The sequence below is a fragment of the Aotus nancymaae genome, unplaced genomic scaffold, assembly GCF_030222135.1.
Source record: "Aotus nancymaae isolate 86718 unplaced genomic scaffold, 86718_ANA_hifiasm-v0.15.2.pri h1tg000012l, whole genome shotgun sequence".
Lineage (NCBI taxonomy): Eukaryota > Metazoa > Chordata > Mammalia > Primates > Aotidae > Aotus > Aotus nancymaae.
In genome coordinates, this window is record NW_026988423.1 from 18,927,078 (window position 1) to 18,999,166 (window position 72,089).

At 42.5% G+C, this 72,089-nt stretch overlaps 1 protein-coding gene across 1 annotated transcript; it reads left to right on the forward strand.

The window, feature by feature from the left end:
* The first annotated feature begins 39,169 nt into the window (after nt 1-39,169).
* On the forward strand, nt 39,170-59,055 carry NNMT (nicotinamide N-methyltransferase). Its single transcript, XM_021671152.2, has 3 exons — nt 39,170-39,483; nt 40,723-40,930; nt 55,697-59,055. The coding sequence occupies exons 1-3, from the start codon at nt 39,330-39,332 to the stop codon at nt 56,127-56,129; spliced, it is 795 nt and encodes a 264-aa protein (XP_021526827.2). The 5' UTR covers nt 39,170-39,329; the 3' UTR covers nt 56,130-59,055.
* Nucleotides 59,056-72,089: the final 13,034 nt, after the last annotated feature.

A 72,089-nucleotide genomic window follows, 5' to 3' on the forward strand; every position in this document is an offset into this window, starting at 1 on the left:
AAACACCATGGTGCTATAAACATGTGAGTTATAAATGCGGACAGGCTCTGGCTGGTCTGGATGGGGAGCTGGGGTCCTGGACATTCATTTGCAGGACAGGAGCCCACGGAGCCGGGACCCAGGAGCCTGGGGTTCTGGAATGACTGCGGCTGCTGCCGGCATCTCTGGAACTCTGTCCCCACCTAGTGGGCACGGCTGCAGGTGCTTCTGCTGCTCAGGCCGCCTGGAAAGAACTGGGGTTGCGCATCCCATTAAAAGCTGGCCAGATGCGATGGCTTACACCGGTAGTACCAGCACTTTGGGAAGCCGAGGCAGGTGGGTCACCTGAGGTCAGGAGTTCAACACCAGCCTGGTCAACATGGTGAAACCCTATCTCTACTAAATATATAAAAATTAGCTGGGTGTGGTGGTGGGTACCTGTAATCTCAGCTACTCAGAGTAGGAGGCTGAGGCAGGAGAATTGCTTGAACCCAGGAGCGGGAGGTTGCAGTGAGCTGAGATCATGCCATTGCGCTCCAGTCTGGGCAACAAAAGTAAAACTTCGTCTCAAAAAAAACCAAAAAACTACAACAACAACAAAACCTGCCTTGGTTCCTTTGGGTCCCCTGCTATCCCAGGTCAGGGTAGGGCTGAGTAAGGAGGGAATGTGGTCCAAATTTGTGCCAGAGAAAGAACGCTTTAACTACTCGAGGCTGGGGTGCGGTGTTCAGCTGGGCTTTCCAGGAGTTTTCCTGAGTCAATATTTCTATCTCATCTTTTCTTCTCCCATCCACCAACTTGCCATATCAAATCCAACTCCTCCCATCCCTAAAAACCTGAATGGGAAGCTGCTGTCAGTCAGCCCTAACCCCAGGGATGCATGAGGCCTCATCTTGAGTGAGGGAAGATCAACGTCAGATGGAATTCAGCTCCTCGAAAGCTTTGTGTCTGAGAAAGAAGCAGGCAGGCCTGGAAGGGTTTGCAGAAGGAGCCCAGAGTGCCCCTAGGGCTGATTCACTGAGACCCTGGGAAGTGACAGTAAGAGGCTGCAGGGCAATGGGACAAACTCTTACTTCCTGAGGTCCTGAATCTTCTGAGAGCCTAGAAAACCCATAATGGTGGGTTGCGGAAGTGAGCTCCTGCCCTTTTAACATTTTTTATTTTTTATATTCAGCTTTTATGTTCAGAGATACACGTGCAGGATGTCCAGGTTTGTTACACAGGTAAACGTGCATCATGGTGGTTTCCTGCACAGATCATCTCCTCACCTAGGTGGTAAGCCCAGCATGCATCAGCCATTCCTCCTGATAGTCTCCCTTCTACCCCCACCAACCCAGCACAGGCCCCAGTATGTGTTGTTCCCTGCCACGTGTCCATGTGTTCTCACTGTTCAACTCCCACTTATAAGTGAGACCACGTGGTCAGTATTTGGTTTTCTGTTGAACTGCCCTTTTAATGCAGTGAGTGAGCCTGGTGCCTGTCCCAAACCCTCCACACCCCACTTCTAGCTCTCAGAACTAGCTGACCAGCCAACCCTGGACTCTGGGTCTACGGATGATTTGATTGGAAGTGATCTGAGGACAGGCCGTCTTGTCTCTCTCCTTACCTCTGGGCACCTCCAGCCATCTCAAGTGGATGCGACTAAGTGGTTTGGAAAACCCCTCCAACAGGAAACTTCTAGGATTCTAGGACTCTAGGACTCTGGCCAACTGTGAAGATCCTTAGAGAAAAACACACCCCTGGCTCCCGATCACCTGTCAGCACTTTTTAGAACAGCAGCATTTCACTTTGCTTCCCCCTCCACGCTGACCCGTGTGGTCCTCAGCGTAGAGTGAGCTTCTAGCGACACGAGCTGGAGAGAAAGAGGAAGTGCATCCTGGCGGTTCGTCTGATGGACAAGGTTAAGGGAGAGATCTTCCCTAATAACTCCCCATCTGGGAAGGAGGGAGTCACAAATGACAGGGGAGGTGGGGACACTGGCCCTCATCAGCTCAACTTGACGGATGCTCACCTTACTCTCAGAAATCCGCCGGTTAGCTTTCCTCCTTCACCCTCTTCACAAACATGGGTACTTGCCCTTTCCCTGAATTCTCCACTGCACAGCTGAGACCAGCCCGGGACATTTAAATTACATTTCTCTGAAGTCTCAAGGACGGCAAAAGAAAACAAGCACCGATGTAACTGATTACCCCCATTTGTCTAAGAGAAAAACAAGTTAATTTTTACAATTATGATTCTTTTTTCTCTTTTCTCCTTTCCCCTTTTCCCTGCGTCCTACTCAGCTCTTTAGAACTGATTTTAACCTTTACCTTCCCTTCACCAGACACTCCCTGCAAGGTGAGCTTATCTAACTGAGTGTATACTTAGCATCTCCAGAGCGGAATTCTCTCCTACCAGGAGCTTGCCTCGAGAGACAGCAGTCAATTTACAACCTAAAGTGTGCCTGCTACAAAACGCTTTCCCACCTGAAGAGTGTCTCAAGATCACAACCACTTTATAACCACGACCACTTTATAACCCAGCTCTGCCCATGATGGCACCAGCCCAACCACCTGGTAGATAACGCACGAACCATGCGGCCCGCACACCTGCTGGCTCCCTCCCCTGCATGCCATTCATGCCAAGTCCCCATTTAAAAGCCCCAACTTTCTGCCCCAAAAGTGGAGTGCTAGCCTTAAATGCAGAAGCCCGGACTTCCTCCCCTAAGCTACACTTTGGAATAAAGTCACTTTCTTTACATCAGACCTCTTGTTAGTTGGACTGTACAAGTGGCAAGCAGCTGAACCTGCATTTTGGTTACACAAAGAACAGCATACCATTAGGTCATCCGGTTCACAGGCAGCAGCATGCGTATCCCATGTCATGCCTTCCTGCCTGGTTCTCTGCCTGCCTTCAGCAGACAGGGCCCATCTTTAATCCCTGCCGCCGACAAACCTGATAAAGTGAGACCCAGAGTAACGTGGGCTTCCTGTTTTGAATGGACCATGTGTCCGTCCTCCTATTAAAGTCGGCGCCTTCTGACCTGGGCTCTGGATCGTGTCCTCTCAGTCTTCCCAAGCTCTTTGCTCCTGCACTTGTCTTCTCTTTGCTATATCCATTTCCCCATCTCTTCCTGATTATTCACCTCAGCAGGGACCACCTCCCACTTTAGCAAGCCTTTCCTTGAGCCCACATCCCCTTTAGCTTCCACCCACATTGCTCTTTTCCTTGGGAGGGCAAAATTCTAGAGAGCTGTCTGCAAACACTGTCTTCCATCCTTTTTCTTACAAGAGTTTCCAGTTTGAGTTTTATCTCTGTTATTCCTTTAAAATAATCTTTTCAAGTTCACTAGTGGTTCCACCTTGCAATGGCTTCTTTGCTGGTCTGAAAATAGGGGATTAACAAACTCAGTTTCTTCCTGCCATCCTCTCACAAAATAGTCACACGCAGCTTCTGACACCTAATGTATAGGACTGCTCCCCACACACCAAGCAAGCAGTCCTCCAGCAGCTGACACCAGCTGGGTGCCCTCTAACTCAATTCAGTTCCAACACCACCTACCTGGAGATAGTATCAGATCCCACGTTTAAGGGTTCAGTCTCACAAGACCGCCTCCCACTTCCAGTGCCAATCTCAAGCTCCAGATTGTTTGACCTGTGCTTCTGATGACTGACGATATATATATCAGGGTTCCCACAACCTCCTCATTGGGTTTGATTAATTTGCTAGAGTGACTCACGGAACTCAGGGAAGCATCTACATTTGCCTATTTACTATAAAGGATATTAGAAAGGATACAGTTGAAGAGATGCAGAGGGCGAGGAATGGGAAGGGGCTTGGAGCTTCCACGCCCTCCCTGGGTGCGCCGCCCTCCAGGAACCTCCAAAGATTCAGCTGTCTGGAAGCTCTCTGAACCCTGTCCTTTTGGGTTTTTATAGACGCTTCATTGTGTAGGCATGATTGATTAAGTCACTGGCCACTGGAGATTAACTCATCCTTCAGCCCCTCTCCCCTCCCTGGATGTTTCTGGGTGAAGCCGAGAATCCCAACCCTCTAATCCTGCCTTGGCCTTTCCAGCACCCAGCCCCCATCCTGAAGCTGCCTATTGGCTGCCAACCCCCCATAAATTCATTCGCATATGAAGAGACTTTTTTTTTTTTTTTTTTTTTTGAGACGGAGTTTCGCTCTTGATACCCAGGCTGGAGTGCAATGGCGCGATCTCGGCTCACCGCAACCTCCGCCTCCTGGGTTCAGGCAATTCTCCTGCCTCAGCCTCCTGAGTAGCTGGGATTACAGACACGCGCCACCGTGCCCAGCTAATTTTTTGTATTAGTAGAGACGGGGTTTCACCATGTTGACCAGATGGTCTCGATCTCTTGACCTCGTGATCCACCCGCCTCGGCCTCCCGAAGTGCTGGGATTACAGGCTTGAGCCACCGCGCCCGGCAAGACTTTTTTTTAACATAAAATCGCTTTGAAGATTTCAAGGATTTTAGGAGTTGTAGGCCAAGAGACAGGGACAAAGACCAAATATATAGTTCACAATATCACAGCTGGCTTTATCGTCCTTGATCTTCTAACAGCTTTCTACAGAACTGACTTGCTCCTTTTGGAAACACTTCTGGTTTCCCCTCCCTCACTGGCTGCTGCTACTCGGTCTCATTGGCTGACCCCATCATCTTTTTCTGCTGGAGCTCTGCATGTTAGACAACCTCTGAAAGGTTCTTTGACACTCTTACTTTGTCTAGCTACATTCTCCTCCACCTGATGTCTCCTCTATTTCTGTTGCTTTTAGGGTGTGGCTCTGGGAGATTATTCCTTAACTGTTACCTGCCCTGGCCACATTTGAAGTGAGTCCTGGGATTGAGTCTGCTTTGGGACTGGATGGCTTTCAGGGCCAGCCCAATGCCTGCTTGTGCAAGTTTGGGAGACTGAGTGTGGTTTTAAGCTCCAAGAGTCAAAGACATTGTCAGGCCGGGTTCATGGACTTTTGGCCATTCCGTTATCCGAAAATAGCCTTTGGCTGTATTTGCTTCCAATCGATATCTTCCGCCTGTAACTCGTCAACCGTGACTGAAGCTCTTTCCTCATCCTAGTTGTCCTGTCTGTTATTATTATTTTCCTTCTGTACCTCCAAGTCTCCTTGTCAACTTCCTGGTGGATACCTTGAGGTCATCTGAGAGTCAGCGTCGGTGGGAAAAGCAACACCTTTAATCTGATGTTTGTCACAGTACTGAGTCTCTGTAAGATCATTTTTTTTCTTTCTTTTTTTCTTGTACTTTAGGTTCTGGGGTACATGTGCAGATAATGCAGGGTTGTTGCATAGGTATGTACATAACAATGCGGTTTGCTGCCTCCATTCCTCCTTCATCTATATCCGGCATTACTCCCCACATTATCCGTCCCCACTCTCCCCTCCACTGCTGTCCCTCCCCTAACCCCCCCAACAGACCCCAGTATGTGATGCTCCTCCCTCCGAGTCCACATGTTCTCACTGTTCAACACCCGCCTATGAGTGAGAACATGCGGTGTTTGGTTTTCTGTTCTTGTGTCAGTTTGCTCAGAATGATGGTTTCCAGATTCATCCAAGTCCCTACAAAGGACATGAACTCATCGTTTTTTATGGCTGCGTAGTAGTCCATGCTGTATATGTGCCACATTTTCCATGTCCAGTTTATCATTGATGGGCATTTGAGTTGGTTCGGGTCTTTGCTATTGTACACAGTGCCATGATGTACATACGTGTACATGTGTCTTTATAATAGAATGATTTATAATCCTTTAGATATATACCCAGTAATGGGATTGCTGGGTCAAATGGAATTTCTATTTCTAGATCCTTGAGGAATCGCCACACTGTCTTCCACAATGGCTGAACTAATTTACACTCCCACCAACGGTGTAAAAGTGTTCCTATTTCTCCACATCCTCTCCAGCATCTTTTGTCTCCAGATTTTTTAATGATTGCCATTCTAACTGGCATCAGGTGGTATCTCAGTGTGGTTTTGATTTGCATTTCTCTAATGACCAGTGATGACGAGCATTTTTTCATATGTTTGTTGGCCTCATATTTAATGCTTGAAGCCTTTTCCAGTTTTATTACTGTAATTTAGGATACAGAAGCAGTTCTCTTTCCTATCCAAGAAAACCCCAATTTTTTGATTCCTCCTAGTTACGTTTCTTTCTTCTTGGGAAATTGTCAGTTATTACCTGAACAAATTTCTTCACAGTAATATCTTGCTACAACACTGAGGAGCAATCAACACATACTGTATTGTGTCCCCCATCCCACCTCGCTGTTTCCCTTAGAGCTAGGCTTAGAATATACTTGGCTTGGTCTACCTTTTAAGTTGTTGCAGACAAGAGTTTTCCTAAATGTTTTATTCATGCCTACCACGGGGCTCTGTCTTTCTAATCAGCTATCTTGCTTTTCTTACTGCCAGCAAAGGCTCTAAATAAACTTGCCACTGTCTACCTTCCTAAGCATCTTCCAACCTCTTCCCACCTCTATACTCAGCCTCACTCTGATTCATTTGTTTCCAGAACAGGACAGACCTTTGAATGTGCTGTTCCCACTGCCAAGAGCTCTCTGCCCACCCCCACCCCCAATCCCACTCCATATCTTTGCATGGCTACCTCCTTCACACAGAATTTGGGTCTCAGCTCAAATATTGCCTCCAGTGGGGTCTTACCTGACTATCTTTTATGGTTTGAATGTGTCCCCCAGAAGTTTATGTTTTGGAAACTTAATTCTTCTGCCTTCATGAATGGATTAATACTATCATGAAAGTAGGTTTCTTACCTTGATAGTGGCTTCGTTAGAAAAACGAGCTCTCGAGGAGAGAGATCCAAGATGGCTGATGACTAGCAGCTCAGGCACATACCTCCCAGTGAAAGCGCAAAGAACGAGAGGACGCCACACTTTCAGACGAATATTTGTTGCTCACTGACCAGGAGATTCCCAGTGGAGGAGCCCCACGGGTCGCCAGGGCGACTCTTGTGGCCGGCGTGGCGGTTTTGCTGGCGCCTTAGCACGCCAGTTCTTGGTGCAGAGTCCGGAGATTCCCAGGCAGAAAAGCACCATCAATCTTAATACCGCTGTTTTGGCCGGCTCAGTGGACTGCTCAGATTTCAGCGCTGGGAATCAACAAGTTGGATGTCAGAGACCTAGTTAGAAAGTCGGTAATTACAAAGATGACAGACGGATAAATATATAATGAAGGGAAGAAACCAGCGTAAAAAGGTAGAGAATACTCAAAATCAGAATGCCTCTCCCTCTACAGGGGATTGCAATTCCTCATCAGTAACAGAACAAGGCTTAATAGATTACACGTGTGTTCCAATAACAGAAGCAGGTTTCAAAACGTGGGTGATAAGAAACTTCTGTGAATTAAAAGAACTTGTTCTAACCCAATGCAAAGAAACTAAGAACCTTGAAAAAAGGTTTGACGAAATGTTAACGAGAATGGACAAGTTAGAGAAGAATATAAGTGAATTGATGGAACTGAAAAACACAACACGAGAACTTCGCAAAGCATGCACAAGTTTAAACAGTCAAATTGATCACACAGAAGAAAGGATATCAGAAGTCGAGGACCAGCTCAGTGAAATGAAACGAGAAGACAAGAATGGAGAAAAAAGGATGAAAAGGAATGAGCAAAGTCTCCAGGAAATATGGGACTATGTGAAAAGACCTAATCTACGTTTGATAGGTGTACCTGAATGTGATGAAGAGAATGAATCCAAGTTGGAAAATACTCTTCAGGATATCATTCAGGAAAACTTTCCCAACCTGGCAAGGCAGGGTAATATTCAACTCCAGGTAATACAGAGAACACCACAAAGATATTCTTCAAGAAGACCAACCCCAAGGCACATAATCGCCAGATTTATTAGGGTTGAAATGAAGGAGAAAATACTAAGGGCAGCCAGAGAGAAAGGTCAGGTTACCCATAAAGGGAAGCCTATCAGACTTACAGCAGATCTCTCAGCAGAAACACTACAAGCCAGAAAAGAGTGGGGACCAATATTTAACATCCTTAAAGAAAACAACTTTCAACCCAGAATTTCCTATCCAGCCAAACTAAGCTTTATGAGCAAAGGAAAAATTAAATCTTTTGCGAACAAACAAGTACTTAGAGAGTTCACCACCACCAGGCCTGCTTTACAAGAGCTTCTGAAAGAAGCACTATACATATAAAGGAACAACCAATATCAGCCTTTCCAAAAATATATCAAAAAGCAAAGAACTTTAACACAATGAAAAATTTACATCAACTAATGTGCAAAACAGCCAGCTAGCATCAAACGCCGGTATTAAACTTAAATATATTTTAATTGGATAAAAAGCCAAAACCCATCGGTATGCTGCATCCAGACCCATCTTACATGCAACAATACACAAAGACTCAGAGAGAAGGAGGAAGATTTACCAACCAAACAGAGAGTAAAAATAAACTAATAAACAAAAAGCAGGAGATGCAATTCTCGCCTCTGATAAAGTAGACTTTAAAGCAACAAAGATCAAAAGAGGCAAAGAAGGATATTACATAATGGTAAAAGGATCAATGTAACAAGAAGAGCTAACGATTCTATAGATCAACGAGACAGAAAATTAACAAGGATATTCAGGACTTGAACTCAGACCCAGAACAAGTAAACTTAATAAACATTTATAGAACTCTCCACTTTAAATACACAAAACATACATTACCACCTCATACCTATTCCAAAAGTGACTATATAATTGGAAGTAAATCACTCCTCAGTAATCGCATAGCATTTCATAGGTTTAAATTAAATATTGGTTGGCTGTTTGTTTGTTATCTTCTTCCCTTATTCCTTCCTGACTACATCATTAAGTATAATTATCAATATAAAAGAGGTTTTCAATACTCACTACTAAATTGCATTCTAGCCTGGGCAAGAAAGCAATACTCCCATTCTCTCTCCCTCTTTCTTTTCCTTTTTCCTCCTCCCCATTCTCTCTCTCTCTTTCTCTTCCTTTTTCCTCCTCCCCATTCTCTCTCTCTTTCTCTTTTTTCTTCCTTCTCTTCAAAAAAAAAAAAAAAAAGAAAAAGAAAAACGAGCTCTCTCTGGCTTGCTTGCTCTGTCTTGCCATGCGATTCCTCCCACCGTGTCATGACACAGTACAAAGGCCCACACCAGATGCTGGTGCCACACCCTTGGACTTCCCAGCCTCCAGAACCATGAGCTGAATAAACTTTTATTATTTGAAAAATACCCACTCTGTGGTATTTAGTTATAGCAAGAGAAAATAGACTGAGACACCGTCCCATCTACAGTTTGTTTTCAGCTGGGTGCAGTGGCTCACACCTGTAATCCCAGCACTTTGGGAGACTAAGGTAGGCAGATCACCTGAGGTCAGGAGTTTGAGACCAGCCTGACCAACATGGTGAAACCCCATCTCTACTAAAAATACAAAAATTATCTGGGCGTCTTGGTGCACACCTGTAATTCTAGCTACTCAGGAGGCTGAAGCAGAAGAATCGCTTGAACCCAGGTGGCAGAGGTTACAGTGAGCTAAGATTATGCCACTGCACTCCAGCCTGGGTGACAGAGTGAGACTCCATCTCAAAAAAAAAATTACATAAAAATAAAGTTTGCTTTCCCTAGTGTTTACCACTGTTTGATATTATCTTCTTTATTTGTGTACTTGTCATGGTTCATGTCCTAGTCCACTGCATGTGGACCCTGTGAGAGTCAGGGCTGTATTGGCTTTGTCTGCCACCATACCCTTGGTGTTATGAAATGTGCTTGCCATACAATTGTTATGACTACAAATACCGATACCTACCTAATACTCAATGTGTATCATGCCAGACACTAGTTCTTTGTTAAAAATATTTTTTAAAATTTCAAATATACGCAAAAATAGAATAATATGATGAACTCCGCATAATACCCACCACCCAGATGCAACACTGTCAAGATTTTGCCACACTTGCTTCATCTATCCTCTTTCTATTGTTCCTTTTTTGTCTTTCATTTCTTTTTTGTCTGTTGAAATATTTTAAAGAAAATCCCAGACATCACATTGTTTCACCACTACATACTCCAATTCATGCCTTTTTTTAAAATGAATTTTTCTCATTTAACCTCAGTGCCATCCATATCTTTCCAACATTAGGAATGACTCCTCAGTATCCTCACTCAGTCTATGTTCAGATTTTCCTGATTGCTCCAAAATTAACTTTTTAAAGTTGATGTATTTGAATTAGGAGCCAAGTCAGACCCATACACTGCATCGATTTGTTATTTCTCTTAAATTTCATTTTCCCCATGCTGTTAACTTGTTGTAGGAAGGAGTGATGATGATGATGATTTTTTTTGAGATGGAGTTTCGCTCTTGTTACCCAGGCTGTAGGGCAATGGCGCGATCTCAGCTGGAAGGAGTGATGATTATTAACGATTCAGTTACGAGATGATGAGGGCCTGAAATGGGGCTGGGTCGTAGGAGTAAAAAGAGGAAATGATCTGAGGAGACCCTGTGGAGCAGAGTCACCTGCTTAACCCGGCTTTAGGCCAGTGGAGTGGTGACGTCGCTGACCTTTCCGAGACACTTGGGAGCTACCAGATCAATAGTGGCCTTGTTTCCTCTTCCAGGGTCCCTAGTGTGACAGCTGACGGGGACTCACAGATGAGTTCACTGTACCTCTGGTTTTAGTCCCTTTCCCACCCTCTACCGGTTGGGCAGAGCGTCTGTACAGTCCTCCTGGTTGTTCACAAGGTTCCTTCTTTATCTTGCATCCTCTGGAGCTTGTTAGGAGAGGGTCAGCCTCCATACACGGGACTTACTGTGGTTCCCAGACCAGCTGTGCAACCAACCTCATGACTGTTAAAAAATGTACTCAAAGCTGGTTCCCTGCCTTAGACCTCCTACATCAGAATTACGGGGATGCCACCTGGGAATCTGAAAGCAGATTCCCTTTCACAGTCAAGCTTTCGGAGGTGTTCTGTCATAGGTTTTGTCCAATTTTGTAGTTGTTTATGGTGAGAGGCAATTCTAGTAACTGTTACTCTGTCATGGCCAGAAGACAAATTTCTGTTCTGATTTTAAATTTGAATTAGTTCACTTAATCTTTTCATCAACTCTAAGAGGTAGATTATTGTCCTTGTGTTTTCACACATAAAAAAAAGGGGGGGTAAAAGAGCCTAAATAACTTGTCCACAGACACATATTTTATAAGTGCCAAAGCCAGATTTTGAATCTAGGCAGTTTAGCTCCAGACTCTGTGCTCTTATACAGCAACCCATTATCTTACGTAATAGGTGCTTGTATTTTGGATAAATGCACTGATGGCTTTCTCTTCTATCTTTCTTGCCCATTTAATCTCTGTTCTACTTGCCAGGAAAATCTCAATGTTACCTCAATCCAATGTCTTCTCTTCAGCACCAAGACATCTCAGCACACTGCAGAAAATCCAACTTCTGGGCAGACAGAGTTCCTGCCAAGTTATCTGGGCCTTCAACAATCCCTAATAATTCTGTATTTCCCTAGTTTTTGCTTTCCATTTCCATAGGGTTCTTGTCTGAATCTCAAACACCTACACCTCCCTATTCATTATTTTCAGGAAAAACAACATTTTCAGCTGAACTCTCAGTTTTCTACACATCCCTTATAAATTTGACGTTTATTGGCATCTGTCCTTGCCTTTCCTCCACTGTCAAAATATTTAGTATATTTCTATCAGAGGCTCATCCACTTTTAGCTACTGCCCTGTCTTTCTTCCCGTTCACAGCCAAGCTTTCAGAGGTGTTGTTTGCATTTTCTGTCTGCACTTCCTCACCACCCTCTCACCTCCAGCTCACTCCATCACTACAATCTGGCTTCTGTACTCATTACTTTATTTATTTACTAGTGTCAGCTTTTATGTTTATGAATTTCGTCCTTGCATGTTATTTAAATATACTTGTTATTCTTTTTTTAACTTCTTGATTTAGATGCTTAATGCATGTATCAATTTTCTTCTGTTTATTAATATAAGAAAAATAAGGCCATAGATTTTCCTCTCCCTTGTGTCCTATAGATTCTTATGTGTAGAGTTTTAAAAGTTCTAGATGGTTTTCAATTTTTTTGTTTCTTCTTTGATCCAAAAATGTTTAAGAAAAAAATTTTAAATTTCTGTGTGGTAGAGTCTTTTGTTTCTGTAATGAACATTTATTTTGTTGCAATTTGATCAGAGAGTATTTTGTATTATTTCTACTTCTTGAGAGTTTAAACTGTTTCTCTGTGGCTTTTTATATAATCAGCTTTTGTGAATATTGCACAGGTGCTTTGAAAGGAATGTGTTTATTTTCTATGTTTAGATTAGAGCATTCAATATGGAATTAACTAAATTTGAATTATTAATTACATTTTAATATCTTCTATAGTCTCATTTACTTAGGAACACAACAGAGGAAACCTGTGCCCTTTCCCTGGGTATGGTCCAGAAAGTGTCAAGACTTCAGACTCATCTCTATTCTCAACATGGTGCTGGAGCAGAAGCAGTGCTTTGATGGTTGTTTCATAGCCCAGAGCACTGTAAGCAGATGGAGAGTGACTTCCCTTACTCCCAAGTAGGTATATGAATTTGCCAGTGTTGCCATAACAAAAGATCACAGATTGGGTGGCTTCAACAGCAGAAATTTATTTTCTCACTCTTCTAAAGGCTGGAAGTCCAAGATCAAGGTGCTAGCAGGGTTAGTTTCTGGCGAGGCCTCTCGCCTTGGCTTGCAGATAGCCATCTTCTCAGCATGTCCTCCTATGACCTTTTCTCTGTGTGCGTTTCCCTCTTCTGATAAGGACGGCAGTCCTACTGGATTAAGGCCCTATTCTGTGACCTAATATAACCCTAGTTACCTTTTTGTTTAGTTCTTTTTTTTTTTTTTTTGGTCTCACTCTTGCCCAGGCTGGAGTGCAGTGGCGCAATCTTGGCTCACTGCAACCTCTGCCTCTCAGGTTCAAGTGATTCTCCTCCCTCAGCCTCCCGAGTAGCTGGGATTTTAAGTGTGCACTGCCACATCCTGCTAATTTTTATAGTTTTTTAGTAGAGACAGAGTTTTACCATGTTGGCCAGGCTGGTCTCAAACTCCTAACCTCAAGTGATCCACATGCCTTGGCCTTCCAAAGTGCTGTGATTACAGGCTTGAGCCACCATGCCTGGCCCCTAATTACCTTTGCAAAGCCTCTATCTCCAAATACAGTAGTTATATTGGGGCCAAGGGGTTCAACTTATGAATTTTGGTAGGGAGCAGGGAGGAAGGCACAATTCAGTCCATAAAAGTAGAGAATGGGAATAGAAGAGAAAGGGAAACATTTTTTTTAAAAGGCAAAAAGACATTGAGTTTGGGTAAAGAGGATGTTGCAACCTTTTAAAAACTGTGATCTCAAACCAAATTATACAATATACTTTCAGGGGGGTTGGGAGAAAAAAGAAAAAAACCCATATATATATATATATATATATATATATATATATATATATATATATATACTTTCAGTAGGTACCAGTAATAGGGACACAAGTTAGCCCTTGTGTCTGGCACCAAGTACCACCCACCCCAACCCCAGTGACGGGAGCCTCTAAATGACTGAGATTTAATGTCTTCTACCCATTTGAATGGGGACTTGAAGAAATAATTCAGTTAGAGAGCAGATGCTTCGTGCACACTTATCCCACTGCATCTGTGGCTCCAACTCTCTCCAACTGAGGAGTTTTCAACCTGCATCTGGGTTAGATTCAATTTTTCAGCCTCAAGCCAAGCATGCTCCAAATGAAACTCCTCATTTCTCATCATGTCATCCTCTTCACCCTCATCGAAACCTGTTCTTCTTTCTGTGTTCCCTAGTTTACGAATTATCAGCATCTACTCAGTGGTCTGGGACAGAAACCAGGGTGTTGTGTTCGGGAGCTGAAAACACTAAAGACTAAAACCCAATGAAGATGTCTTCATCCTAGTATCTCACACCTTGTCGGGGTTCACAGGAGATTTTGTTTAAAAATTAACTAGGTGTGCTACTTAAAAACCCACTGTAGAAGAGAGTCCAGTACAGTGGAGCAGAAGAGACTAGAAACGCTGAGCCGCTGAAAAGCCTGGGGTCTGGCTGAGGGGGGCGTTTGCGCAGAGAAGGAACTAGAAGGAGGGGGAGGTGGTGGTGACAGAGGTGAATACCTGGGAGAGGAAGGTGTAGGAAACTTCCTTCATTGGCTGTTCAGTTCTTCACCCAAATGTCTAGAGGTGGAGCTGGGGTTGTGGGATGGTTACAGAGTCTGAACTCAGTTAAGAAGGGTTCAGGGGATCAGATGATTTGCTCCTTCCTGGACAGACTCCCTGCCCTCCATGATTCTTCAGGAATCCATGGCACCTGACATCATTTGGGCAGATTGTGAGCCCACAGCCCACCTGGACTACTTCAAATCCGGCCGGATCTTTTGGGAAATGGATTCCTCCATTTCCTGCAGAAGGACTACAGTGACATGTTTAAGGCAGATGCTGCTCTCCTTCAACCTTGTGGGAGGTCTGTGGGCGGTCAGGGTAGCTGTGAAGACTTTCAATCAGGTGCTGCTCTCCTTCAACCCTGGGACAGGGTTAAGGAGGGAGGCCAGTGAGAGCCACCAGGTAACTGACAGGCACTTTGGGCCTTCAGAATGTGTGGAACTGCTGTATGGGAAAATTTTAGTTACACTTGATACATGGTCCATGATGGGAGGCCCTCAAAGTCTCTGAGGTTTCTGAGGTCGAGATTTCCCGCCCCCCATAAAACCCAAGAACTGTATCTTTGATGGTCCTGAGTGAAGCTTCGAGGGCATCAGAAAATAGGAAGCCACCCTCCGCTTGTAGGTGGCCTAGGCTGCTCTGCCCATCACCATGGTGGCTCATGAGAACATCACTGTGGGTGGCTTTCAGATTTGCTCCTGGGGAAACAATGGTATTAGCCAGGTTAGACCATTAAAATCAAATAATGGGTATGTTTTCCATAATTAACATGAGAAAAAATAACATAACCCACTAGGTAGACTTTTCCCAGGTAAAATTTTTCTGCCATAAACTTTCCTTAAGCCTCTGATGCCTGCCTCAACCTATCTGCCACTGTGCCCTATGGATAAAACAAATGAGCAGGGAGCGTAGCGGCAGAACCCAGGAGGGAAGGGGCGTGCTACGTTCAAGAGCCGGTGCTTTCCCGGATCTGCATGTATGCGCCTCTGATTTTATATCGCCTGTGGACCTGACCACTGTCATGTGGCATGTTTCCTCCTGGCAAAATTGTTCATAATTTGTGTTTTAGAATTAAAGAGATGACTATTTCCTGTTGTTCTACAAAAAGGACCAAGACTTCCAGGTGCTCTGCCATCTGAAAATGTTTGAAGACCAGTTACAGCTCAGGGATAAGAGGGTGAAAGATTCCAGCTTAGGCAGATGGTGAGAAGTGCTTCTTGCCAAATAAGAGGTTAGAGGCTGGGCCAGAGGAGGAATTATAACAGGTTAAGCTAGTTTTCTCTCTTCACTGCCTTGTTCATTTTGGGAGCCCCCCCGTCCAAATGTTACTGATATTTTGTGTCATCCCAGTCTCTCCTAGCTGGAGAGAAGGCAAGATAGGAATAAGGGACCAAAGGTTCTGTTCATAGACCCTGTATTCTCATTTGAGTCCCCATGCTGCCAAGCAAAATTCTTAAAATACAATTGGTGCTTAATAAATGTTTGAGGCCGGGTGCCGTGACTCACACCTGTAATCCCAGCACTTTGGGAGGTTGAGGTGGGCAGATCACCTGAGGTCAGGAGTTCGAGAACACCCTGACGAATATGGTGAAACCCTATCTCTACTAAAAATACAAAAATTAGCTGGTATGGTGGCATGTGCTTGTAATCCCAGCTACTTAGGGGACTGAGGCAGGAGAATCACTTGAACTCGGAGTCGGAGGTTTCGGTGAGCTGAGATTGTGCCATTGCACTCCAGCTTGGGTGACAGAGCGAGACTTTGTCTAAAAAAAAAAAGTTTGAGACCATGTTACAGATGGTTTCAGTGGGGCCATAGAGCACTTCAGTGAAGAACACTTGGAACAGGAAAGCCAATGTCCTCATGAATGTGACCAGCTATCTCTGAACAGTTTTTTACAGTGGTCGAATGGCAGTTGAGGTGGCATGGCTGGTTCTCTCCTAGTTGCCACCTCACCCCTCAGTGACTTCCTGCTCCTAACACTCCCCTCCTACCCAAATCATCCCTGCTCAGTGCTGGGAACTGTGTTCAGTGGTGCCTAAGGCTGTTAGTGCAGATAAAATTCCAGATCTTAGAGGGTGCATTCCCAAGTGGTTGACTCTCTACACCCCAAACAAACATGTCTCTCTAAGAAGTTTAAAGAAAGTAGATCCTTTTTGGAAATGCAGACTTCAGAGGCATACTTTGGTACTGACGATTTAGAAACATTCTTTTTCTAAAACAGGTGGACTAATTAGGAAAGTGACTAATTGGCATTGGCCCTGGGGCCACCACTATTAGCTCCTTCCTGCCTGTGAGTCTGTCTAGGAGACCATCGCCTCCAACGATATTGACAAGAATGGCCTGGAGCTGAAAAGGTAGCTGAGACAGAGGCTGCAGTCATTTGACTAGTCTCCAGTGGTAAAATATGTATGTGAACTCGAAGGGATTACGTACGGAGTCTGGTGTTTGCTTTCGCACTTGAGGATGCCCGAGCTTCGCTTGGCTCGCTGAACCAAGAATTTCTGTGGGGCTCATGTAGAAATGGCAAGAAAGGTGGGATGTCAGTGGAACCACAGGAAGAAGAAAGGAAGAGGGAACTGAAATAGATGGCTAGAGACAAGCCTGGAGCCAGAAAGAAACTGTCTGAAATGCCAGAGTCTAACCCAAGAGTATGTATAGTAAACAGGATGGCAGTCAGCTGGCATTTGATGGCAGGCAGCCATTCTGACTGGTCAGTGTTCCTGTTGTTCCAATTGAAACCTCCAGGCTTTTGACCCCAAACCTCTGTGGGTCTCCTGAGATGACCTTTCACTGCTGGGAAAAAGGAAACACAGAGAAGGCCATCGTTTGGGTTGGAGTTAGTAATGGAACTAAGAGCAATCTAACTTCCAGGCAGAACAGAATTTACTTACCTTGTGTAATTTCCGGGCAGCAGGGAAGTCCACCACAGCATCTTCACTTCCCAAACACCACATGCCCTAGTTAAGTAAGAAGGTTGCAGTTGTTCATTAGGGCCTTATTCCTTTTGCTTAAGACAATGACATCTATAATATACTACAGAAGAGCTGTAAAGAGTAACCTTTAAGTACTAGTCCTTATTCATATCTCAGTATGAATGAGCCTCATATCCTATAATAGGTGTGACAACTGCGTGGAGTGTGTGGCTGGGGACACTAGGAGGGAAAAGATGAGGGAGGTACTGGACGTCCTCAACAAAGTCTGCTAAGCTCGCTTTGTATTAACAGTTTTGCTTTGCTGGTTCCAGGCAGATTCTCCGTTTCCCTTTGCACTTGCCTGACTTGTTTTAAGCCATGGACCAGGCAGAGAAAGAATGGGCTGATTGTCAGGAGCACATGGCAAAGCGAGAGCCAGCAAATGGAAAGAGCACTGACTGCAGGGTCGGCGGGCCCTAGGCGTGCCCTTGCCAATAGCTGATGTCACAACTGCATCTTCAGGACTTGGTGTCTTCATCTGTAAAACGGGTGACCTGATTCTGAAATTCTGAAATTCTGTGAGTGTGTGTAAGGGTTGGGGTTAGGGTTATGGTTAGATTTAGGGTTAGAATATTCTGATATCTTGCGAGTGTGTATCGGTTAGGGTTAGAATATTCTGATATCCTGTGAGTTGTGTATAGGTTAGGGTTAGGGTTACAGTTAGGATTAGGGCTAGAATATTCTGATATCCTGCAAGTATGTGTGTAAGATGCAGAGAATGACCAGCAGTGATCTATGTGTCTCACAAGGTGAGCATGACCCAGCTGGCCACCCTTTCCCTTTCCTTCTTTCCAGAGAGAAGTGGGCTGAAAAGGAGTAGTAGTTAAGGAAACCTACTCAAATGTGCTTAAATGTGACATTTGGAAAGAATGGCTTCTGAAACCTGCAGTCCTGCCCCTGGCCGCTGTCTCATTTTCTCCCTGTGTTTTCAGGCTGCCCACTTCACCCTGGGCACCTGCCAAGATGCCTTGTGTCACCTCGGACCCTGCTTCAACTCAGGGGCTGTATGCTGCAAGCAGAGGCTTTGAGACCAGCTTCTACATGGCAGGAGACGGGAGGTTCTCCACACTGACCCTGGAGAAGAATTTCTGCATGCGGCCCTGCAGGAGACAGGCTTGGAGTTTGAGAAGTTGGAGAAGGCTCAGCAGGCAGCTGAGAGCCACTTCCACAACTGCTCAGATGACCCGGGGATGTTCTCTGTGAGCCAGCAAAGAGACTGGTGCAGCAGGCTTGGAAGGAGCTGGGGGCACACAGGGGCAGGATTTGTAGCCGCCATCCTGCTACCTCATTTGCTTTCCTCTCCATTTAGTCGGTTTTATTTAGAACCCTTATCAGCAAATGCTTTTAGAGTCTTATTATACATGATTGCCAGGTAAATAGGAATGTTGATCTCAAACAGAGGGGTTTATAATATGCTCCACTAAATGGCCCAGGGAGGAGGAGAAAGAATTGGACCAGAGAAATAAAGCTGTGCTTCTTCTCATTTCAAGGGCTCTGCAGGGTTGCATAGAGAGAAGAGTAGGGAGCACCCCCATGATCTCCTAGTTTAAGCAGTTTGTCACCACACAACTTCTGAGCCCATTCAGCACCTCCGTCTTCACCCATGAGAATTCTGCAGCCCCACCCCATGAAATGAGAAGAACACAGGTGTCCGTATCAAGAGATATGGATTTTCCTCTTTGGCTCTCTGACTTATTTGTTCTGTGACTTTTGGTGGGTTATTAACATCTCAGAGCCTCAGTTTCTCATCTCTAAAATGGAAATAATTGCTGGGCGTGGTGGCTCATGCCTGTAGTCCCAGCACTTTGAGAGGCTGATGCAGTTGGATAACCTGAGGTCAGGAGTTCGAGACCAGCCTGGCCAACATGGTGAAACCCCGTCTCTACAAAAAAAATACACAAATTAGCTGGATGCAGTGGCTCATGCCTGTAATCCCAGATACTTGGGAGGTTGAGGCAGGAGAATTGCTTGAACCCGGGAGGTGGAGGTTGCAGTGAACTGAGATTGCATCACTGCACTCCAGCCTGGGCGACAGAGCAAGACTCTGTCTCAAAAAAAAGAAAAACAAAAGAAAGAAAGAAATTGAAATAATAATACCTGTCCCCAGGGTTATTGTAAGACCCCAAAGATATAATAGGAGTGCACTTAGTAAATAATTACGTGTATGATGTGGTATGTAAGAGTTTTGGCTGACTATTTATATTCATGAAATGAGCAGTTTTAAAGAGAGCTGGAGAACCTGTCTTCTTTCTTGGTTCAGCACAAACCATCTAACCCAGTTTGAGGCAAAGAGGAGGTACTTGGGGAAAGACTTTTTGAGGGAAGTAGCAGCACATTGGTGAGATGTAAAGGATATTTAAGGGTGAGCCACATGAAGGAATGGGGTTGGGGGGTGGATTCTCATGGCAGGAATTCTTACATGCTGAGACCTGGAGAAGAAATAACATACTATGTTAGGTGAACTTCAAGAAAAGTTAAAGAACCTTAGATATAATTGTGGCACTATCCCTAGAGGGCACTACTAAGGCTGTGGTAGAACAGGCCAGTGCTCCAAGCCAACAGAGAGGACCAGAGGTGACTGTTGATAGGTGTGGGAAATGGGCAGGTAAGTGATTGATTCATTCAACAAATATTTGTGGAGTACTCTGTCAAGCTCAGTGCTGAGCTCGGTGTCAGAACCTTTGCCCAGGGCTGGTCCTCACGATAAACATAGTTGCAACACATAAGCCCTTGACCACATTCTGCCCCATGTGCCTTGTCTGCCTCTTTTCTCTCCATTAGTACTGACATCAGTGGTTTTTACCTTATCCTTTACCCATTACTAAAAGAATAAATGTATTGGCTACTGTGTTAGTCCATTTTGCAATGCTATAAAGGAATACCTGAGACTGGATAAGTCTGTAAAAAAAAAAAAGCTTTATTTAGCTCATAGTTCTGCAGGCAGTACAAGCATGGCATTAACATCTGCTCAGCTTCTGGTGAGGCCTCAGGAAGCTTACAATCATGGTGGAAGGTAAGAGAGGAACAGGCATGTCACATGGCAAGGGACGGAACAAGAGAGAGGAGGAGGTGCCAGGCTTCTTTAAACCATCTGCTCTCTTGTGAAAGAGCTCACTCGTGACTGCAGGGATGGCACTAAGCCATTCATGAGGGATTTGGCCCCATGACTCAAACACTACTACAGGTCCGAGGATTACATTTCAATATGAGATCTGGAGAGGACAATACCCAAACTATATCAGCTACATCAAGAACGCTCTCTTTGTACTTAGGTACAAAGGTTGTGGCACTGTCCCTAGAAGGCACTACTAATGTTTTGGGCACCTGGTGTGATAGAACAGGCCAGTGCTCAGAGCAGGCAGTGAGTACCAGAGGTTGGTAGGGGTGGGAGGTGGACCTGATCCTCATATGTGTGTGTATCACGTGTGTGTATCATGTGTGCATATCTCGTGTATCACATGTGCATATGTGAGTGTGTGCACATGCATGTGTGTGGTGATTCAGGTAGTGGAGGGTGGCTGAAGCTGTCAGTGGTGCCACCACATGACGGATGAGGTTGAATCCCAAGTGCTGGGGTCAGATCAGAAGTTGGATACCAGGAGAAGCTTACAGCAGATGGGACCATAGACTGAGTGTTAACTCCATCCAAGGGGAGCTCCAAGTGTACACAGGAGTGCGCAGCCAGAAAGCTGCGATGGGATGGGAAGGCATAAGGCAAAGAACAAGGCAGCCAGGCACATGTGCAGGGTTTCTGGGGCAGGTGCTCTAGGCCGGACTGGGTTGCCTGGTGCCCCAGTTGCTGCATAAAGTAGGATGGGCCAGCTTGGGCCACCCAGGATTAAGGTGTGTGTCCTGGGATAGGTTCTTCTAAGGACCTGGTGTTAGTTACATGAGCATTCACATTGGGAGACTATTGGCTCCTTTGATCCTCAAGTCCCCATATACACGTGGGCCCAGTGTGAGTAGGTATTGCTATCGGCCTCACAGGAGAAAGGGTGATATTGACATGTACAAGACATGGCTAGTGACAGTGAAGAGCTTACAATTCACTAAATTCATTAAAAAACACACAGCGTGCTTTTATGAAGTCCCCATTGAGTAGGCAGGGGACTCTACTACAAGGCAGAATTTGCTAATTCTAATACAAGGGGATGATGGGAAGCACAGAAGAGGGAGAGATTAGTTCCTGCTGGGGAACCAGGGAAGACTTCTTGGAGGAAGCTGCAGAGGAGTCTTAAAGGAGGGTGATGTTTGGAAAGGCATTCCTGCTGGAGGAAACAACGCTGCTAAAAGCGTGGCCCTGGGGTCAGATCAGGAGTTGGACATCAGGAGAAGCTTTCAGCAGATGGGACCAGAGGCTGAGTGTTAACTCCATCCGAGGGGGGCTTAGGAAGATGCTGGGTGAATGATGAGATGTTTCATTTGGATCGAGGGTGGGCTCCCTATGCCAGAGCAGAAGGAGACAGTGCTAGGAAGGTAGCTCAGGCATGGCCCTAGGAGCCCCTGTAATCCGAGTTCGCCAATAAGGATTCATATATCATCTGCCACCTGCCAGGCACTAAGAATGTGAGGATAAATACAACACAATTTTTGCCCTTGCTGGGCTTGCAGACAGTAAGAACAACAACTTTTAGGAGGTGAGAACTCACAGAAAGAAATGCCCAATTTGGGGGAGATAAGGGAGTCTTCACAAAGAGGTAATATGCCCACACTGAGTTTGAACTAACAGGAACTAGCAGGTTGCCAGGCAGGCAGTGAGATGAAGGCGGCAGTGGGCTAGGGTGTCAAAGGTGTTTCAGGTGGAAGAAGCCACGCGACAAAGGCGGGTGCCATGGAAGGATGCTGAGTGTGTTTGGGAAACCTCGATCAGGAAGCATGTACTGAGAGTCTGCTATGTGCCAGGCCCTGTTCTGCATTGTGAGGCCACAAGAATGAATCAAACAAGGCCCTGCTCCTGTTCTAGTTGGGAATGGAAGGAAAGGCAGACAATGAAAAAAATAAATAAAGATGGGGATACTTTCAGTGTGGGAGAAGCCCTAAAAAGGAAACTCACAGCGTGACACTGTGGAGAGTACCCGAGGCAGAGGGCTGGAGAGACGGCTGCGTACAAGTGCCTGGGATGGACAGACCTGGGCTGGGCTGACACAGCCAGATGGTGGTGTGAGAGCGGGGAGCCCCTGGGGCAAGGCTGCTGAGCCCAGCAGTCTCCCTTTCACTGGCCCAGAGCTCTCCAAAGGTGGAGCAGAAAAATACCTCCAAAAGCAGAATCTACAGGCAGACAGGAGCTGATCCTGCCTGTTCCACACCCTGTCTGCCTGCCCTGCCCGCTGCCCCAGAGAATCCCCTTATACATTTCCAAGCCCTTCCTTTTTCCCTTCCAGAGAAGGGTCCTAGGTACTCAGACCTCCAGGGGAAGGTACAGGCAGTGACTGGGGTGGGGGGCCCATTCTTGGGGACAAGGAAGGTCATCCTGCTGAATGTGTCTCTGGGATGTGCTCTTTGGGAAAACGAGGCACAAAGACAGCAGGATGGCTCCAGGCACCAGACCTAGACCTGTTTTTTGGGTTATTTCCTTTGTCTTTCGCTCTCTGGGCACAAGAGGGCAGCCAAGCCTTGAGCTTGGTGGGCTGCAGGGCCAGTGGGTGGGAGGGCTCTTCCCTCCTTTGCTGTTACACCGCCCGCTCGTTTGCCTGCATCCTGCTCTCCTGTTCTCCCAGATCCTGATCGCTGAATAGGGGAACCAGGAAAAGCAGGGCCGCAGCCAGCACAGAGTGCCCTGACCTCCACCCGGCCGTGTATTTTACATGTTGCCCCGCCTCGACTGCAGAAACAGAGGCCCAGGAAAGCGAACCCAGACCTGCTGGCCCAGAGTCCCACTAGGGATATAGGCTAGCCCATATGCTGCCTGGATGACAGACCAAGGGAGAGGCACACCAACTGGCCCTTGGAGGAGAATTCTTCCAGTCTCTCTGTGCTATAGTGAAAACCTCCTGAAAGCCCACAAAGCTGGGGCAGTAAGACCAATTGCAGCAGATGGGGCACAGTTAGCTCACTAGATTCATTCAATGGCTATTCAGGCCAATCCGTGTGTTAGGGCCCATGCAAGTGGGAGGAATACAAAGATGAATGGGATTTAGGCCTTTCCAAAAAGCTTACCATCTGGTGGACAAATGGCCATGGCACCATCATGTGGCAAGTTTAGTGAGAGAGAGATGTTCAGGGTACTGGGGAGTACAGAAGAGGTCCACTAACCTAGTCCTGGGGGTTGGTGGAGGGAGGTCAGTGAAGGCTTCCTGGAATTCATACCCAAGCTGGGTTTTAAAGATCAAAGAGTTTAGATGTCTGGGCGCACTGGCTCACACCTGTAATCTCAGCACTTTGGGAGGCCAAGGCGGACAGATCACGAGATCATGAGTTCGAGACTAGCCTGATCAACATGATAAAATCCTGTCTCTACTAAAAATACAAAAAAATTAGCTGTGTCTGGTGGTGCGCTCCTGTAATCCCAGCTACTTAGGAGACTGAGGCTGGAGAATCGCTTGAACCTGGGAGGTGAATTGATCGCGACACTGCACTCCAGCCTGGGCAACAGAGTGAGACTCCGTCTCAGAAAAAAAAAAAAAAGATAAAAGAATTTAGACAAGCAAAGGGAGGGCGGGGTTTTCAGGCAAAGGGTCTGACATGTGAGCAAGAAATCGAAGTCAAGAAACAACATAAGCAGGATTAGAAGTTCCAGTGTGTTCGAGAAAGTTCCAGTCTGGCATTGTTTACTGGAACCATCCTAATAGATACACGCTCCATGAGCTGGTTCTTGTCTCCCTCTTCAGCCAGGTGAAAGGGCTTCCTGAACAGTTTTGCACATTTCCACAGGGGCTTTGGAGAACTGAGTTTTTCTAGGCTAGGGACTACAGGATTAGGGGAAATTGGATGCCAAAAAAGAGAATTAGAGGCAGGGAAACTTCTTTGCTTTGCCTAAACAAGTGACTCCTCTGCAAACTGGAGACTGATGAAGAAATTGACAAAGGAAGGTTAACAAAGTCTTCCATGCCTAATACAAAGTACACTCAAGAGGAATGCAGAGTTTAAGACCATAAACATCAGCCTGGGCAACACAGTGAGATCTCGACTCTACTAAAAATTAAGAACGCCAGGTATGGTGGCGTGCACCTGAAGTCCCATCTACTTGGAAGCCTGAGATGGGAGGATTGCTTGAGCCAGGGAGGTCGAGGCTGCAATGAGTTGTGATTGCACCATGGCACTCCAGCCTGGGCCACAGAGTGTGAGCCTGTCTAAACAAAAAGACATTGTAAACCAATACAAAAACAATTTAAAAAATTAGATTCCTGCTTGATAATTAGATTCCTGCCAAAGTGATCAGGCGAACAGACTGGAAGAAATATTTACAGTGAATAAAAGCAACAGGGGACAGATATTTTCTAGAATATACAAGGAACTACTGCAAATCAACAATAAGAAAAAGTCTGAAGACAAAAAGGAGCAAGAATATGATCAGGAAATCTGTAGAAGAGGAAACTCCAAAAGTTAGCAAGCATTTTGGGACAGAGATTATCTAACTCCTCCCTGATCTGCGTGTCTTTTTTTCAGCACACAGCCAGACTGTATTTCGCAGCCCCCTTGCCTCAGGCCATGTGGTCAAGTTCTGATCCAAAGAATGTGAACAGATTACTGTATGGCACTACTTAAGCTGTACCCTCAAAATCCTCGCATTCCAATCTCCTCAGGTACCTCTCTTCCCTCCCCTGCTGGCTGGATGCAGAGAATTCAATGGAAGGCTCTGGGGCCCTAGAGCCACACGATGGAAGAAGTCTGAGTGCCCAAATGACCACTGGGGGAGTACCCTTTCCTTGCCCCCACCATGGTCTGTGATGTGAACAAAAAATAAACATTTATTTTGTTAAGCCACTGAGATTTGAGGTCTGTTACATCACTTAGCTTACCTCACGGATACTGATATGAATGTTTAGAAGTGCTCAAACTCATCAGAGAAAGGCAAAATTTAAAAATTGTACCACTTCACTTATTCTCATTAGACTAGCAAAAATTCATAAGGCAGATCATTCTAAAAATTGATGATAGGAATGGGAGGGGGTGTGGTGATATAGGAAATCCCACGCACTGCTGGTGAGGATGTAGTGTAGCCTTGCTAGGGGGCAATCTGGCGGTTCTTATTCAAATTAAATATGCGGATATCTTAGGATTCACCAGTTCTACTCCTGGAAATGCATCCCATAGGAATTCTCACACAGGTCTCCATACGAAGGAGACATGGATGTCTCTGGAATCATTGTACTGAGGAGCTGGAAACAATCTGGGTATCCATCACTGGGGGTGTGGATAAACAAAAGAGGGGTGCAAAACATGGAGAACTATGCAGTGGCATGAAGCACCGGGTCACATGCACACACATAATGTGATAGGCCTTTAAAGCATAGAATATGATGCAAATAATATATGCATACACAACAGCAGTATGTATTTTACCAAAATATGCACATAAAGAATAGACATCAAACACCTTGGCATGGTTGTCTATGAAAGGGAAATCAGAGTGGAAAATAAAAGGGGAGAAAGAAAATATAATCATATGAGTGAGTTTCCTTCCGCTGTACAGATTCTCAGTTCATTCCAAAAGCATTTTGACAAGAGATTGAAGACTGACAATCACAGCTTTTTTACTTCTGAGGCTTAGTTTTCTTTACAGAATCTTATTTCCATGAGGTTATTACATCTATCCTCATTTTTTGAAAAAGCTTATATTCTGCTTTTGCTGCTGTTTTTTCAATTTAATAAGCATTTTCTTTTAACCACCTGACCTCATGCATTTTCAAAAACTAAACTAAACAAAACAATAAAGGAGGAAGAGAATTACAGGATCCAATCTTAGTTCTAACATCTTTTACCCTGAACATAAAACGATTTGCTTTTTACATCGGTAATAAACAGAGGGAGAAGAGTGAACTCCATTATCTTGATATTTGTATAGCATTAGTAGTGATAGGACAGATGTCCTAAATAGGTATTGTACCATTACAGTAATTAGTAGGAAGCCAAGAAAAATCAATGGAACAGAGCAGATAGCCCTAAATCAGCTCCCAGTAAGTTTGTAAGTAAGCCTGCTACAAAGGAGCATCAAGCCAGGAAAGAAAGGAAGCAAAGCGAAATAGTGCAAATAGCACAGAAGCCCCTCAGGTTTTCAGCTTTTGCCAGCAGGATGTTGGGGAGGCTCCACCCTGATTTCCAGCCTCCCTGTGCCAGGCAGATGTGGATCTCCAGCAAGCTGGCCACCTGCTGCAGCAATGCTGCTGGTATCTGGCTCTGCCAAAGACCCTACCACTCCAGATGCCATCTGCCTGCAGTTTACAAACTGTACAGCAGGCTTGGGTCGGGGCTGGACACCTCGTGGCTGGTTTATGGAAACTGGTGCTGGCTGAGGTTCAGGAATCATTTTCTTTTCTGAGTGGTCCTCAATCACCTTCACCTCAACATGTCTTTTTAAAATTTGATTGAGCAGAATCTCGCCCTGTCACCCAAGCTGGAGTGCAGTGGTGCAGTCTCGGCTAACTGCAACCTACATCTTCTGGGTTCGAGTGATTCTCCTGCCTCAGCCTCCCAAGTAGCTGGGATTACAGGTGCACACCACCATGCCTGGGTAATTTTTGTATTTTTGGTAGAGACGAGGTTTCACCATGTTGGCCATGCTGGTCTCAAACTCCTGATCTGCTCACCTTGGCCTCCCAAAGTGCTGGGATCACAGGTGTGAGCCACTTCGCCCGGCCCCAACATGTCTTTTCTCTCATCACACTTCTTCCTTCAGCCAAGCAGCTTGCCACTTTACACCCTTCCTCTCCCTCCCTCCTTGGCATTCTTCTCAGTGCTTTCTGTAACCTGAGCAATGGATCCAGCAGCCAGTTAAAAAATTTGAAACGCTTGAGCATTGATAAGCAGATAGTTAGATAACTAGAGTTTCTGGCTGAATCAGTGTTTTCGTGGCTATGGATTTTCAACCCAAAGCTCTCTGAGAGGACACACTGTTACAATCAGGCTGAAGGGAGCCCTCTGCATACATACAGTGACCCCCTCATGGTCTGCAGCTTCATTTTTACCCCCACAGGTAGCCATGACTTGAGAGTGGCAAAAGAGAGAGGCCGACAGGTTGTGGACGCCAAGAAAGGGTTCCCCACCTTCCTGCAATTAAGGCTCAGATTAATCATCCCTGGATTCACCATACATATTCACCAAAATCTAGAGCAGGCCCTGTGGGAGCACATCAAACTTGATGAGTTATAGTTTTGGTGACACTTTTGTTTATTATTAATTACCAAGCACCTGAAACGCTCCCAAATTACTGATTCCTCTGACTGTGGGAGTTGCTTAATTTGGCTCTGCCTTGCAATTCTTTCCTGGGGACTCATGCCTGCCACAAGTTACGGTCTGAGCAGAGAAAGAGGAAGAGGCTCAGTAGTTGCTTCTCGGCAACATATGTGAACCTCCCACCCACCACTGCAGCAGGAAGAGGTGAAGGGAGCAGGCTCCTAATTGCTGTGGTGTACCCAGGGGTACATTTCTTTCTTGGAGATAAGCAGAAGGCGTAAAGTGTCAAAAGGGAGATCACTGTCTACAGAAGTCTGTGTCATCTCTGAAGCATCCTGGGGCCCTCTGATCTACGGTAGGCCTTGATGTCATCTGAGGCACAGAAGGACTTCTTCCAGGATTGGAAAGAAAAGCTTGGAGGGAAAACTTCAGCTGCAGTTTCTGTAACGATCTCCTCCATCCTTGCCCCAGTTTTGCAGAGATCATTGTTTATCCTTTAGTACCATTGAGTGGTTTAACCCCACTAGGTAACATTGAGTGAAAAAGAAACACTAGATCCTGCCTCAGAGAGGAAACTTGGGAAGACCAATATTATTAAGTAGACTTGATCTCTTAATTTGTTCTTGTTTCAAGGGACTCTGCATCTGGGTATGCAGGATGTTTTTTAAATTGCGAGATGCATATATAGAAAATTTCATAGAACATTTATATATTGCATAAGGGTTAATATAAAATGAATGAACACTGGTTAGCATTGCAGGATCTTTGATGCACCTTCTTCCTCCTATATTCTGAAGCCTGAGCACAATTTCGTCCTCCCCACTCAGCCATGGGCAACCATTATCCTAACATCTAATGCAATCATCTCATTGTTTTTCTCGAGTTTTCCCACCCATTTTTACATCATTAAATAATAAAATTTACTTTTGTTTGTTTTGGACTTTCGGACTTTACAGATTGAGTAAAAAGGAGGTCTTCCTTGGTATTTTCTTCTTTCGCCCTACATCATTTGGAGAATCATCCATGTTGATGCCTGTAGCTGTAATTGGTTCAATTTCATTGCTGTACAAGCTGATTTATTCCACCATTGCTGGACTTTCAGGTTGTTTATAGTTGGGGGTTGTTCCAAACAATGCTGTTAAGAACATTCATGTTTATATGCCAGAGTTTTCTCTAGGTATGTACCTGGGAGTGTAATTACTGGGCATAGGGTATACAGCAACTCAACTCTACCAGTCAGTGCCAGACTGTTTTTCCACAATGCTGCATCAATTTGTATGCCTGCTAGAAATACATGAGAACACCTATTGGTCAAGGCCTTTGGTGCTGGTCAGATGTGATTTTTGCCAGTTTGATGGCTGTGTAATTGTATCTCATTGTGGTTTAATTTGCATTCCACTGATGAGATTAAGCATCTTTTCCTAGGTTTACTGGTCACTTGGATTTCCTTTCTTAGAAAGGGTCTCTTCAAGTTTTTTGTTTTCTTTATTTTCATATTGATTCACAGAAGTTCTTTGTAAATTCTGTTGCCAGAATGCATAAATTCTCAGTTGTCAGTTTTATGGGTTGTAGTATCTTTTCCCACTCTGTAGAGTGTCTCTTCATCTTAAAGTGTCTCTGGTTGAACAGACATTCTTAATTATAATATACTAACATTTATAAATCTTTTATTTGTGATTAATGGCTTTTGTGCCTAGCTTAAGAAATCCTTACCTGCACCCAAGGTCATAAAGACATTCTTCTACATTACCTTCTAAATCTTTAGAGTTTTGCCCTTCATATTTAGTTTGTTAATCTCCCTAAATTGATTTTTGCGCATAATATGAGGCGGGGTTCTAACTCCTTATTCCTCCCTACAGATACTCAATTATCTTAGCAGTGTTTATTGAAAAGTCTATCTTTTTCCCCACCAATCTAAGCTCTCACCTCAGTCATATATCAGCTGTTCATAAAAGTGTGGGTCTGTTTATGGCTCTCTACTCTGTTTTGTTGGTCTGTTTGTCAATCCTACTACCCATACTACTCTGTCTTAATTACTATAGCTTTACAATAAGTATTTATATCTGGTACAGCAAGTCCTCCCATCCTTATTTTTCTTCTTTAAGAGTAGCTACTCTGGGCCCTTGGCACTGTCATATAAATTTTAGAGTCAGCTTGTCAAGTTTCACCAAAAAACTATTGGGATTTTAATTGGGATTTTACTGAGTCTATAAATCAATTTGGAGAGAAATGACAGCTTTACCATGTGGAGTCCCCCAATCCATGAAGTGGTGTATTTCTCCATTTATTTAGGTCTTCTTTAACGTCTTTCAATAAAATTTTATTATTGTTTCCATTAATGTCTTATACATATTTTGCTGGATTTATTCTTAGGTACTTCGTATTTTTCAATGCCATTGTGGATCATGTCTGTTCTAAATTTCATTGCATAACTGTTGCTGATTAGAAATGAATTTAATTTTTATATTGATTTTATATCAAAATATTTTACTAAACTCTAATATTAATTGTAATAATTTACATAGATTATTTTTCATTTTTCTCTATATATCGTCATGTTATCTGCTAATAATAACAGTTTTTTCTTTTTCTTCCTCAATACTTAGATTTTTAACTTTTTTTTTAACCTACTGTACTGTCCAGGATGTTGAATGAAATTGGTATTTGTTAGGATTTTTGTCTCTGTTCAACTTTAAAGGGAAGCTTGTAAATGGGTCACCAGGAAGAGTGGTGTTTGTTGAGGTTTTTGTAGGTAATCTTTATCTGATTAAGGAAGTCTCATTCTATTCCCAGTTTGGCAAGAATTGTTTTTGTTGTGAATGAATATAGGATTTAAGCTTTTTCTTTTTTTTCTGCATCTGTTAAATGGATCAAAAGGTATTTTTCCTTTAGTATATGATGATTTGTATCAGTAGAATTTTGATTGTTAAATCACTTTGTATTCTTGGGGGAAAAAAACCTTGGCCATTGTAGAGCTGCTAGAAAATTAGGCTCTTGAGTTAGACTGCCTAGGTCTGAAACTTGGCAATACCACTGTCTAGCAGCGTGACCTGGGCAAGTTACTTTACATCTTTGTGCCTTGATTTCTTCATATGCTGAAATGGGGATAATAATAGGTCCTAACACATGGAACTACTGTAAAGTTTAGTAATATGCCCCAAATGCTTAAACCAGTTCCAGAAAAATAGTAAGTACCATATACATATTTGCTGCTTAATTTACCAGACAATAACTTGTTCAGCATTTTTATACTCATGCTCATGGGTGATTTTTAGCTTGTAATTTTTTTCTTCTCATAAATAACCTTGGCTATTAGGCTTTTGCTAGACTTATAAAATTAGTTGAGGGATATTTTCTTTTTTTATTCTCTGAGTTTGTGTAAGATTAGAATTATTGATTACTTGAATATGTGGTAGAATTAACTGGTAAAGCCATCTGCCCTGAAGATTTTGTATGAAAAGAATTTTCCATTTAAATTCTTTAATGGTTACAAGGCTATTCAGATTTTATATGTGTTATAAATTTATTTGAAAACTTCTAAATGTAATGTTTCAATGTATAGGCATAAAGTTATTTATAATATCTTGTTATTATCTTTTAAATGCTGCAGCATCTGCCATGAGATTCCCCTTTTTATTCCTGACACTGAGTATATGAGCTTTCTCTCTTTTTTGCCTTGATCATTCCAGCCTGAAATTTGTTGATTGTATTCATCTTTTCAGAGAACCGACTTTTGGGCCTGTTGATTCTCCCAATTAATCCTCAGCTTCACTGCAGGATTCTCTTCTTTCTACTTTTGTCTATTTTGCTGCTCCTTTCCTAACTTCCTCAGCTCATTAACTTTCAGTTTTTCTTCTTTACTATTATACATATGTGAGGACCAGAGTTCCCTTTAAATCCTGCTTTAGCTACAACCCACAAATTTTGATACGTAGTATTTTTATTACTACACAGAAATGTTTTATAATTTCCATTATGATTTCTTCCTTGACCCATAGGTTGTTTGTTAGTGTGTTTCTTAATTTCCAAACAAATAAGGGTGTCTTAGTTATCTTTTATTTTTTACTTTTAGCTTAAATCTATTGGTCAAACAGCATGCCCTCTATCATTTCAGTCCTTTGAAACATGTTGAGGCTTGCTGTATGGGCTAGTGTATAGAAATTTATTAGGGGCCTATGTATTCTTGAAACAAATGTGTAAGTGTCTTAGGCCATTTGGGATGCTGTAACAAAATGCCACAAACTAGGTGGCTCATAAACAACAGAGATTTGATTCTCATAGTGCTGGGGGCTGGGAAATACACAATTGAGGCACCAGCAGTGTCTGGTGAGGGCCTGTTTCCTTCTTCATAGATAGCACTTTCTCACTGTGTCCTCACGTGGTGAAAAGAGTGAATGAGCTCTCTTGGGCCTATTTCATAAGGACACTGATCCCTTTATGAGAGCTCTACCTTCATGACCTACCACCTCCCAAAAGGCCCCACCTCTTAATACTACTATGTTGAGCATTAGGATTTTAAATATGAATTTGGTGAGGAACAAACATTCAAACCACAGCAGTGGGTGTTTGGGTGCAGTATATTGTGTACGTCCATTAAATCAAGTTGATTAATCCTGCTGTTCATGTAATACGTATTTTTACTGATGTTTTTGTCTGTTTTTAATCCTCCACCAATTATCTTCTTATTTTATGCTTTTTATTTTTCCTTAAAGAGCTGTTTCTTTTTCTCTCCATTCTTGCCTTCTTTTGAATTAATAGTATTTTGTCATTCTGTTTCTCCTGCTCTGCTAATTTGGAAGTTAATACACTTTGATTATATTGTTTTGTGGTGTCTAAAATTGGGAGTGTAAGTATTTTACTTTGGATCCCACTAAGCACCAGTGAGGGGATGGGGAAGTGAGACAGAGAAAGCAAGTGAGTTGATGCAGGGTGGATTACTGTGGAAAACTAGGGCTCAGCCACTTTAATTCCATCTTACTTATTTTTAACCACACATGGCACAAATTTCTATATCCATTAGAATCACCCATATGTTGGCCTTCTCAGTTAATTCTTCATTCCTTCTTGCATTTCAGATCTTCCACTGGTGTTCACATTCCATCTGAAATTCATCATTTAGAATTTCCTTTAGAGAGGACCTACTAGTGGCAAACTTTTAGTTTTGTCTGCTACTTTCTTTATTTTGCCCCAATTCGTCAAGACTTTTTCTTGTAGAATTCTAAGTCGACAGTTACGTTGTTTTAGCATACTTACAGTACCATTCTCTTGTCTTGCAGCATTCTTCCTAGTCCTGCAAAGTCAGCTATTAGTGTAACTGTCACTTGTGTTTTTTCTCTAGATATTTTTTTTCTTTTTTTGAGATGGGATTTCACTCTTGTTGCCCAGGCTGGAGTACAATGGTGCGATCTTGGCTCTCTACAGCCTCCACCTCCTGGGTTCAAGCGATTCTCTTGCCTCAGCCTCTCAAGTATCTGGGATTAGAGGCGCCTGCCACCATGTGCAGCTAATTTTTGTATTTTTTTTTAGTAGAGAGGGGATTCCATCATGTTGGCCAGGCTGGTCTCGAACTCCTGACCTCAGGTGATTCACCTACCTTGGCCTCCCAAATGCTGAGATTACAGACATGAGCCACCGCACCCGGCCTTCTAGATGTTTTTTTTTTGTTGTTGTTGTTTTTTGTTGTTTTGTTTTTTTTTGAGACGGAGTTTCACTCATTACCCAGGCTGGAGTGCAATGGCGTGATCTCAGCTCACCGCAACCTCCGCCTCCCGGGTTCAGGCAATTCTCCTGCCTCAGCCTCCTGAGTAGCTGGGATTACAGGCATGCACCACCATGCCCAGCTAATTTTTTGTATTTTTAGTAGAGACGGGGTTTCACCATGTTGACCAGGATGGTCTCAGTCTCTTGACCTCGTGATCCGCCCGCCTCGGCCTCCCAAAGTGCTGGGATTACAGGCGTGAGCCACCGCGCCCGGCCCCCTCTAGATGTTTTTAACATCGTCTTTGGTGTTGCAGTTTTTTATCTGTAAAATGTTTAGGATGGAATTGCCTTCCACATATTTTGCTTGTGATTCACTAGAGTTCTAAATGTAGTCCTTCCCATAACTGTTACAAGGATTAAGCGAGTTAGTATGTGTATAGCACATATAAAATAGTACTTGCACAAATAAGTGCTCAATAAATACTGCCTTTTTTGGATTCTGTGTGTTGATGTCTGTGCCAGTTCTTAATACATTGCTTCACAGCCCCAACCCACCCCTCTGTATTCTGTGTTGTGAGAACTCGTCTATATCTCTTAGCTTTCTTTTATCTTTTCTGTTTCCCTTTCTCCCTCTGCTACATTTTGCATACATTCTTTTAGCTTATCCTCCAATTACAAATTGGATAGATTTACAAATTGGATTTTGCATATAAAAGTTTCCTTTGCCAGCAACCCTATGTTACATTCTGCCAACAGAGATTCTAGAGGGACATGCAAGGCTTCAGGAAGAGGAAGGGATTTACTATGTCCTTTTTTTCCCCCCTGAGGTCTGGTTGTGGGCTTATGATCCTGTGAGCAACCTTGGCAGTGGCTGTCTTCATGCAGCTATTGGCTCAATGCATGGCTCATCCCTGCAGTGGCATTCCTGGGGTTCCTCGGGTGTCCAGCATTCCTGTAGCAGCTGTGCTTTCTCATCAGAGCTTTTTGATGCCTGCTTCTGTGGACTCGTCCTCTAAGTTTCTAAGTCTCCCCTGGTTTCCTTTTTCTGTCAGCCTGGTGACTTTCCGCATTTGCTATCTCTGTTGCACCCCAGAGCCCTCCTTTACTCTCTTAGCCTTTAACCACTTTTTACTTAGTTGATTCTTTATACTAAATTTTATATTAATAATTTCAGGCTCAAGTTTATGGTGGTTTCTGCCTCCTAACTGGATTCTGATACAATATTTATCATCAGTTCTGGAAAATTCTCTGTCTTTATCTGTTCGAATATTATTCTGGTCCATTTGATCTCTCTTCTCTCTCAGGAACTCCAGTCTGACATTCAGTAGACCTTTCTCCTCTATACTCTACGTCTCTCAGCTTTCTCTTTCACTTTTTCTATTTCTCTTTTGCCCTGTTACATTTTGAATAATTTTTTAGCATATCTTCCCATTTACAAATCTTCTACTCAATTATATATAACATTCTATCAAACTCCTCTACTGCTAATATATACAAAGTATTATATATCTATATATCAGCATTTTTAGGTTTTTAGCATTTTAGGTTTCCAGGAAGAGGGCATATCTGAGAGTTAGTCAGACACATTACTGGAAACTGATATGTCAATATGCAGAATCTTTTTCTCCAACAAACATAAGCAATGCTGGTGTTTATACTTTTGGTTTGTATAGTATTCTCCAGCAACAGATTTGATCTAGCACCTCTGGAGTCTAGAGTGTTGTATTTTCTAAGTGAATGCCCCACTAAATTGATTTTTTGTACACTAAGTATTGCAACACTATTTTCTCATGAGGTCATAGCTTGGGATAATGAATCAAATGCTTTACCAACAGATCACACGGGAAGAACAGTTACTAATGAACCAAATACCCAGACAATATGGAAATAACATGTCTTTCTTTCTTCTTGCCTCCCTTCTCACCCTTTGTTTCTTCCCTTATATGTGCATTTATTTACTCATAACAAACACTTATATAAGAGTGGGTAGAGGGTCATTACAAGGAAACAGATTCCTGTCTGTAATAAAATCTGATTCTGACTGTAAATCTGGGAAACTTCTGGAGAGCACAGAAAAAAAATTAATGATGGAGTGAGGGAAAGGGGTACAATATTGAAGCCACATATAAGCTATATAATCACTATGTCTAAAATTTCCTGGTAAATTATGAGTGGGAATGGGGCATATTTCCCAAGGTAAGGATTCAATGTAAGGAAAGCTATCATTGAAATTCCTCAATATCTCAGATTGAATAGTAAAATTGACTTGCCAAAACTGAGGCTTAAGAGCCTCAAAAGTTAGTTTCTCCAGTTGCCTATTTTACAAACCGCTAGTGGCAAACCAGGATAACAACTTAAGTCTTTGGACTTTCTGGATGCCTCTTGCTGTGCTGCATTACTAGGGCAGTCAGCCGAAGCAGGGAGTGTCAGTGCTCCAGCAGCAGCGCCTTCGGTCAGTCCCCAAAGGCACCCTGCTTCCATTCTACATCTCCTAAGTCTGTGGATTGACATTTGAAGATACAACAGTTGCAGTAATCTGAGACAATTTGCCTGCCATATCTAACTGCTTGCAATGGGCAATCTTAATACCACACAGATTTCCTTTACTCCCCTTCCTCACCCCAACACACTTAGTGAGCAGGTTCAATGACTGATCTAAGTTCGAGGGTAGAGGCTACCTTTTGGCATGGACAGAACGGAGCTGTGTGCAGTGGATAGCAAAACTTTGCAGAGAATAGGGGCCCATGGACCTTGAACAGAAACAACACAAAATAGAGAGAAAGAAAGTTAAATAAGCTACCTAATGATTTTTTGTTTCATGAGGCCTAGTTAGATACCCTGAAATTTGTTTCCATTATATTATTCTGTTAATAATTATCCTTTTAACTTGAGATTCTTTGAGTGAGTTTCTATGCCTTGTAAACAGATGGGCCCTTGCTAAGTTATCGTCCATGGAATTTTGGATACCGTTGCATTTGGTGCAATATGACAACAGTCAATTAATCAACCAATGTTTTAGACACCTACTAGGTGGACCAACCCATGGTGTAGAGTAGGGGATACAAAGAGAACTGATTCATAGTCCTTGAGCTAAACGAGCTGGTGATTTAGTTTATCATATATGTAAACTATAGCGTGAGAAGAAACACTGACACAGACAAAACTGTGAACAAATATGTGCCAACACAAAATCAAGCGCTTCAGCAAGGGAAACAATCAATGAAGTACAGAGACAGCTCAAAGAATGGGAGAAGTTACGTGCAAGCTACCCACCTGACGAGGGATTAATAACCACATTATATAGGAGCTCAAACAACACTATAATAAAATATCTAATATTCCAATTTAAAAATGGGCAAAATAACTGAATAGACGTTCTTCAAAAGAAGACATACAAATGGCAAGCAGATATATGAAAAGGTGCTCAGCATCACTGATCATCAGAGAAATGCAAATCAAAACTACGAGTTAGGCTCTCACCTCAGTTAAAATGGCTTTTATCCAAAAAACAGACAATAACAAATGCTGGCAAGGATATGGAGAAAAGGGAACCCTTGTACGCTGTTAGTGGGAATGTAAATTAGTACAACCACTATGGAGAACAGTTTGGAGGTTTCTCAAAAAACTAAAGATAGAGCTACCATATGATCCAGCAATTTCACTCCCAGGTATATACCCAAAGGAAAGGAACTCAGTGTAGCAAAGAGATATCTGCACTCCCATGTTGATTGCAGCACTGTTCACAACAGCCAAGATTTGGAAGCACTCAAAGTGTCCATCAGCAGATGAATGGATAAAGACGATGTGGTACATATTTATAAAGGAGTACTATTCAGTCATAAAGTAGAATTAGATCCTGTCATTTGCAATAACATGGAAGATGAATGGATAAAGACGATGTGGTACATATTTATAAAGGAGTACTATTCAGTCATAAAGTAGAATTAGATCCTGTCATTTGCAATAACATGGATGGAACTGGAGGTCATTATGTGGAGCAAAATAAACCAGACACAGAAAGGCAAACTTTGCATGTTCTCACTTATTTGTGGGGGCGAAAATTTAAAATAATTGAACTCACGGAGATAGAAAGTAGAAGGATGGTTACCAGAGGATGGGAAGGGTAGTGAAGTGGGTAGGGGGATGTGGGGATCATTAATGGGTATAAAAAATAGTTAAGAGGCTGGGCTCAGTGGCTCATGCCTGTAATCCCAGCACTTTGCAAGGCTGAGGAGGGCAGATCACCTGAGGAGTTCGAGACCAGTCTGGCCAACATGATGAAAGCCTATCTCTACTAAAAATACAAAAATTATCTGAGCGTGATGTTGTGCATCTGTAGTCTCAGCCGCTCAGGAGTCTGAGGCAGGAGAATTGCCGGAACCCAAGAGGCAGAGGGTGCAGTAAGCTGAGATCGCGTCACTTCACTCCAGCCTGGGTGACAAAGTGAGATGCCATCTCAAAAAAAAAAAAAAAAAGTTAGAATGAATGAATAAGACCTAGTATTTGCTAGCACAAAAGAGTGAATATTGTAAAAAAATAATTTAATTGTACCTTCAAAAGTAGCTAAACAAGTATAATTGGGTTGTTTGTAATGAGAAAGATAAATGCTTGAAATGGTGGGTACCCCATTTACCCTGATGTGATTAGTTTGTATTGTAGGTCTGTATCAGAATATTTCATGTAACTCATAAATATATAAACCTACTATGTATCCATAAAAAGTTTTTAAAAAGAAAAAGAAATAGGAACAAAAAAAAAAAGAAAAAAAAATCAAGCGCCTGGCTGGGTAGAACAAATTCTAAGGGGAACAATGTTATTGACCATGGGTTCTAGGGCTCTCAGTGTAATAGAAATTGACACAAGGTCAATAGTCTTCCCAGACAAGGCTTTACTGGAACTTATGCCCAAGGGTAAGGGAGACAACAAAAGAGAGAATTATCTGGCTTGTTGACTCCTTGAAAAGAGCCAGTAAGGATGTTGTTTATTAGGCAAAGCATAGGAGTTGATGTCAGGAGTGGGGTGTGTAGGCTGTGCTGGGCAAAGGACATGAGATGTAGGGTATGCAGGTCAGCACTACTTGGTTGCAATGGTTGTCTTGAGGAATGGGCCACCTGGTGGTCTGGCCAGTGGCAGAAAGGCTGTAAATCAATTGCTCAGGATTCCTTCTGGAGGTGGGACACCCCGCAACATTGGTTATCTCCTAAGAAAGTAGTGGTGTGGGTTTTGTGATCGGTGGGAATGCATGAAAGAATGCTTTAGTGAGGAGTGAGCTGAAGCCAAGCCCCATCCCTACTCTGTCTCAAAATGAGTTCAGAAAAAGGGATTTAAAGAATTCTTAAAGGAAGTAAGGTTAACTTTGAAAGAACTGTCAGGATTTGGATTGACTGAAAGGAGTGGAGAGGCTTAGGGAGGAGGTAATTGCCAGACACTGGGTCATGGCAGTGGTGGGTAAAGCTGCAGATGCCTAGGGCAGGGATGGAGAGGGGCTCTGAGCATGAGGAGAGGATTTCAGGATGGCTGGCTGGACTAGACTTTACAGGAAGCCTTATCCAGATTTTTAAAATTACTCTTTCCAGACTTCATCTGAGATTCCTTTAACCAACATTCCTTAGCCCTGAATACATTTCCTATCCTCATCCTTTCCCCCTTTTTTTCTTTCTTTTACTTGTTTAAGTTTAAACTATTCTTTGTGAGTCCTTTTCCTGGGGAAATCATGGCAAGAATGAGAAGAAAGATGGTGCTTTTTAGGAGATAGCCTGTCTCTGAACGTTGAGGTCCTATGCATTAAATATTTTCCTGATGAGCCCAAGTGTTCCCTCTGGTCTACACCCCTGGCAGCTGACCTTCACCCCTTGGCCAAGCATTGTTTACAGCTCATAGCCCTCCCTTTACCACATCCTCACCACTGTTGACCTAGGCTCCATCTCTGGGAATTTCATCACTTCCCAGAACAGCCAGAACATTTGCGGTCTATTTCTCTGTTAGTGTTTAACCAAACATCTGTTCTAAAGGATGGGCTGAACTGATGGAAGGAAGACTGATAGCCTGAGACTCAGGAAAACAACTTCTGCAGGGCGACTCCCTGGCTTCTGGAGGAGAGAGAGAAAGAGGGCAGTGGTCCAGTGGCACAGAAGTGAGACACAATGGAATCAGGCTTCACCTCCAAGGACACTTATTTAAGCCATTTTAACCCTCGGGATTACCTAGAAAAATATTACAAGTTTGGGTCTAGGTACTCTGCAGAAAGCCAGATTCTTAAGCACCTTCTGAAAAATCTTTTCAAGATATTCTACCTAGGTAAGTCTCTTGTCTGCATGTCTCCCCACTAATGTGAGTCATATAGACAGAGTCTCATGGCAGGACTGGGTTTTGTGTCGATCATTGTTGCTTCACAGCCCTTTTGACACCACCCATTTATTTAACTAGGACAAAAACTAATATTGGTATAGGGATTCCACCATTTACAAAGTGCTTTTGTATCCACTGTCTCACTTGGTCATGCAAAAGGAAACCAGAGAGCCAGAGTGCTGTCCTGAGTCTACCTTGATTTGCTAGGTGGCTTTTAGCCTCAAAGGGCCACTTAAATGGAAATTCTAAAACAGTGCCTATTCTGATCCTAATTCAAGGGAATGCTGTGAATATGCATGAGATAAAGACCTTCCAATATAGGAAGAACCAGGTGCTTTTTGAAGAATGACATTATATAAAGTCAATTTTTTAAAAATTAACTTTCTTTGAATATATTGCTTAATAGTTTTTACACTCCCTCTGTAATAGCCTTTCTGGATCTGGTGTTCAGTCTGTATACCAGATGTAGATCTTTTTACCTTCTCCTAGACCTTAAAATTCCTGGCAATATGGCTTCACCCTGGAAAAGATTTTTTTTTCTCTCTTTGACTTTTCATTTTATTAATGTTTGAGGTTTTATAAACTGATGGGCTTTAATTCCAGTGAGACATTTTTAGTGTTTTTGATATTTATATTTTCTTTGTCACTATGATGTAAATTACAGGGATTTTTGAAAAATGTGTGGTTTTTTTTAATGGAGATGTGGGTCTCACGTTGTTGCCCAGGCTGCCAGGCTGGATGGAATGCAGTAGTGTGATCACAGCTTAGCACAGTCTCAAACTCCTGGACTCAGGGGATCCTTCTTCGTCAGCCTCTTCAATAACTAGGAATTCAGGTGCATGCCATCATGCCAAGCTAATTTTTAGGTTTTTTTTTTTTTTTCCTGTAGAGATGAGGTCTCTTTAGGTTTTTTGTAGAGACCAGGTGTTGTCCAGGCTGGTCTCATCCTCCAGGCCTTGGGTGATCCTCCTGCCTTGGCCTTCCACAGTGCTGGGACTATAGGCATGAACCACTGTGCCTGGCCTGGAAAAGATGTTTTAATAACACATTTTGAGGGAAAAGTTGTGAACAGTAGTGATCTGTCTTTGAGGATCGCCAGCACAATCCCAGGGAAGACAATATACATTTGACTCTGCTGACTGCCATGAGATGCGTGACCTCTCTTCTTTGTTCCTTCCTCTAACCCAGACGGTGTGAAAGGAGACCTGCTGATTGACATCGGCTCTGGCCCCACCATCTATCAGCTCCTCTCTGCTTGTGAATCCTTTAAGGAGATCATTGTCACTGACTACTCAGACCAGAACCTGCAGGAGCTGGAGAAGTGGCTGAAGAAAGAGCCAGAGGCCTTCGACTGGTCCCCAGTGGTGACCTATGTGTGTGATCTTGAAGGGAACAGGTAGAGAAACTGGTGTCTACTTCTTGGCTTGCGAAGGTACCTGAGTGACAGTTGGCAAGCAACAGAAAGATTGGGACCAAAGAGAAATTCAAATAGAGAATGAATGTTAAGGAGAGAGCAAGAGCAAGAGAGATGAGATAGGTCCATGTGTGTGCGTGTTTGTAAATTTGTGTATGTGCACGTGTGTGTATGCACCAGAATTACAGAAGACACAGGGAGAGGGATGAAGAAATGGATCCTGAGCAAAGAGGAGTAAACCCTAAAACTTTCCAGGCCTGTGGGGACAAGAGCAGTGTTCAGTCAAGTACCTTGGGACCTAGGTTTAGGACAATAGCAAGTAAAAAGCTAACTCAGCTCTCACCAGCAGCTTTTGGACGTCAGAGCTTGTCCCTCGCCTCACTGCCGGTCCATTGTAGCCATCCAAGCCTATAGAACTTGGCAGTGAGTGTGGCTAATGCTCACACCACCAGATACAACCAAAAGCTGACTAGGTTTTTAAACTGAGGTAAGCAACATAAAAAAAAAATTTGAAAAGAATTTATTAATCACCATCCATAAAAGTAGAGTTTATATACTCACAACTAATGGTCAAGATCTTACACTACCATATCTACAAGTAAATTTATGCAAATGAATCTCATTTGTTCATGCACATTTTAATTTCTTCCAACATGGGAAATTTGCAATAGCCTATTAACCAGAGGTAGCCACGTCTGCAATTTTCCTCCTATGTTCTGAAAATGTGAATTACATTGGATGATTTTGGATGTTTCACCAAGGTGGCATAAACTGCTTGGCCATAAAATATTCTTTTTATGTATTGCTGAATGTGGTTTTCTAATATTCTGTTAAGAATTTTTGCATCAATATTTATGAGGGATATTGAGCTATAATTTTCTTCTAATGTGTTTCACAAATTTTGATATCAGCATGATGCTGGAGTCACAAAATGAGTTGGGGGTGATTTCTCCTATTTTCTGAAAGAGTTTGAGTATTATTAGTATAATTTCCTTCTTAAACAATTGATAGCATTCACCAGTGAAGCCAGGTGAATCTGAAAGTTTTGTGTGAGAGAAGACTTTAAAAACAGTATGTCTTTAATGGTTACTCGGATTTTCTGTTCCTTCTTTTGTGTGTTTTGATAAGGTATTTTTCAAGAAGTTTGTCCTTTTCATCTTGGTTGTCAACTTTATTGGCTTTTTTTTTTTTAACAATATCCTTTTAATACCTTGTTATGTCTGTGGGATCTGTAGTGATCTCTCCTCTTTTATTCTTGATATTGGTAATTTGTCTTGTTTTCTTTCTTTTGTCTTGATCAACCTTGCTATAGATTGATCATTTTATTAATCTTTTCCAAGAACCAACTTTTAGTTCTGTTCATTTTTCTCTATTGTCTGTCCATTTTCTATTTCATTGGTTTCTGCTGTTACTTTTGATAATTTTCTTTTTCTGCTTACTTTGATTTTCATTCTTTTCTAGTTTTTTTTTTTTCTAGCTTTCTAAAATTTCTTGTTTTTAATTTTTCTAGGTTCTCAAGCTGGAAACTTACACTATTTATTTCACATATCTCTTTCTTCTAATGTAGGCATTTAATGCTGCACATTTCCTTTAGCACTGTTTTAACTGCATCCCATGATTTTTGTATATGGTATTTTTACCATTATCCAATTCAGCATACTGTCACATTTCCTTTGTCATTTCTTTTTTTAACCATGAATTATTTTGAATTATATAGCTTAATTTCCAAAGTATTAGGATTTTTCTAGATATCTTATTGTTGTTGCTTTCAAATTAAATTTTGTTGTAATGAGATATTTATTTTGTGACTCTGCATATGGTCTATCTCAGTGAATGTTGTATGTGCTTTCTACATTGAAAAGAGTGTATATTGTTCAGTTGTAGGTGTAACTCCTATAAATATCAATTAAGTCAGGTAGGTTTGATAGTATTGTTCAAATTTTCTACATCCTTACTGACTTTTTATTTACTTTCTCTGTCGATTACTGAGAGAGAAGTGTTAATGTCTCAAACTATGATTGCTGATTTATCCTTTGCTCTCTATAGTTCTGTCAACATTTGCTTTATGCATTTTGACACTAGTTTTTAGCTCTGTAATACACGTTTTTAGGATTATGTCTTATTGATGAACTGACCATTTTACCATTGTAAAATATTTCCCTTTATTTCCAGTAATGAGTTTGTTTTGAAGTCTACTTTTTTTTGATATTAATATAGCCACATCAGCCTTCCTGTGCTTGGTGTTTTGCATGGTGTGGTGGGCAGCATCTAAGATGGCCCCCAATAATCCTTATGTCAGTATTTTCACCTTTGTGTAATCTCCTTCCCTAGAATATCCACTAGAATTAGTGATTCAATATTGACAAATTTGGTAGAATGCAGTATAGTGATGAGACATCAATTTTAATATTAAATTAAAAAGAACAATTCTATATTAAATTAAAAAGCACCACTACACACCTATTAGAATGGCCAGAATCCAGAAGACTGACAACACCAAATGCTGATGAGGCTGTGGAGTAACAGGAACTCTTATTTATTGTTTGTGGGAATTAAAAATGATGTAGCCACTTTGGAAGACAGTTTGACTATTCTTTGCAAAACCATTCAATCTAGCAGCTGCACTCCTTGATATGTACCCCAAAAAGTCAAAAACTTATGTCCACACAAAAAGCTGCACACGGATGTTTATAGTAGCTATATTCATAATCACAAAAAATTGGAAGCAACCGAGACGTCATTCAGTAAGTGAATGAAGAAATAAACTGTGGTACATTTAGACAATGAAATAATATTCAGTGCTAAAAAGAAATGAGCTATCAGGCCATGAAAAGACATGGAGGAAATGTAAATACAATTACTAATTGAAAGAAGCCAATCTTAAAAGGCTAATGTGTACGATTCTGACTATATGACATTCTGGAAAATGCAAAAGTAGGGAAGCAGTAAAGAAAATCAGTGGTAGCTAGGGGTCAGGGAAAGAAGGCATAAATAGGGGGAATACAGAAGATTTTTCAGGGCAGTGAGACTACTCTGTATGATACTATAAAGGTGGGCACATGTTGTTATACATTTGTCCAAATCCATAAAATGTACAGTACCAAGAATGAATCTTAATGTACACTATAAATTTGGGTGATAATGGTATGCCAATGTAGGCCTTCTGCTTGGTTTTGCAGTGAACCTAATATTGCTGTAAAAAGTAAAATCAATTTTTAAACAACAGCTTTTTATTGGGTATTCTCTCTCTATCTCACTCTCCTGTCCTGGGGAGTGAGCTTGGAACCAAACTTCCCCAGGTGAACCACAAAAACAGTAAAATAAATGTTTGCCATTTTTAGCTGCTAAATTTTGGGAATAATTTACCCTGCAGTGATATATAACTAATATACATGATATAGCTACATCTCTTTTTCTACCCTTCTGTTTTCAGACTATGTTTTCTCTTTTTAATCCAGACTGACAATTTCTGCCTCTAACTGGATTGTTTAGTCCATTTACATTTAATTACTAATATTACAAGGTTGAGTTTAAATCTACCGTCTTGGTACGTGTTTTCTATCTGTCCCATCTGATTACTGCTCACCTGTGTCTTTCTTCATTTCCCCTTGGTGAATGCAGTAATTTTTAGTATTCCATTTAGTATAACTGTACATATTTTTAGTATTTCTTTTTTATCTCCTCTATTAACCTCTTCTGTGTCTTGTGTGAGTCTCTGTGGTTTTTCTAGAAATTGAAATAGACATCCTTGACATATCTGTTGTCTCATGAACAATGTAAGATATTCCAACAGTGTAATTTCCTTAACTGACTTTCCTGGCCCTTATGCTCTTGTCATATATTTTATTTCTATGTATAACACTATAATACATATATTGATATTAGTTTTGGTTTAGTTAATAGTGCTTTTATTTTTATTGTTTAATTTTGATTTTAAAAATAAAATTTACCATCTTCATTATGTTTAAGTGTACAGTTGAATAGTGTTAAGTATATTCACATAAGTTAGTACAATGTTTTAAACAATGTATATAACAATATATATTAAACATAGGAATTTTGGACTGAATGTTTGTATCCTTCCCTCCCAATTCTATGTTGAAATCCTAAACCCCTGATGATGGTATTAAAAGGTCAGGACTTTGGGAGGTAATTAGGTCATGAAGGTGGAGACTTCATGCATAGAATGAGTGCCCTTTTAAAAGGAACCCCAGAGAGCTCTCTAGCGCTCCTTCTGCCATGTAAAGCTACAATGAGAGGTCAGGTCTGTGGTCCAGAAGAGTCCTCATCAGGCCCTGACAGGCTGGCAGCCTAATCTCAGACTTCTAGCCTTTAGAACTGTGGGAAATAATTTATGTTGTTTATAAGCCACCCAGTCTATGGTATTCTGTTACAGGAGCCTAAACTAAGTAAGGCTATATTATGCATATATGTAAGATCTTTCATATTTACACACATCTTTCTTGTCTAGTGTTTTTCATTCCTTTCCCAAGATGTATTCTTCTGTTTGGCATCATGTTCCTTCACCCAAAGAACTTCTTTTAGTAATACTTATAATGTAGGTCTGCTGGAGACAAATTCTCTTAACTTATTAAGTCGGGTAAAAAATTAGTAATTGTTTTCTTCCCTGCTGACTTGAGGAATTTAATAATTTTTGATATCAAAAGTCCCCTGGCATCTATCTTCCCAGTACTTATTATTGAAATCTGAGATTTTAAATTTCACATATTGTAATTTAAAGTATTATTTTCTTTCAAGATCAGTTTGGACATTTGCTTTGGGTTTGTAATCAAATTTATAATTATTTAGGCCTATTTTGTGTTTATTTTATACAATTTTTCTAGACATTGAGTTTTAAATTTTGATTCATCTGTCAACTGAATAGATCATCAAATACGAACACATAGTGATGTGTTTCCTAAGTCCAGGCATATATGAGAATGGATTTTGTCACCGTTGTACATAATGAAATTATAAAATTGTTGAAATATTGCCCCATTTTTTCTGACATTTAGTAAGAAGTTGAGAGAGGCTAGTCTACTTTTTTTTTTTTTTTTTTTTTTGAGACAGGGTCTTGTTCTGTCACCCACACTGGAGTGCAGTAGTGAGATCTCACTGTAGCCTTGACCTCCTGGGCTCAGGTGATTCTCCCACCTCAGCCTACTGAGTAGCTGGGACTACAGGTGCACGCTGCCATGCCTGGCTAATTTTTTGTAGAGATGGGACTTTTGCCCTGTTGCCCAGGCTGGTGAGAGAGCCTATTTTCATATGCCATTTTACATTTTAATCTGTAAACCCCTTACCGAGAATTTTATGTTGGCTATAGCCTTCAAGGTGGAGATATATTCTTCAATATAAAAGTAATTTCATATACCTTCTTTTCTATTGACTCTGTGATTCCACAGAATGAAATTGATATTAAGTAAAAAAAATTGCAGCTATGACAATTTGGATAATATCTAAAATTGTTAAGTAAATAAGGAAATTCCTAGGATTTGTAGACTCTCAGGGAAACTATGTAAAAAAAAAAAAAAGTCTTCAGTCATTGTTAGACAACACACCTTTCCAAAGTCCAAATCATCTGTCAAGAAGGCTTTTGAAACTTTGTTCTCACTTTCTCTATCCATCACAGGCCTTTCCATCTCATTCAAAAATAAACCCTTACAATCTAGCAGGATAGTAAAAGCATTACTTATCTCACACCTGAATCATCAGCTTGGAACCACGGGCTCTTGAGACACTGTCCCTTCCCAATCACTTTGTTGGAATGAGGAATTGTATTTTTGACAGTAAATTTCTGTGTTCTTACCCTTATCCTTGTGCTAGATCCTGTGGCTTTAACTATTTTGAGAATGATAGTGATCCTATGCAACTAATGTCTTTCCTACATCTTGAAGTAGCTTTATTAACCTACAACCTATTTCCTTCAAGACGATTTCTTCTTTATCTGAAGCTTTTTCTTTTTTTTTTTTTTTGAGGCAGAGTTTCGCTCTTGTTACCCAGCCTGAAGTGCAATGGCGCGATCTCGGCTCACCGCAACCTCCGCCTCCTGGGTTCAGGCAATTATCCTGCCTCAGCCTCCTGAGTAGCTGGGAGTACAGCCATGCGCCACCATGCCCAGCTAATTTTTTGTATTTTTAGTAGAGATGGGGTTTCACCATGTTGACCAGGATGGTCTCAATCTCTTGACCTTGTGATCCACCCGCCTTGGCTTCCCAAAGTGCTGGGATTACAGGTGTGAGCCACTGCGCCCAGCCCTTATCTGAAGGTTTTTCTTGTGCTGAAGGCTGCCAAAGACATATGAACTGTCTCCTGTCCCTCTACCTCTGTATTTAAATACCACTCATTTTAAATTAGCTGGCCTCAGTGGTGCACACCCGTATTCCCAGCTACTGGGGAGGCTGAGGAGAGAGGATCACTTGAGGCTGAGAGATCGAGACTGCAGTGAGCTGTGGTCACATTCCAGACTGAGTGGCAGAGTGACACTGGCTTAAAAATAATAATATGAGAGAGAGATCCAAGATGGCTGATCACTAGCAGCTCAGGATCATAGCTCCCAGTGAAAGCGCAGAGAACGAGAGGACGCCACACTTTCAGATGAATTTTTGTTGCTCATGGACCAAGAGATTCCCAGCGGAGGAGCCCCACGGGTCGCCAGGGCGACTCTTGTGGCCGATGCGGCAGTTTTGCTGGTGCCTCAGCGCAGCAGTTCTTGGTGCAGAGTCCAGAGATTCCCATGCAGAAAAGCACCATCAATCTTAACACCGCTGTTTTGGCTGGTGCAGTGGATTGCTCAGATTTCGGCGCTGGGAATCAACAAGTTGGACGTCCGCTCAGAGACCTAGTTAGAAAGTCGGTAATTACAAAGACGACAGAGGGATAAATATATAATGAAGGGAAGAAACCAGCCTAAAAAGGCAGAGAATACTCAAAATCAGAATGCCTCTCCCTCTACAGGGGATTGCAATTCCTCATCAGCAACGGAACAAGGCTTAATGGAGAACGAGTGTGTTCCATTATCAGAAGCAGGTTTCAAAAGGTGGGTGATAAGAAACTTCTGTGAATTAACAGAACTTGTTCTAACCCAATGCAAAGAAACTAAGAACCTTGAAAAAAGGTTTGACGAAATGCTAACGAGAATGGACAATTTAGAGAGGAATATAAGTGAATTGATGGGGCTGAAAAACACAACACAAGAACTTCACGAAGTATGCACAAGTTTAAACAGTCGAATTGATCAAGCAGAAGAAAGGATATCAGAAGTCGAGGACCAGCTCAATGAAATGAAATGAGAAGATAAGATTGCAGAAAAAAAGGATAAAAAGGAATGAGCAAAGTCTCCAGGAAATATGGGACTATGTGAAAAGACCTAATTTACGTTTGATAGGTGTACCTGAATGTGACGAAGAGAATGAATCCAAGTTGGAAAATACTCTTCAGGATATCATTCAGGAAAACTTTCCCAACCTAGCAAGGCAGGGTAATATTCAACTCCAGGTAATACAGAGAACACCACAAAGATATTCTTCAAGAAGACCAACTCCAAGGCACATAATCGCCAGATTTATTAGGGTTGAAATGGAGGAGAAAATACTAAGGGCAGCCAGAGAGAAAGGTCAGGTTACCCATAAAGGGAAACCTGTCAGACTCACAGCAGATCTCTCAGCAGAAACCCTACAAGTCAGAAAAGAGTGGGGACCAATATTTAACATCCTTAAAGAAAAGAACTTTCAACCCAGAATTTCATATCCAGCCAAACTAAGCTTTACAAGCGAAGAAAAATTAAATCTTTTGTGAACAAGCAAGTACTTAGAGATTTCACCACCACCAGGCCTGCTTTACAAGAGCTTCTGAAAGAAGCACTATACATATAAAGGAACAACCAATATCAGCCTTTCCAAAAATATATCAAAAAGCAAAGAGCATCAACACAATGAAAAATTTACACCAACTAATGGGCAAAACAGCCAGCTAGCATCAAATGGCAGTATTAAACTCATATATATTCAAATTGGACAAAAAGCCAAAACCCATCGGTATGCTGCATCCAGATCCATCTCACATGCAACAATACACAAAGACTCAAAACAAAGGGATGGGGGAAGACTTACCAACCAAACAGAGAGTAAAAATAAACAAATAAATAAAAAGTAGGAGATGCAATTTTCGCCTCTGATAAAATAGACTTTAAAGCAACAAAGATCAAAAGAGGCAAAGAAGGACATTGCATAATGGCAAAAGGATCAATGTAACAAGAAGAGCTAATGATTCTATAGATCAACGAGACAGAAAATTAACAAGGACATCCAGGACTTGAACTCAGACCCGGAACAAGTAAATTTAATAAACATTTATAGAACTCTCCACTTTAAATACACAAAACACACATTACCACCTCACACCTATTCCAAAAGAGACTACATAATTGGAAGTAATTCACTCCTCAGTAATCATATAGCATTTCGTAGGTTTAAATGAAATATTGGTTGGCTGCTTGTTTGTTATGTTCTTCCCTTATTCTTCCTGTCTACATCACTAAGTATAATTATTGGTATAAAAGAGATTTTCAATACTCATTTCTAAAATGCATTCTAGCCTGGGCAAGAAAGCAATACTCCCATTCTCTCTCTCTCTTTCTCTTTCTTTTTCTTCCTCTTCTTCATTCTTTTTTTTCTTTCTTTCTTCCAAAAAAAAAAAATATATATATATATAATAAAACTAAATTAAAATAAATACCCCTCATTTTTACAACTATCCAAAAGCTAGTAAGAAAGTCAAACACTGAGATACAACTACTCAAGCTTCTACTATGAACAGAGGAAAATGAGCTCTTTCCTTAAGAAATTGTAGAGGCTGCATTAATTAAGCTATGGTTCCTGGACCTCGGAATGCATAGCTTAGGTTGTGGTCCCTGGGCTAGCACTTTGGACAACACATGGGAGCTTTTAGAAATGCAGGCTCTGAGTCCCCACTAGCGACCTACAGAATGAAAACCTTCACTGTAAGATCTGTAAGTATGGAATGCACATTCCAGTTAGAGAAACACTGGTGTCTGGAGGAGGACTTCCCTCCAGGTATGCCCGGGCACACACAGGTGGGTGGGGATCAGTTGCAGGTATGCTGTCCAGGCTATTTTCCTTGGCCCTCTGGACAGCCAGGTGGGGCCCGGAGTGGGTGGAGCGCCTCCTGGTCGCCTCCGTAGAGAACGGCTCCTCCTCTTAACCTCAGCGTACCTGACAGAAGAAAGCTCGAATCCCTGTCAGTTCTCTTAGGTAAATGCTCTCTGTGCAAAGACCTCTATATCTATTTAAAAAGATGTTTGTATGTTGTCCAAAAATAGACACGGTTGTGCCAAATGTGTTCCACAAACTAGTGAACCACATCTATTCCGAGAATCTCGGACTTTCACGGCTTGCAAAAGGATATTGATAGGCTTTTTTAAAACCAGGATCTTGATGGCCACGATGATGTTTCAGCGATGCCTAGGAAACATTCCTGCCTTTACAAGGACGCCGCTCTTAAATAGGTGCTCTCGCCACCTTATCTCCCTGGGAAAATTCACAGGGCAGGTTGAGAAACCTTCAGCTAGCCTTTCCTCAGTTGTAAACATTTCTTCTCACAGGTCTCAGAGCACCTCAAACTCAGTGTGTCCAAAACAGAGCTACGATCTGCTCCAGATCTGCTTTATTTCTGGTATTCTTAGTTCCTTGAATGGCGCCATCATATAATAAATTGACAAGCCAGAACCTGGAAGTCAGTCTTGTCCTCTCCTTCTCTGTCATGTTCCAAGTCTAACTTAACATCAAGTTCTTATTTTACTTCCTGACTTCCTCTCTAACCCGCTTCTTCCCGTGTTTACCATTGCCTGGTCCCAGCTACCCTTGTCTCCTTCCTGAGTGGTCTCCCACCTGCATTCTTGCCCCTCCACTCAATTCTCTGCCCTGCAGCCCAAGTGACCCTCTCGAAATGTAAATCTAATTATGTCACTCTCCTCCTTAGTGCTTCCTAATGACTCTCCGGAGCTTTTGGAATGAAAAGCAAAATTCCTGTTGTGGTCCACAAAGCCCTGCCTAGTCTGGCGCCTGCCAACCTGTTTGCCTGCAACCCAGCCATGTTGGCACCCTCCTGTGTTTCCTCCCACCACGTGGCCTTTGCACTCGCGGTTTCCTCTTACTGGAATTTCCTCCGGCCCTCCCTGCTTCCTTCAGTCTGGTTAACTCCTACATATTTATCTTCTATATCTCCGCTTGCCCGACTCCTTTTTGGAGGAGGTTTTCCTGATTCTCTAGGTCATGGGAGCTCCCAACATTTCCCCATTAGTGCCATGCTCCTTTTCTTCCTTGTATTTGTCAGTTTTAATTTCCACTTCTGTGAGTGATCATTGGGTTAATGCTTTCTTCTACCACCCACCCGTCTGCAGTCTCCATGAGGTTAGAATCTGTTTCTCATTTGTTCATCCTTGTGTCCCCAGTGCCCAGCCCATTTCCTGCCACGTAATAGAGGTTCAAAACATATTTGGAAAATACACGAATACCCGCATTTTGCTTTTCAGACTCTTCCTCCTAGAATGTCATTCACCTGATTTGAGTATGGAGTGTGGTCTGTATCAAAGGTGCACCAATGAGTACTCCTTGCCTGTGCAAGCCTCGCAGTGACCTCCAAGCTTACTCAACCTTGATTTCCTTGACCTGTTTTGATGGTTCTTTCTCAAGAGAGCCTGCAGGAACTTCTGGGAATGAGGTTTGGGGGATGTGAGAACAATGAAAAACAGCTTGTTCAGGAGATTCTGATCCACTGCCTGCCTTGCTGAGACAGGGCAAGAGGAACCGCCTTTAAATCTCAGGATAGTTCACCTGGAATGTGGGAAGACATTCTCAGAAAGGGTTCTTCCGGGAGCCCTCCTCCTTATCCTGTCTCGCCTCCCTCCCTCCTTCCCCACACCCCTCAGGCCTTTATAGATGCGTATTTCCAGAGGACAGGGCTGCCTTTTTTTGCATATTGATTCATTTGAAAGGGTAGACCTTTAGAACTAAAGAAATGGCCACACCGCTGTTAGCTTTGTGCGAAACAGCATAGCCCTTTCCTGGTGTGTGTTTATTACCCACCCCATGAGCTAAACGTGAGGCAAAGTGGTAACTGGATGGGTCTCTGGTGAGTCCATTTCCCTGCCGTGCCCTGAGGTGTACGCAGGCTTTACACAGCTGCCTCGGCAACTGACTTCCCCAGTGTTTGCTGTGTGTCCAAGGACAAGCAGGGATCTACCACACTGGGTGTTTCTAGCAAATTTCCCTCTCAACTTGGCACATTCTCTGTGAGCTTTGGAGACCTCACAGGGTGACTCACAGTTTGGGAACAATTTACATCATCATCTGACTGGCAAGTTCTAGTTCTGTGGTAACTCAAGTGTTTCAAAAAGCTTAATACACAATAGGGCGCAGAGATTCATTCTGCTTCTGATGTAATCAAACACACATTTCCACAACGTTCCCAATATACAGGATCATCCAGAAACACACCCCCCAAAACACTATGTGGTCAGTACTCTACCTTTTGGTATACACTTTATTATTATTCCTATGTGCAGATAGCTTATTTCAGTTTCTCTGTTCTAGATTAATTTGTCTATTCAAATGCATGTTTCTCACACACTGCCACAGTGTCTTTTTTTATTGTTAAAGTGTTCCATCAAACCATCCATGTTGTATCAAGGCTGGGTGGTAGCTTTGTAACTAGTTTCCCACCTTTAGAATGACTGTCTGCTTTGTCCAGGACTGCAAGGGGGGACTCAGAATACGGGATTTTTCAGTGCTAAAACTAGAAAAGTCTGAGACAAATCAGGAAAAAGTTGTCACCCTATTATCATTTCTAGCCTTGATAAAGGAGTAGGTAGACCCAACCCAGGATAATTTTTGTTTTCTACATAGATAACAGTTTACCGATTGGTAGGAATTCCCTGAAATCAACACCTTGCTAAGCTTATCTCTCTCTCTCTTTTAATATAACAGCTTATTGAGATATAACTCACGTACCATATAATTAATGAAGCCATTTAAATTGTGAAAATCAGTGGCTTTTATTAGACTTTCAGAGTTGCACAACCTTCATCACAATCAATTTTACATTTTCATAATTCCCAAAAGAAACCCTGTACCCATTAGCAGTCACTCTTATTTCTCCCCAGACCCCTCAGCTCCTGGCAACCACTGTTCTGCTATCAGTCTCTGTAGCTTTGCCTTTTCTGGGCATTTCGTATAAATGGAATCATATGATATGCGGCCTTTCGGTTCTGCCTTCTTTCATTTAGCATGTGTCTTCAAGGTCCATCCATGTGGTAGCATGTGTCAGAATTTCATTTCTTTTTGTTGCCAAATAATATGCCATTGTATGTGTATGCCACATTTTATCTACCTATTCAGAAGTTGACAGAGAGTTGTACTGTTCGCACCCTTTAGCTATTTATAAACATTCATTACAAGCTTTTGTGTGGATATATGTTTTCATTTCTCTTGGGTGTACACCTAGACAGAATTCCTGGGTCATGTGGTAACTCTATATTTAATCTTTTAAGGAACTGCCAGACTGTTTTCCAAAGTAACTGGACTATTTTACATTGTCAGCAGCAGTGTATGTAGGTCTGGTTTCTGCACATTCTTGTCAGCACTTGGTATTATCTGGTTTTTTTTTTCATTATAGCCATCATAGTGATGTGAAGTGGTATCTCATGGTTTTGATTTGCCTTTGTCTGATGGTTGACAACGTTGAGCATCTTTTCATATGCTAATTGCTAAGCTTCTTAAACGGAAAATTATAGCAAGCATAAAACATATTTGCAAAGAACTGATTGTATGCACTAGGCTTAAGATTTTTAGTGAATATTTAAGATGCCCACGACTAGTTTCCACTCTCTCAAATCATTCTACTTGGAGACAAATCTTCAAGTTTTATTTATTTAAACCATTGACTTTTCCTCATGACCAAAAACGCTCCCAGTGAAAGTCTCCCTCACTTGCTGGAAGGCGGGGCCATCTCTGCTGTCTCTGCCAAGCTTTGATGCCCAAGTGGCCGTCTTCTCCTGGGGTCTGCCTCAGATGGTGGAGTGTGTGTTTCCTGATGGTGAGGTGGCTCTGCTCCACAATGCTTTGCTGGTTCACTCCTTCCAAGAGTTCAATAACCAGGGGTCACTCCTACTCTTAATACTGTGGGGCCTGGGTCCTTAACACACTCAACGTTGCTTCCCTTTTCTCACTTCTCTGATTTTCTGCTACTTCTTCCTCATTTTCCCGCCCCTCTCTCCAGTTTCTCTTGTGCACTCTATTTAATTTTGATCATTTGTTTGTTCCTTCCTTCCTCCTCTAACAAATTCAAATAGGATCCAAGCCACTCTATCCATCTCCTCTTCTTGCCTTCTCTTCTTTCTTTCTTTCATTAACTGATTTTCTTTCAAGAAACACCATTGGGCCAGGTGTGGTGGTGGCTCATGCCTACGATTCCAGAAGTTTGAGAGGCTGAGGCGGGAGGATCACTTGAGGCCAGAAGTTTGAGACCAGCTTGGGCAGCATAAGGAGACCCTGTCTCTATAAAACATAAAAAGCAACCGGGTGCGGTGGCTCATGTCTGTAATCCCAGCACTTTGGGAGGCCGAGGTGGGCAGATCACGAGGTCAGGAGATCGAGACCATCCTGGCCAACATGGTGAAACCCCATCTCTACTAAAAAATACAAAAATTAGCTAGGCTTGGTGGCGCGTGCCTGTAGGCCCAGCTACTCGGGAGGCTGAGGCAGGAGAATTGCTTGAACCCAGGAGGCGGAGATTGAGCCACTGCACTCCAGCCTAGCGCCTGGCGACAGAGCGAGACTGTCACAAAAAGAAAAACAAAAACAAAAACATGAAAAGCTAGCCTGGCGTGGTGGTGCATGCCTGTAATCCCAGTCCTTTGGGAGGCTGAAATGGGAGGATCCCTTGAGCATAGGAGTTTGAGGCTGCAGTGAGCTATTTTGGTGCCAATGTATTCCATCCCGTACAACAGAACAAGAAGCTGTCTCTAGAAACAAAACAAAACAACCCAAAACATGCCATTGATTTGGCAAAAAAGGGCAGGTCTCCTGGAAGTCTACCCAAAAAATGATCTCTGGCAGAAAACATACTATCTGCAATAGTTTTTGGAATCTGAGAATGGGAAATGTAGCTTTCTTCTCTCCAGGAATGCCCTGTTCACAGCTGTGGGATAGTGATCGATAGTTCCTAAAAATGTCTGTGGGTGACCTCACCAGTCTTATTGATCAGCAACTACTACAAAGATAATGTTTCAGCATTTGAAACCCTTTATTATTAGTACTTGCTGTGTATGGTTCAAGTAGCCGCTACCTTACGATTTGGCAGAGAGGACAAGTATAATAACAAATAGATACTAATAAATGAGCCAGTATAACATAAATGAGTACTATACTGTGCAGTGAAGGAAGAATAATTTCATGGAGGGAAGTCCATGGTAGAAGCAGGCTGCTAGGTAGTATTATTATCATTTTCACGTATTATTCACTGTATAAAGAGATTTCATGTAGCTCAGGGTAATATGGTCGCCTTCAAATGCCAAAATGGACTCTCAGTTCTTCTTTCTCTCCTTTCCTGATAGAGGTGGCCTTAAGGAAACACATCTGGGACAATACTGCCATTTTTAGCTTTGACTCAAGAGATCTGGTTCCCCATGACTGCAGTAGAAAACAATGATTGTGGGTTTGTGTTTTTCAGAGTCAAGGGTCCAGAGAAGGAAGAAAGGTTGAGGCAGGCGGTCAAGCAGGTGCTGAAGTGTGATGTGACTCAGAGTCAGCCGCTGGGGGCCGTCTCCCTCCCCCTGGCTGACTGCCTGCTCAGCACGCTGTGCCTGGATGCCGCCTGCCCGGACCTCCCCACCTATTGCAGGGCGCTCAGGAACCTCGGCAGCCTACTGAAGCCAGGTGGCTTCCTCGTGATCATGGATGCGCTGAAAAGCAGCTACTACATGATTGGCGAGCACAAGTTCTCCAGCCTCTCCCTGGGCCGGGAGACAGTAGAGGCTGCTGTGAAAGAGGCTGGCTACACGATCGAACAGTTTGAAGTGATCTCGCAAAGTTATTCTTCCACCATGGCCAACAATGAAGGACTTTTCTCCCTGGTGGGGAGGAAGTCGAGCAGATCCCCGTGATGCCTGTGATCTCAATTAAAGCAACTCCTTTGACCTGGCCAGTAGGCTTCAGTCCTTGGTTCGAACTGCCAAGTCATGTGCTGAGTAGAGGCTCAGTGGTTGGGGCCCAATGGTTCATCTAGGGTGGGACTGGAGAAGTCAGTCAGTCTACGAACAATCCATTGACCACTTACTCGGTGCTGCACACAAATGTTGGTGCTATGGGACCCAAAGATGAGCAATTGGTATTTCAGTCTTCATTGCTTGTGTTTACAAAAGAAGACTTCACTTCCCTAAACATCTAGTCATGGGGGCTCAAGCCCATACCTGACTACAGAGAAGTGTCTGCAGTTATTTACTACCAGTTTGCTAGCGGGTCTGCTGTCTCCTTCTCTCCCAGAAATGAATGGGCTTCTGCTATTCTTCAACTCTTGCCTTCTCTCTGGAGAGGCTACCAAACCCCAGCCTCTGCTGCTGTTCACGCTGCGCTGTGGGGATAGCTGTTTGCTAGACTCCACTCTGGCCCCAGGGGCCAGAGAACAGCTGTCCAGGTTTCTGTTCATCCCAGCAATTCAATTTTTTTTAAGCTACAAAGATCATTCCCTTTTCAAATTTAGACTCTGCCACTTATTAGCTGTTTCTCATTAGGCAAGTTATATAATCTTGCAGTGCCTCAGTTTCCTCATCTGTAAAATGAGATTAAAATAGTACTTTTTATTAAGAGAGTTAAAGTGAATTGTGGTCAGAAGTGGTGGCTTGTACCTGTAATCCCAGCACTTTGGGAGGCTGAGGCTGGCAGATTGCTTGAGCTCAGGAATTTGAGACCAGCCTGGGGAACACATGAAACCCTGTTTCTCCTAAAAATACAAAAAACTTAGCCAGGTGTGGCAGCACATACCTGTGGTCCCAGCTACTCAGGAGGCTGAGGCAGGAGGATGGCTTGAGCCCGGGAGGTGGAGGTTGCAATGAGCTGCGATCGTGCCACTGTGTTCCAGCCTGGTGACAGAGTGAGATGCTCTCTCAAAAAATAAAACAAGAAATAAATAATAAATAAAATAAATTAAAGTGAATTGCTACATGTAAAGGACCTAGAATATTGCATGGCACTTAATAAACATTCAGTAAATGTTAGTTATAATCATTATTATTATACACATCATCCTTGATATTAGTTGCCAAAACGGCTGAGAAAAGATGGCTTATTCTCCAAGCAGGAGAGAGGATTTCCGTTCTGGGCTGCAGGCACTGGACTCTGTACTGGCATTGCCTTTGAGAGAGGCTGTGATAAAACTCAGTTTCTATACCACATGCCGCAAATTCCTTTTTGATTTAAGAAATCTCTAGCAAACATTTATTTAGCACTGTCCAAGCATCTTTCTTTCATGCACCAGGCACAAGAATGAAAATGAAATGCCAGTGTCAACTGACTCAAGAGCCCTCGTCTTCATAGTCCTAGAAACACCCTAAGTGCCCCCAGGTCCTTCCAAGGGCAGTAGTGGACCTGCACCAGCAGTCCCCACCCAGAATCTCCACTGTTCAGGCTCTCCTGCTCAGGCTGTGATGCTGGAAAGGAGCCAACATGGCCTCTTTTGAGAAAGATACTGCCCATGCCTAACACTCTGCTTTAGATGCCTCAGAGCCATGCTGGTTTCCTCCCAGAGTGGTGAAAAACACTGTCCATTTATTCCAGGGATTGGTAAACTTTTCCTGTCAAGGCCCAGATAGTAAATATTTCTGGCTTTGTGGGTTATACAGTCTTAGTTGCAACTACTCAGCTCTGCAGTTGTAGCAGAAGCAGCTACAGACAGTATGTAAACAAATGTGTGTGTTTGTGTTTCAATAAAACTTTATTTATAAACACAGGTGGTTGGATAGACTAGGCCTGAGGGTTGTAGTTTGCAGACCCCCGATCTAGACCCTTATGTAGCCTTGTTTGTGCCTGAAGTTTACAGATGATCCCCTACTTATTTCTTTTCATTTTTATTTTACTTTTTTGAGATGGAGTCTCTGGAGCCCAGGCTGGAGTACAGTGGTGCGTTCTTGACTCACTGCAACTTCTGTGTTCCAGGTTCAAGTGATCCTCTCACCTCAGCCTCACAAGTAGCTGAGATTACAGATGTGTGCCACCATGCCCAGCTAATTTTTGTATTTTGTATTTTAGCCATGTTGGCCAGGCTGGCCTCAAACTCCTGACCTCAAGTGATCTGCCCACCTCAGCCTCCCAAAGTGCTGGGATTACAGGCATGAACCACTGTGTCCAAATTTCAAATTTCAACTTATGTTTGACTTACAATGTTTAGACTTTACGATGGTGCAAATGTTATGTGCATTCAGTAGAAATTGTACTTCAAATTTCAAATTTTGATCTTTTATTTTTATTGCTACAAAATTGGCTTTGTGTTTGATGATGTTGCCCAATTTTCAGCTAATGAAAGTGTTCTGAGCATATTTAAGGTAGGCTAGGCTAAATTATGATGTTTGATATATTAGGTGAATTAAATTTATGTTGGACTTAATGATATTTTCACCTATTGATAGGTTATTGGGATGTAACCTCATTGTCGGCCAAGGACCATCTGTATACATTTTCTTGTGAACAGTCTGATCAGTTTCTACTTGTAGAAGCTCAAGGCAAGTCCAACAGGCTGGACAGAAAACAGGCAGAATATGGTTTCCTCTGTGTTCCATCCCTGCTCTAACACTCTCTTTCTTGCTGAATCTCCCAATCAAAACTCCTCCTTTCTTTTCCAGTTCGAGGCAGTCAATAGATACAAACAGAAAATCAGAAAACAAGGGTGGTGGGGGATGGCAGATGAAGCGTTACCTACAATAATATTTCTCAAACTGCAAGTTGCCATTCACCAGTGTATCATAAAATCAATTTGCACCAAATCAACATTTAAAAAACTAATAGAAAATAAACTAGAAAACAGAATCTCAGATAATAGCACTGCATGTGGTATATTATTTTGGGAAATTTCATTTCCATTTTACAAACATGTCTTTCTATCTGCAATATTTGTTGCTGGATCATGATATAACACACATTTGTTATTCTAGTTTGTGATTCTTAAAACATTTGAAAGACACTGGGCTGCTCTCCGGGCTCTGGGACTCGTCTCTGATAACCAACATTTTTCTTTCACACAGAAATGAAAGACATAGCCCCTGTTCTTAAAGAACCGCGAGTCATGGGGAGAAATTGACACAGGGAGAAACTGACATGCAAACAGTTAAGATACAGCGAGACAAGGGCTCTGAGATGTGTAGGCGCAGGATGCTAACGGGGAGGATGGCCAAAAAGGTGGCATTTGCTCTGGGCCTTGCAGACTGAATAGGGGCATGTTTGGCAACCGAGAGGAAAAGGGCAGTCTAGGGAACAACGTGTACAAAGACATGAAATGACTCCTACTCCTGATAGCAGCCTCCTCACAGGTTTGTTCTCTGACTGAAGCCGGGACCTAAGTAAATATTTGGCTTCTGGTTTTTCATTTGCTTTCCTTGAAATCAAACAGACCGACCAAGTCATGAGCAAACAAGGACTAGGGTCATTCTGGTCCTAACTTGTAAATCTCTTTGACCGCTGACCCAGCTCTGGTTTTTTAAGTTCGCACTTTCTCGGAAAGTGTTCAACAGTCTCAATTTAAGCAAACCTTTGTGATGCAGGAAGCTGCGAGTCTCTGTGTAACATCCTGGGGAAAGAGTGGGGAAAAGCAAGCTATTAAAAAGATCATTAACCCATTTGGTGTCATGCAGCTCAGTCGTCATAATTCCCATCATCTGGCTGTCAAAAGTAATAAAAGCCGTCCATGGTGCGACTTACTAGGCTGAGCTTTAAAAGCTGTAACTGCCTCCTCTAATTTTAGCCTCAGCCAACTTGGAGAATAGGAGGTGACCAATAAATCTTACGGAGGCTCAGTGAACACAAAACAAGCGCAGGACTAAGAGACAGAAAACAGGTGTGAATCTTAGCTTGACGACTTGATTGTCCTAAGAGCATCATTCCAGCTTCTCAGGCTTGGGACCCCTCAGGAAAACAGGGAAAATCACCATCTCTCAGGACTGTATTGAGATCAAATGAGGTACCTGTGAAGGCATTTTGCAACCTGTTAAGTGATAAATATTAGATAATTCTGATAGTATTAACCCATTCTAGTACAGCCATGAAGCCACATGCTGCTGCATTCATGAAGTTTCTTAGTGAGAAAATAAATCATTCTACCAAAAAGACACACGAACCCATATGTTCATCATAGCACTACTCACAGAGCTGAGACATGGAATCAAGTAGGCGCCTATCAGTGGTGGATTGGATGAAGGAATGTGGTATATTTGCACCATGGAATACTATATGGTTATAAAAAATGAAATCATGTCTTTGCAGCAACATGGATACAGCTGGAGGTCATTCTCCTCAGTGAAGTAGCCAGAAACAGAAAGCCAAATACTGCATGTTCTCACGTGTAAGTGGAAGCTAAACATAGGGTACACATGGACAGAAAAGTGGGAACAATAGACACCGGGGACTACAAAAAGGGGGACAAGGGAGAGGGGCAAAGGTTGAAAAACTACCTACTGGATACTGTGTTCACTCCCTGGGTGATGGCTTCTATCATATCCCAAATGTCAGCATCATGCCAGCACCTTGGGAGGTTGAAGTGGGTAGATCATTTGAGGTCAGGAGTTTGAGACCAGCCTGGCCAACATGGTAAAACCCTGTCTCTAATACAAGAAGATGAGCCGGGCATGGTGGTGCATGTCTGTAATCCCAGCTACTCGGGAGGCTGAGGCAGGAGAGTCGTTTGAACCTGGAAGGCAGAGGTTGCAGTGAGCCAAGATTGCACCACTGCACTCCAGCCTGGGTGACAGAGAGAGATTCTGTCTCAAAAAAAAAAAGAAAGAGAGATCAGTAATAGCAATATCCATATAACAAACCTGCACACATACTCCCTGAATCTAGAATTAACATTGAAGGAAACAAAGCTTAAAAGTGAAAAAAATTTTCTTAATGAGCTGAGTATGGCCTTCGAAACCTGTCTTGCATATGCTTTATATGCAAGTCAGCCCCATAGGCACCTTGCATCCAGAGCCTTCTTCATAGTTCCTTATTCATTCAGAAGATGTTTCTCACATCCCTGTTATGTGCTAGGCACTGAGTCTGGGCTGAGGATCCTACACTGAAGATGATGCAGTCTCTGGCCTCATGGGACTTATATCCCTCCAAGGAAGACCAGAAAGTAATGCACTCTGATACAGCCTGAGCAGAAGTGCTAGATTTTTTTGGTTCTCAAGTCAGCCAGTCAGGACCTTTTGCCACCCAAATGAGACAAACCAGGCCTTTCTTACAGCTGTACCTTTTCATGTATAGATCAGCTTCACTCAAAAAAATGTTGAGCTAGGATTACGTGTTTAAGGAAGATTATCACAAAGAAAAACACCATTGCGAGTGAAGTCACTGAAGCTTTCTGTTTCATATCTTCCAATGAAAGCAGGGATTTTAACTTTCTGAGTCTGGCCTTCTCGTCTCCCTCGCTGGCCGGTTTCACACTGAAAGGAGACGCTTTCCTTGGCCTTTCAAACGCTTTCCCTGGCCCTCTGATCGCCAGCAGAGGGTGCAAGTGGCTCTCGTTGAAGCCCTTCCTTCCTGAATTTGACCATTCATACAAGAAGGAATTTAAATTGAGTTAAACCTTCCCAAACAAGAAGCTTCTCCGCATTGTCTCCTTTTTCACACTCTACTCATGAGGGTGCTAGGAAAAGGGAAAGGGGAATTCAGCTTATTTTTCTTTAACAAAAAATATGTATAATTATTTTTAAGGATACACACATTTAACATTTTCCCTTTAAGGTCTACACACAAAATGCAAATTTTAATAAACCGTACAGAGGCTCTTGGCCTCTGCATTAGCATGAGAAATGATAACTATTAGATCATGCAGTTAACTCACCATCACCTTCTATTTGCTGTTTACCCAAAGAAGGGAAAGAAGGTTTTTGTGCTTTTTCAAACCCCAGTTTTCTAATATTTAAAAAATGAAGAAGTCTTTCTATGGCTATGGTTGCCAGTCAAACCGCTATGCTTAACACTTTAATAGGATCTAATGAATTCAGAAGAAGGGTTGAGGTTGAATTTCAAACTCTCAACAAATAATTATGAGTTATTATTGCCTTTGTTTGGACTTTAGCATTGAAAGCCAGGAAGTAGTTTCTTTCCTGGTAGGTTATTGTCTCTCCAGTTCAGAGGAAAGCTTTTGAATGTTTAAACAGAAGAGGAGTTAAAGAATTGTAAACAGCATTTAGACTGCTCTTTAGAAAGATCAAGCTGGGTGAGGTGGTTCACCCCTTTAATCCCAGCACTTTGGGAGGTAGAGGTAGGCAGATTATTTGAGGTCAGGAGTTCGAGACCAGCCTGACCAACATGTGAAATCCTGTCTCTACTAAAAATACAAAAAGATGAGCCAGGCGTGGTGGTGCATGCCTATAATCCCAGCTATTCGGGAGGCTGAGGCAGGAGAATCACTTGAACCTGGGAAGCGGAGGTTGCAGTGAGCCAAGATTGCACCCCCGTACTCCAGCCTGGGTGACAGAGCGAGATTCTGTTTTTTTTTTTAAAAAAAAAGAAAAGAAAAGAAAGATCAGTAATAGCAAGAACAATTCACTTTGAAGCCTTCCACCTAAACGACCTGGTATTCTTCTTAAGAGCAGGGATGTAAACACTTCCTTTGCACCAGGAAGAGGAAGAGGTTTCTAGAAAGGGGAGGGTAAGCAGTTAGTTCATTGCTCCTTTACCTCTCAAGGGTTCATTTCTGGCCCCTTCTCACTGCTGTCTAATACTTGTTAAATGCTGTAGAAATCCCAGTTGTTGGCCAGGCACAGTGGCTCATGTCTGTAATACCAACACTTGGGGAAGCCAAGGCAGGAGGATCACTTAAATCCAGGAGTTCAAGACCAGCTTGGGCAACAGAGCAAGGCCCTGTCTCTACAAAAATATTAAAGAAAGGAAGAAAGGAAGGAAGGAAGGAAGGAAGGAAGGAAGGAAGGAAGGAAGGAAGGAAGGCAGGCAGGCAGGCAGGAAGGAAGAAAGAAACCTCATTTGTTTAATGTGACCTTTGCCCTTGCAGAATTTGTAATATTGCTTGTGAGTTAACATTTATAAAATTAATCAAAACCTCTAAAGGTGAAGAAATAGAGACTGTAAGGGGGAAAGGAGCTTTACCTTTCTGTGCCTTAGTCTACTGTAAAATGAAAAGTTGAATTAGGTATCTGTGAATTCCAGTGTTTTATGATTTATGAATTAGAGAACAATACTTGTTAAAACAGAATTCCAACAAAAGGACCACTTGAGTTAACCCCGTCCTTTAAGATTCAAGTGAAATTGGCTCAAACCTGTCCTTCATACAGCCCATGATTCCTCTTGTATTGCAGGGAATTGTAGGGGCAGTGACTTGTATTTTTCCTGGTGACCCCTGGAGTGGAACTTCCACTTGGTCTGTATTCCAGTGTGTGAATCACTCACCCCTAGCGTGGGCTGATTCTTCTCTGCACCACATGACCCCTGACCAGACCCATCCTGTTCCCTTCATTTGCTGAAATTCCCCTGGCCCTAATATATGTGAGTAGCAGCCTTTGCTAAAGCTCAAGACAACAGAATGGGTTCACACTTAGGACCATACCAACTGAAAATAATTGGCATTCTTGCTCTTCAGAATTTCTCTGTGACTCATCTTCTTCAATGGACCCTGGTCATGTTGCTCTGGCATCCGCCCTCTTTGCCCTCGTCCCCAGCCCACTCTTCTTGTGCTGTTTGCCTCCTCTCCTGAATTCCTGTACTCATCTCTTCATTTTACTTGACCACACCCCTGGGCCTTCACTTCTTTGAAGGCTTCAAGGTGTTTTCCTTGAAAGGAATTGTGGTGCCCATATTTAAAATTAGAAAATTCTCCTCCTTTACCTAATCAGGGGCTCAGGCTCTGAGCTTGCTAGCCTCCAAAGCAAAGAGGAGAAATATGTTACGAAGTGCACTGTGCTCATCAGTGCAAAATAGTGTTGTTCAACACAAGCACGACTTTCCCCTGAAAACTCTCTCGCAGTTCATGATGATGGGGGCATAGTGTATGTATCACTGTCTCCTACCTGCCTCTACTGGGCCGTACCTGGCTACACTCAGTTACTGATTATAACTTGATGTTTTTCAAGTCTGAATCCTTTAGAAGAGCATTATGAAATTCTGTATACAAAAAGCATTTATTGAGTGCCAGAAATGAGTCCAAGTGTTACATAGAGAGGAAGCCAAGACAGACGTGGTCCCTGACCTCCTGGAGCTCACCGTTAAGATGGGCCCAGATAAGCAGGTTGCCAGCTCTAAGATGGAATGCTGTGTAGATGGAAAAACACAGGAAAGTCTAGACTAGTCGTGAAAGGTTGGCAAAGGTGTCCTGGAGGGGGTGATGTCTAAAATGAAGTAAGATTTATCTGAGAAAAAGAGAAGAAAACAAGTTCTAGTCAGAGAAAAGAGCACGTGTGGGAATGTATGGGAACAGAGCATGTATGGGAATGCCCAGAGGTGAGAGGGTCGGAACACAGGATTGGGGACCCTCGTAGATGCTGCGGGGCCACACCTGGGCCTCCTCCTAGTCTTTTTTTGAAAAGTATCTGTTCGTGTCTTGAAAGAAAATGTTTAACATGGACACAGAGAGGGAAACGATACACACTCCAGGGCCTGTTGGTGGGTGAGGAGGGAGGGGAGGAAGCAGAGGATGGGTCAGTAGGTGCAGCAAACCACCATGGCACGTGTACACCTATGTAACAAACCTGCATGTTCTGCACATGTATTCTGGGTTTTTTTTTAGAAGAAAAAAAGAAAGAACACATTTAGTTTTACCCAGGCCTTTCGCTCCCTGGCTGCATTTACTCATTCCTTACTCCTGCCTGTAAGCCTTTGGTGACTCTCCGTGGCAAATGGGATCAAGTCCAGACCCCTTAGCATGGCATCCAGGGTCCGTCTCAATGGCCCCACCTACCTCTGCCCCTCACTCTCAGCCCTCATTCATGCATGCCTGACACTTAGAATGTGTTCAGTAAATACTTGTCAAATGAAAGAACCCTGGATTGTCTTTGGGCATCTATCTCAGTGATTGACAAATGTGCCCCCCAGGCCTTCGGGCTTTGCACATGTCACCGCCATCCTGGATCCATCAGGAAGGTGAAGGGTCAAAACTATTGTGTGGAAGGAAGGATTTTCTGTTTGCAGATGAAACAAGGAAGGTGTGTACTTAGCCTTGGCAAATGAATTGTTCGCATTGGACCTAACTGCCTGAGGCAGTGGCACAATTGGTGGAGGCTCCCCAGCAGCAGAGGGACAAGGCTGGCACCCAGAGGGGACCCAGACCTGGTCTTGGGGTCCTTTGTCAAACCAAGTCAGAAGTTCTGCTGCCAAGAAGTCCCTGCCTCTGGCGGAGCTGAGAGACTCTCCTCTGCATTCTTTCCATGTACAATTGATTCTTGTTATTGTGGTCATTATGTTCTATAAAATCACCACTGTACTGAATTAGTAAATATAGATCCACTGCTCCTAGGAAAGTTGCAGCGTCAGTTTCCTGCGAGCTTCTGGTTACATTTTCACCAACTGACCAATGCATAACCTTGTTTTCTGTTTTAAAAATACCATATTTACTTTAGATTGTTGATTCATTAATTTTGAACTCATGGCCAACAGCACTGTGACTCACCCCTGCATGAAGCCTATCTAACACGCATATTTTCCCTGTAAGGCACATCGCAGCCCACTTGTGCTGAGGGACAGAAGACAGCACTTCACTATGCTTTGGGGTCATTTTACAGAGTGAAACAAACAACTAAAACACAAAAATGCAAAACCCACACACACACACACAAACACAAAAACATGGCACTAAATAGACCATGAAAGAGGCATTTGTTTACAGTATGAGAGCTAAACAGAAAGACAGAGCATTGCCTTGTTTGACCTCAGCTAAGAATATGCGTGTCGGGCAACTCAAATGTTCCACCACTCACACGTCCAAAAACAACCACAAATGTGATGCAAGTGTCGATTTGGAGGTTACAAATTTTAGTAAGAAGGCAAATCAGCAAATCCAGAATCCATGAATAATGAAAATGAACTGTATTTCTATCATAGCGTTTATTACCCTGAATGAAAGTTGGTAATTTATGTTCTTTCTTCCGCTAGAGTCTGGTGACTACAGTGTGGGCTCCTTGAGGAGCTGGCATACAATAAGAAATAATGCCAACAGCAGATGGACATGGAGATCTTACCATGCAGTTTTCCACATGCCATTTTCTCATCCAGCGCTCATAAGAATTCTCTGAATTATGTGCCGTTATTTTTATTCCTACTTTATGGATGGGGAAATCAAGGCTTAGCTGTGATAGTGTAAAACTTGCCTATAGTAACATAGTTAATAGTAGTAGCAAGATTTTCACATAGGCTTGAAGCCCACATGCTTAATTGCTGTGCTAGTCTATCTGTGGATTTAAGCCCTTTTGGAGAAATGTCTAGGAAAAAAAAACACACAAGACCTGAGCATAATAAACCAATTAATCAACCACAGAGAATGACAATTGGCCCAACTGGTGAAAGAGGAAGGAGGAGTGGCTTCTAGGAGGAGGCAAAGTCAATGCCAGGACCTCTTATACATACTCCCAGAGGACTGAATTCCCTCCTTAATTTGAAAAAGCGAATGGTCAAAGCTATTGTGTGGAAGGAGAGATTTTCTGTTTACATGTGAAACAAGGAAGGTTTGTACTTAGGCTTGGCAAGTGAATTGTCCAAATTGGACCTAAGTGCAGGGCACGGCAAAGGCACTGCACAGCCTTAGCAGAGGCTCCCCCGCAGTAGAGTGACAAGCCTGGGACCCAGGGAGGACCCAGACTTGGCCTTGGGGTATGAAGGCCTTTCAGGGAGCAGCCTGGCACCTGGTTATGTCAGGAGTACCATCGTGGCTTAACCACCCAGAATCTAGAAGGTCTTGTGTAGCATGAGAGAATTCTCTATAGGAAATACACCTCAATCATCATTCCCCACATGCTTTGAGGTCCATGTCAGGGACTCGGAAATGGCCAAAGCTCTAGCCATTGAGTTTTCTACCATTATCCAGCTGACAGTGTGCCCGGGCCACTCAACCTGGAGGAAATGGCTGTGTGCTCAGGGAATGAATGAGCATAAAAAGAAATATCATCTTAGGTACAAGGACATCCATAATTCCTCTGACCAGAGAACTCCATCCTGCTCCAAGGGATCTGAAAATCAAAGCCCTATTTGTAGCCTAGATATTTTGATTCTGAACATAACTGCACTCGTTCTCAAAAAACACTGTCACCATTCACATCCTGAGCTGCTTACAATCCTCACCTGAGTCCTTCAAATGGTCACAGGAGATTCAGGGAGCCAGCTTAGAATGTCTGTGGCTGGAAGAAGACTCTGGAATGTCTCCAGTGAGAGTCATTTCCATACTTCAGAGCCACTTGTCAGACCTTTCCAGGAACAGAAAGGCCAACATCTCCGGAGAAGGTACGACTGCTGCCTATATACAAATTCTCTTTCTGCCAGAGGGAATGCTTGCCATTTATCTCAATCCCCCCATGCAAGATGAATAAAAAACCAGCTCTGCACACGTTTCCCTCCTGGCCTATCTGCCTGGCACTGCTCTGATTATTTCATCCGAAGAACCAACCTTCTTCCCCACTCTCAGAACTTCTAAAGTAACTTACCCTTCCCAAGGGCCATTCCTCCACTCCCTCCACGTTCCAGGGATGCATCTAAGGAGAGTGACAATCTTAGTACAGCCCAGCACAGTGGGTAAGATTTCCACCTTTTTTTTTTTTTTTTTTTTTTTTTTTTGAGACGGAGTTTCGCTCTCGTTACCCAGGCTGGAGTGCAATGGCGCGATCTCGGCTCACCGCAACCTCCGCCTCCTGGGTTCAGGCAATTCTCCTGCCTCAGCTTCCTGAGTAGCTGGGATTACAGGCACGCGCCACCATGCCCAGCTAATTTTTTTTTTGTATTAGTAGAGACAGGGTTTCACAATGTTGACCAGGATGGTCTCGATCTCTTGACCTCGTGATCCACCCGCCTCGGCCTCCCAAAGTGCTGGGATTACAGGCTTGAGCCACCGCGCCCGGCCGATTTCCACCTTTTAACAAATTCTCCCTTGACCACAATTTATATCATGCAGGTGTCACCTAATTTCTCCGAGGCCTGTGGCCATTTGTACAATGAGAAAGGATCTGGTCAAAATGATGAAGTGACTGAAATTTGTCTCCATTAACCCCACACCACCCAGTGCTCTTCCTTCTCTAGACACTGACTGCTCGTGAGCCACTGCTGGCTGCTCATTCGCCTTCCTCGTGTAGCAATAGGCTTCTTTTCTAATTATGGGGACTGCGTGCCTGGGACTTTCATATTAGGAAACAGTGTATGAATATGTAACCCAAGTAAAACTAGGCTCCCTTGTGGCCAATACTACCTTCAAATGAAATAAAAATCTGAATCTAAAAGCACTGAAAAGTAACAACAGTCTTTTCTGAGGTGTCCTGAGGTAGTAATGTGTCATGTACAGCTCAGAGAAAGATTTCCTAAGCATTCACTTTTTAGGCCAGGTGCAGTGGCTCATATCTATAATCCCGGCACTTTGGTAGGCCAGGGCAGGAGGATTGCTTGAGCCCAGGAGTTCCAGACCAGCTGGAGCAACATACCTAGACTTTATCTCTAAAAATAAATTCACTTCTAAAATCTTTCTGCAGTCCCATTCCTCACAATAGAATCTTTCTTTCTCTCTTTGAAACTTTTCTTCCCCAGGTACCTGACTGTCTCTGACTCCTCATGGCCCAGCCACCCTACAGCTAACCCCTTTTCCCGCCCCTTAGTCTTCCCACCGTATTCTCATACTCTGCCCCATTTTTGGCCCATTTTTTTCTCCATTTTTCTTTTTCAGTTTTGCATTTTACCCATTTTTCTACTTGTCACAATAAAAGCCCGGTCGTAGAGCAACCGAAAGAAAAATTCTCAGCTGGTAAGGAAGGCAGTATGTCATGAATGAGAGAAATGAATCACAGCAATGGTGCAACCTGGCTAGGATGCTTCTTCTCTTGCGTGTGTGCTTAGGAGAGGTATGCAAAATGCTTTGTCCAAGTCAAAATCCAGGTTCCTTAGAGTTGTGCTGGTATTTCAGATAGCGGAATGGGGCAGGGATTTGTTTTTAGAAAACCATTTTCCAGGCATGAATTAATGGCATTTGCAGCAACCTGAATGAGATTGGAGATTATTATTCTAAGTGAAGTAACTCAGAAATGGAAAACCAAACATCGTATGTTCTGACTCATAAGTGGGAGCTAAGCTATGAGGATGCAAAGACATAAAAATGATACAGTGGACTTAGGGTACTCAGAGGAAAAGGGTGGGAAGGGGGTGAAGGATAAAAGACCTGAAATTGGGTTCAGTGTATACTGCTCGGGTGATGGGTGCACCAAATTCTCACAAATCACCACTAAAGAACTTATTCATGTAACCAAATACCACTTGTTCTCCCCAAAACCTATGGAAATAAAAAATTTAGAAACAAAAACAAAAATAAATATCTTTTCCTATGGCCAGACACGGTGACTCACGCCTGTAATCCCAGCACTTTGGGAGGCCAAAGCAGATGGATCACTTGAGGTCAGGAGTTTGAAACCAATCTGGCTAATATGGTGAAACCCTGTCTCTACTTAAAATACAAAAATTAGCTGGGCGTGGTGGTGCATGCCTGTAATCCTAGCTACATGGGTGGCTGAAGCAAGAGAATCGCTTGTACCTGTCGGGTGGAGATTGCAGTGAGCCAAGATCATGCCACTGCACTCCAGCCTGGGCAACAGAGTGAGACCCCATCCCCCCACCAAAAAGAAAACATCTTTTCCTGTGCTTAAAATCATCTAGTGAGAATGTTGCTTCTAAGGTTTCAAGCTATTTTTCAAATATGTCAGTTTAGAATCTGGCCCTTGCCTACTACTATTCTGGTATTATCTCCAGCTACTTGCTCACATCTTTCCTTTACTCCTTCACTCTAACCTTAATTGATTATTAATATCTTTTTTAATATATTATGCCATTTTATGCCAGAATGTCCTCAATCTCTCCTTTCTCTATACTATGCTCTCCATACTAATTGCCAGTGACTTTTCTGATTTCCCACTATATTATAAACTCTAAGTTTCAAAGAAGAAATATGATCCATAGTGAATTCTTAACATATTTTGTATGAAAGAATGAATGGTTAAAAAATTACCATGTATTTCTAAAGTTTGCTCCATTTGTTTTTTAGAATAATTTTGGTGAAATTAACTACTTCAATAAACCATTATTGAATGACTTTTTTTAAAAAATCTAAAGATTTATGTCTTTTTTTAATTATGGAAATTTCTCAGTCTCTTATCCCTTGTAATATTTTCTCTCCCCTATTTGAACTGTCCTATCTGGAGCACCAATTATACATATGTTTGAACTTCTCAGTTGATCCTCTATAATGTCAGTTTCATTTTTCTATGTAATTATTTATTTCATTCAAAGTTTATTGCTTGTCTCTGCCACAGTTTGATGCAGGTTGAGGGCTCTTTGGAAAGATTTCCTCTCATGACTCAGAGATTTAACTTCCTTTCACCTTGCACTGCTGCCATCATCAACACGTGGTCTTCATGACCTCCAAAGAAGGAGATGATCATCCAGGATGTTTTGTGGCCAAACCTAAAAGCATACCTATTACTTTCATCCATATTCCAATCACATGACCCCAATACCATTACAAGAACATCCAGAAAATATGATTTTCTTAGGTGCCCAGGAAGAAAAATTTGAATGGGTGAGTATTTAGTCAGCTTCCATCAAATTTATTTAATTTTCTTTTCCAATATGCAGATTCTCTTTTATCTCACCTTGCCTACTATTTAATTATATATACTAAGTTTTTTCTCAATTTTTTATTTTAAATAATTTTTAGTTCAGTTTTTGTATATGCCTTCATTAATTTAATGACTTATTGTCAGTTTAAGAATGTTACTCTACCTAGATATGTGAACTAAACATTATTATAAATAAATGAAGAGACAGACACTCCCATGCCAAAAAAGAATGCGATTTCTTTAACTCTTTGAGGATCGTAGGCAAACTTGTTTTAAACACCTTGGTAAGTTACTCCACTATTTCTATTTCTTTAGGTGTGATTTACCCTATTTATTGGATTTGCCAATCAGCTCTCATTATTATGTATGTCATCATGTGCTTTGTAATTTTTGCATGAAAACTGATCATGAATAGGAATTTTTGTCATGCTTTCTCCTTCCTGTTGCATGGTTTCATTGCTACATCAGTCTGGTTCTCCGAGATGCACAGTTCTGAACCAGATCTTCAAATAAGAGTTTAGGCATTTTGCTCTATTTTATAGCACCATTTTTGGATATACTACTTATGCACAGCATAGGTCCAATTCTTGTTTTCATATGAGAATCATTGCTTTCTGGCCAAGTACGGTGGCTTATGCCTGTAATTCCAACACTTTGGGAGGTTGAGGTGGGTGGATCACCTGAGGTCAGGAGTTTAAGACCAGCCTGGCCAACATGACAAAACCCCATCTCTACTAAAACTACAAAAAAAAAAAATCAACTAGGTGTGGTGGTGGGCACCTGTAATCCCAGCTACTCAGGAGGCTGAGGCAGGAGAATCACTTGAACCCGGGAGGCAGAGGTTGCAGTGAGCCAGATCATGCCACTGCACTCCTGCCAGGCCAACAGAGTAAGACTCCATCTAATATATATATATGTGTATATATATACATATATATGTGTATATATATCTCATTGCTCGTATATATACACATATATGTGTATATATACACATATATATGTATATATACACACATATATGTGTGTACATATATACATATACACACATATATGTGTGTACATATATAC

Coding starts and splice junctions, on each gene's coding strand:
- NNMT (XM_021671152.2), top strand. CDS start 39,330: ATGGAATCAGGCTTCACCTCCAAGGACACTTATTTAAGCCATTTTAAC. Junction 39,484..40,722: donor TTTCAAGATATTCTACCTAG/GTAAGTCTCTTG, acceptor CCTCTAACCCAG/ACGGTGTGAAAGGAGACCTG. Junction 40,931..55,696: donor TGTGATCTTGAAGGGAACAG/GTAGAGAAACTG, acceptor TGTGTTTTTCAG/AGTCAAGGGTCCAGAGAAGG.